The sequence below is a fragment of the Sorex fumeus genome, unplaced genomic scaffold (assembly GCF_029834395.1).
Source record: "Sorex fumeus unplaced genomic scaffold, SorFum_2.1 ptg000093l, whole genome shotgun sequence".
NCBI classification, from domain to species: domain Eukaryota; kingdom Metazoa; phylum Chordata; class Mammalia; order Eulipotyphla; family Soricidae; genus Sorex; species Sorex fumeus.
In genome coordinates, this window is record NW_026606150.1 from 1,076,184 (window position 1) to 1,145,715 (window position 69,532).

General features: G+C 56.8%; 2 protein-coding genes and 1 pseudogene across 3 annotated transcripts; all 3 read right to left on the minus strand.

The window, feature by feature from the left end:
* Positions 1-475: 475 nt before the first annotated feature.
* RAB3IL1 (RAB3A interacting protein like 1) lies at positions 476-13,500 on the minus strand. 2 transcript variants are annotated; one of them, XM_056131788.1, is made up of 11 exons: positions 13,348-13,500; positions 7,097-7,319; positions 6,489-6,584; positions 6,325-6,402; positions 5,835-6,059; positions 5,339-5,470; positions 4,080-4,208; positions 3,879-3,991; positions 2,977-3,076; positions 2,373-2,439; positions 481-1,458 (listed from the first exon to the last, which is right to left on the minus strand). In XM_056131788.1, exons 1-11 carry the CDS (start codon positions 13,356-13,358, stop codon positions 1,376-1,378), a joined length of 1,257 nt encoding a protein of 418 aa, XP_055987763.1. In that variant the 5' UTR covers positions 13,359-13,500; the 3' UTR covers positions 481-1,375. The 2 variants fall into 2 exon arrangements, with proteins under 2 accessions (XP_055987764.1, XP_055987763.1); XM_056131789.1 differs by lacking the exon at positions 5,339-5,470 and having other exon boundaries at positions 476-1,458.
* Positions 13,501-54,088: 40,588 nt separating this feature from the next.
* Positions 54,089-54,189, minus strand: LOC130040065 (uncharacterized; annotated as a pseudogene).
* Positions 54,190-58,815: 4,626 nt separating this feature from the next.
* FTH1 (ferritin heavy chain 1) lies at positions 58,816-61,199 on the minus strand. The gene is made up of 4 exons (XM_056131799.1): positions 60,975-61,199; positions 59,565-59,711; positions 59,240-59,365; positions 58,816-59,139 (listed from the first exon to the last, which is right to left on the minus strand). The coding sequence occupies exons 1-4, from the start codon at positions 61,086-61,088 to the stop codon at positions 58,975-58,977; spliced, it is 552 nt and encodes a 183-aa protein (XP_055987774.1). The 5' UTR covers positions 61,089-61,199; the 3' UTR covers positions 58,816-58,974.
* Positions 61,200-69,532: the final 8,333 nt, after the last annotated feature.

Here is a 69,532-nt window from a genome sequence, read left to right on the forward strand (position 1 = left end):
TTACCACCATCTTCCACCTGTGATTACTTGCTTAGAGCCTGTTCAAGGCCCCCGAAGTCCCTACCTGTTACTGGCAGACATCACCAATCTCTGCTGGCAGACATCACCAATCAATCGTGCCATTGCCCAGGCCAGGGCAAGCAGCTTCCTGGCTCTGGACTCAGGCTTCCTCTAGCCCCAGGCAGGTCCAGCCTCAGCCCTCCCTCCCCGGTTCAGGACACAGGAAGCCGGGCTCATTCCCCCTCACCACCACCACACACACCCTCCCACACCCCCAAAACCCCACACAGCACCCGGCAGGGCTCTGGACCTACTTCCCGCAACAATCCCTTCAGGATTGGGGTTAATCCCAAGCACGAGGGCAGGCAGGGAAAGGATTTGGTTTCATTCCTTCAGATGCCCAAGCCTTGGCCCGGGCCCCAGGACACAGGAGTGAAGGCGCGTGGCCGCCCAGCCTCTGCCCACAAAGCCTTCCTTTATTAAATAGAGATCGAGTTACATTCCATTCAGAAGAGGAAGTGGGACACGGTGAGGGCTGGGCCGGGTCGGACCTGGGTCCAGGTCCTGAGGGGACCGTGGAGAGTGAGGGGTGAGGAGGGGCCCACTCCTGCCCTCCCGGTCCCCCCCCCCCCACACACACACACTTGGATCCAACACGCAGGGGTTGGCCGGCCTCCGCCCCTGCCCTCTGAATGGTCACCCATGCAAGTGGGCGTCCTGGCCCTATCTGTGCTTCGCTTCTCCTTGGAGGAAAAGTGCCCAGAGCCTTCCAGAGGAGTTGCCCAAGGGCCTCTGGGTTCTGGCAGGGAGCTGGAGGAGGAGGAGGAGGAGGAGGAGGAGGAGGAGGAGAAAAAAGAGGAGGAGCCACCTCAGGATAACTCCTGAATAGGCACAGGTTGGCTGGACCGGGCGGCCCTGCCCATTGGAGGAGCTCCTGGGACTGCCCAGTGGGGAGATCCCTGGGAACAGGGTGAGGGAAGGTCACAAGGGGGTGCTGGTCATCCAGGGAATTGAGGTGGGGGATCCTCTATGACCCCTGATGAGGGCAGGGAGCGGCTCCAGTCCAGTGAGGGGTGCTGGTTGAAGTGGGGGCATGGGGGGTTGGGGTCCCCTCCTAAAACACTGAGCTCTTTGGTCTGGGGAAAGTGTCCTGGTGGCCGTCGTACCACTGCGTCAGAGACGGGCCACAGCTGCCATCGCTGTGCGTGGTGCCCTGGGCTGGGGTGGGCCGGGGTTGGCCATGATCTGGCTGTCGGTTCGTGTCTTCTGCTGCCGGCTCAGGGCTGGTTCCAGAGTCCCCCACCTTGGGTCTGTGCCTCCGTCCTGGGCAGATGTTGGCTCCAGCTCAGAGCGCCCTGCGGGGCCGGGGCCAGGCCTAGGCCTCCTGGGGGAAATAGCCCAGCTTGGCCAGCGCCATCTCCTTCCGCAGCCGCGTGACCTCCCAGAACATCAGCTCCGCTAACAGAGACACAAAAGAGGGGGACAGTGGGTGACCACTCCCGCTTGCCCCCAGTGGCAGGCCACAGCCCAAAGGCGCTCCGGGGGGATGAGGTCGGAGCCCCCACACCTCCCAGCGCTGCTGCTCTGTCTCTGTGACAGTTCCCCTGGGGCCTCCCTGAACTCATGAACCATCAGCCTCGAGACCAGGGAGGAGGGGGCGCTGGGGGCCCGAGACAGACCCTCCCCAGGGATGGCAGGGGTGCCTGTGCTCAGGGGACCAGGAGGCAGCCACAGGGGGCGGGGCGTGCAGGGCCACAGGGAACACCCGGCCAGCCGCCAGGCCTGCGGCAGGGAGCTGGTCCCAGGCCCTGTGGGCTGGGAGAGGCTTCTGGGAAGGAGAAAGTAAGCACAGGCCAGGCCAGGGAGGCCTCGGGCTGGTTTTTCCTGGAGAGGCGGGGCAGAGTGGCTTCTCAGTACAACTCCCATCCGAGAGCAGGAGCCCTCGGCCGGCCTGCCGCTGGACAGCCGGCAACGCAGCCGGGGTGGAGGCCCGCCTGGGCAGAGGGCCCAGGCTGGGATGGGGGCAGGGGAGGGTCCTGGGGGGGACCGCGGGGCGCCGGGAAACCCCGCCTCCTGCCAGCCAGCCTTGGCCCCGCCCCCGCTGTCCCAGGTCCCTAAGCCCCGCCCCCGCCCGCCTGTTCACGTCTCGGCCCCGCCCCTGCGCATCCGCCCCGCCCCTATCTCAGCTCCACCCCCGGCTGGCCCCCTTCTAACCCCGCCCCTGTTGGCTCGCTACGGCCCTCGGCCCCGCCCCTCACGGCCTGGCCCGCCTCTGGCCCCGCCCCCACCAGTCTGGCCCGCCTCTAACCACGCCCCTCCCGTAGCTCCGCCCCCTCCGCGCGCCTCGCCTTGGGCCACCAGGGGGCGCTCACCGTCCTGCCGCACCAGGCCTTGCTGGATGTAACGGATGTAGGTGAAGAAGTTGCACACGGCGGTGATCTGTGGACGAAAACCAGGCGCGGAAACGCTGTGATCCGCCAGCCCTTTCTCTGGTGGTCCCCCCACCCCGACTCAGGGCACAGTGGCGAGTCCACCATCCATCCCGTTAGCTCCACATTAGGCGCACGAGCGCAACAGGGCGGGCTCGACTGGCATCTGGCGGCCAAGTACAGTGCCAGCAGGGCGCCAGGCCTGTGTTCCTGCTCCGAGGACAGGACCCCCCCCCCCCCCCCGAGGGCGGCGGAGGGCACCCAAGGGGGCCGCCCACCCTAGGGACCTGCGGGCTCTCAGCCAGTCGGGCTCTGCCAGGCAAGGCAGGCGGATGCCAGCAGCCCACGGGGCAGTGCTGACGGTCCCCCGGACAGAGCCCACTAGGGGTCCTTGTCTCCCAGCAGCCCGGTCACACCTTCTCTGCTCCCCGTCCCCACCCTGGCCGGGTCTAGGGGCTTCCCAGTATAAGTTGAGTGTCCATTTCGCAGGGGGGCGGAGAGGTACTGCCCTGGGCCGGTGCAGCTGTCCCTGACCGCGGGCACTCACCCGGGCCCGCGAGGATGGCGAGATGTAGTAGTGGCTCTCAGAGTCACCCAGCCTGATGCGGTGGCGGCAGGCACGGGCTAGCCCGCTCAGGGCACAGGTGCTGTGGGAAGAGGAGGGGGTCACTGGCACCACTGGGGTCCCCCAGCCAGCTCAAGAGCGTCCAGGGGGCACATCGAGGGGACCGGCGTTCCCCACCCCCGAAAGTCTCCGCACAGTGCTCTGAGTGGACCTTCAACCCAAACTGGGCCATGGGGCAGGAAGCTGGGTCACCTGCTGGCCATTCCCGCTCTCGTGGGGCCTCGACGCAGTCTCCCCCTTTCCCACTGGGCAGCTGTCTGTCTCCCCTCTATCTGGTCACAAGGCCCCTGCAGGCCCCTCAGCTGCTCCTGACCTTCCTAGCTGGCCCTTCCCTCCCCCAGTGACAGGCAGTGACCCCTCCACGCCCCCTACCTCTCCTCCTCCTCCCGATGACCCCACCCCTTCAGGCTTTGACCTGGCTCTCCAGGAAGGAGGAGACCAAAGGGTCCCCTCTTTGTGTGACTGCTGGAGCTGGCCTTGTGGGGCCATGCCCAGGGCTCAGGGGGGCCAAGTCCTCGGCTCTGGCTCCCCGCGTCACCTGCTGGTAGGGTCCCCAACACGCCTCATTCTTTAATACCTGCTGCCTTCTGCCCCAGGCCGGCATAATGCTCTGTGGCAGTGCTCCGTGGCCAGCAGGACCTCAGTTCCGATGGTCCTGTCCCGGGGGCCAGATCCGGGCAGCCAGGAGCGAGTGTACCCTACTGTCTGGCAACCCCCCGGAGCCTGCTGTGGGGGACGAGGGGTGCCTCAAGCCCCCGACCCCGCACTCCTCTTGGCGACACAGTCCCTGCCTGCGTCCTGAACCCCGGGGGTGCTTGGCGTACTTGGTGCTGCCTCGCTCCACGGCGGCCACCTTCACCGTGGGCAGTGCCTGCGGGCCCACGGGCTCGATGGTCAGCGTGTTGTCCTCCACAGCGGCCCGCACCAGCGCTGAGAGCTGCAGCACATGGGGGCAGGGTGAGGGGACCGCACGGGGGGTGGGTGGGGAGGCCGGCACCCCTGCCCACTGCCCACCCTCCCCTCACCTCCTGCATGGTGAAGTCCAGGCAGGGGCCCACGTCCTCCCGGTACACCCTGTCCAGGAAGGGGGACGTCCTGTCCAGGGTGGGCGTCTCCCTCCAGGCCTGGAACTCAGCAAACAGGGTGGTGTCCACCTGTGAGCAGGGAACAGAGGGTTCAGGTGTAGACTGGGCACTGAGAGGCCACGTGGAGCCACGGCAGGGGACCCCAGACACTCTCATCCGCACTGTACTCAGTATTCACACCTGGGTCTGAGGCCTAGTCCTGGGGACCCTTACTCCCAGTGACCCTGAGGGTACCACCGGGTCACGCGGGTTCCACGGGCCCATGCAGGCCCTGGGTACGACAGGCACTTGTGTGTACCCAAGCAGGGACATGGAGATCACAGGTGCATGCAGGTACCTGGACAGCAGAGAGCGCCCCAGGTAGATGCTTAAGATGTAGATGCCCGAGTGGGGACTCAGGCGATGAAGAGCCGTGGGCGACATACGGGCCAGAAATACAGCGACTCTGGCACACACAGGGGCAAGTACACAAGCACGTTGGGGCCACAACAGATGCACACTGGCATGTTAGTATACATGGATACCCCTGATCAGCACGGCACCCCCAGAGATCGTGGATAGACACAGGAAACCCAGGCACAGAGGTGTCCCGAGACCAAGCAACCCAGAGCACACAGGAAGTGTGGGTGCAAGCGGGGACCCCAGAGACACAGCACACACGGGACAGGGAGGGATACATAGAACCATGCACACGGAGGGATACACTTGCCCAGGAACACACAGCACACACAGGACAGACACAGAGGGACACACGGGTCCATGTACAGAGATGGACACACGGGCCCACGGACACAGGGACACACAGGTCCAGGCACACGGAGGGACATGAGTCCATGCACGTGGAAGGACACACTGGCACATGCACAGAGACGGACACACGGGCCCACGGACACAGGGACACACGGGTCCAGGCACACGGAGGGAAGTGAGTCCATGCATGTGGAAGGACACATGGGCACATGCACACGAGAGGGGCACACGGGGTCAAAGCACACGGAGAGACACACAGGCACATGCACAAAGCAGGCACGTGTACACAGAGGGACACACGGGCCAAGGCACATGGAAGGGACGCACGGGCCCATGCACAGAGACAGACACACGGGCCCACGGACACGGAGGGACACACGGGCACAGGCACACGGAGGGACAGTGTCGCATGCCAAGAGATCCCGGTGCTGGGCCTGCAGAACCATTACCTGCCGGGAAAAGGAGAGAGAGGCAGCAGGCGGCTCCCCGGGCGGGCGCTGCCAGGCCGGCTCGTAGGTGAGGAGCACTGCCCTGCTGGGGAGCACACAGAGCAGCAGGGAGAGGAGCGGGGGCAGCCCAGACTGGGCAGGGGGGACGGCGGGCAGACAGACAGGTGCAGAGACAGACGGGGACCGAGATGTTAGTATCCGCTGGGGGCTCGGCGCTCAGGGGCCGCGAGGGGCTGGCCGGCGCCTCCTCCTGAGTTCAGAGACGCGGTAAGGCTGGAGCCGGCCAGAGACCCCAGGATGCTGGGGGCGTGAGGGGTGCAGCCAGCCCTGAAGCTGGGCTCATCTGGACCCACAGAGTACCCCGCGGCCCCTCAAGGGCGGGGAGGCGGAAGCGCCGCCAGGGGGCGCCCGGGAGCAGCCCGGCTTCTCCCGGCTCCTGCGTTTCGGCCCGCGCCCACCCTGCACCCTGCCCGCGCGGCTCTGCGCCGCCCCTCACCTCTCTGCCCTCCTTGTCGGCGGCGGCCGCGACGGGGAGGCCGTGTCCCACGGCAGGGCACGACCCGGTGGGGCAGAGCGCGCTCTTATGACGGGAGTGGCCCTTGCGGGGCCCGGCCTTGGTGGGGCTCAGCAGCTGGGGGTGCAGCTCGCGGTTGGGGGAGGCCGGCGTGGACGTGATGACCAGGGTCTTCAGGGCCGTCACCTCCGCCTGCAGCATGTCGATCTGGCCACGGCCAGGGGCGCCTGTCAGCCCCCGCCCCGGCCGGGACCCAGGGCACGGGTCGGGAAACTGAGGCACCGCACGGCGTCCCGCCTGTCCGGAGCCCGACGTGTTTGGGTCCGGGAGGCGGCCGGACCCCCAGGGCCGGCGATCACCCCGGAAGCCCTGCAGGGGGCTGGGCGCCCCCGCCGCCCCCTGGGACGGTGCAACTGACGGGAGGGGGGCTTGGTAGGGGGGAGGCGCCCTGGGGGTCTTCGGGGGACCCCACCTTGCCCCGCGCCTCCTTCAGCTGCTTCTCCGACGCAGCTTGCTTCACGTTGGCCTCGCGGACCATCTTGTGGGCCTCCTGCGGAGAGGGGTGCGGGCGTGAGTGGGCGCCCCGGGGCCCCGCGCCCCACCCCCGACCCGCCGCGCGCGCACGCACGCACGCACCTCGAACAGGCTGGCAGTGAGCTCCTCCAGCTCGCGCTCCAGCTGCTCTCGCACCCGGGACAGCCGCTCGCACTCCGCGTCCTTCAGCTTCAGCTCCTGCGGGGCAGCCGGCTCAGCCCCCCCGGCCCGGGGCCAGACCCCGGGGCGCCCCCGCACCCCGCAGCGGCCCCACCCCAAGACCCCGCGGCCCCCCGCAGCCCGCAGTGCCCCAACAGCCCGCAGCGGCCCCACCCCAAGACCCCGCGCCCCCCGCAACTCCCAGCGGCCCCCCAGCACCTCCACAGCGCCCTCCAGCACCCCGCAGCTCCCCCACCCCAAGACCCTGCGCCCGGCTCCCCCGCACTCCCCAGAGGCCCCCAGCACTCTGCGCCTCCCCCAGTGGGTCTCGCAGCGCCCCCCAGAACCCCCAGCACCCCTAGAGCAGCCCCAGCACCCCACAGCTCCCTCCAGCACCCCCTCAAGGCCCCCAGTGTCCCCCACATTCTCCAAAGCACCCCAAGCCCTCCAGCACCCCGCAGGGCTCCCCAGCCTCCCTCAGCACCCTGCAGCGGCTCCCAGCACCCCTCCCCCGCAGCGCACCCCACCCCCGCACTGCGCCCTCTGCGCACCTTCTGCGCTCGGTGCAGCTCCTCCTTCAGGAACTCAGAGCCCTTCTCGCGGATCTCCATGGAAGAGCTGCGCAGGCGGGACACGTCCAGCGGGGCACCGGCCTGGCCATCCTCCCCCGGGGCCTCTTCCCGGCCTCCTGGGGACGCCCCGAGGCCCGGGCAGACGCCCCCGCTCTTCCAGGCCGCAGGGACGCCCCGCTGGCCCGCCTCCGACGGCGGCTGGCTGTGGGGCAAAGGGCAGACTCAGCGTGGGTCCCCAGACGCCCCAGGGACTCAGTCTACCCATCTGTGAGCAAAGGTCACCAGAAAAGGGGCGAGGACCGGGGCTTCCACGGGGCAAGGGCAGAATCTGGGGTCCTTGTTCATTGATGCCTGGGTCGCTCAGGGCTAAAACTGTGCTCAGGGCTGGAGAGATAGCACAGCGTGTAGGGCGTTTGCCTTGCACGCGGCCGACCTGGGTTCGATTCCCAGCATCCCATTTGGTCCCCTGAGCACCGCCAGGAGTAACTCCTGAGTGCAGAGCCAGGAGTAACCCCTGTGTATCACCTGGTGTGACCCAAAAAGAAAAAAAAAAATATATATATATATATATATAAAATAAATAAAACTCTGCTCAGCGGTCAGTGGACACGGCACACAGAAGACAGCACACAGTGGACATTCAACACACAGTGGACATAGCACATAGTGGACATGGCACACAGTGGACATACAGCACAAAGTGGACACAGAAAACAGTGGACAAGGCATACAGTGGACACACAGCACACAATGGATACCCGGCACACAGTGGATACCTGGCACACAGTGGACACTTGGCACACAACAGACACAGTGGAAACGGCATACTGGAACACTCCACACAAAGTGAGGACAACATGGAGTAGACACACCACACAGTGGATACTCAACACACAGCGGTCACTCAGACACACAGCATAGAGAGTGGACACGGTATGCAGTGAACCCTCAGCACGCAGAGGATACTCAGCGTCCAGCAGACAAGGTCCAGAGCAGACACAGGGCGCACAGCGGACACCTGGCACACAGCGGGCATGAGCGGGTGCTAGCCTATGCTGTGGTTACTGCAGATTCCACCCCGCCCGGGGCTGCCCAGAGCGGAGGGACCCATTTCCTGCAGCCCAGCTTGTGCGGGGACAGTCCCCAACTCTCCCACCGACCTTCCTGGGGCTGAGTGTCCCTTCTCGGCTCAGGCTCCGCCCCTCGCGGTGGAGATGGAGCCCCTGGAGGAAGGGGTGGGACGCACCAGCCTTGACCCCTCCGCTCCGCCCCTGGCCACCCCCCCTCTTGGCGGCCAGGCAGGGGGCGGGCTTGGCGCTCCGGTTTGTGCCGAGGCAGCATCTTCGGACTCGGACTCGCTCACTCAGCAGAGCGGCCGCCTGAGACAGCAACTTCTGCAGCGGAGGCCTGCTGAGGGGGGCTGGGGACGCTGAGAGCGGGAGGGGGGGTTCTGCAGGGGCGCCTGCATGGCCATGGGCCGGGTGACAGCTGGTCTTGGGGCAGGCCCAAAGCTCCCCAGAGACTGGGGGTGCAAGTGTGCAGTGGACACAGCACACAGTGGACATTCAGCACACAGCGGACACAGCACACAGTGGACATTCAGCACACAGTGAATATGGCAGATAGTGGACAGCACACAGTGAACACAAAATAGTGGACATGGCACACAGTGGACATACAGCACAAAGTGGACACAGAAAACAGTGCAATTCATCTGCGTGTGTGTGTGTGTGTGTGTGTGTGTGTGTGCACGTGTGTATGCCTGCAGGGTTACAGGGGTACAAGGGTGTCTGCATGTATGTGTGTATGCAAGCAAGCTGTGTGCCTGTATCCATGCCGGGGTCCTGTCTCAGGGCTAAGCTGTAGGGCCCCAGGGGTTGGGGAGACCCCTTGGGCTGTCCCAGGGAGATGGACCCCACCCCCAGGAACCACTTCCCAGGAGGCGTGGGTCCATGCCAGGCTCAGCCCTGGGTCCGCTGTGCCCTGGGGGCTGACCCCAAGTCTGGCTGCCTGCAGGGCTGGGGTGGAGTGGAGGAGTCTAAGGGCCCCCCTTGCAGCCCCCCACCCCTGTACACATCCAAGCATTCACCTGCACCCCTACCCAGTGCCCTGGGAGGGGACAGCAGACTGGGGTGGGGTGTGGCCACCTCAGCAGAATGAGCACAGGGCAGGCTGGGGTCTCAGAGGCCCCCCCACCTCACCCCAGCCCCACCAGCCTCTCCCACTGCAGACTTGGCCCCCCAGAGGTGGGCAGCCTCTGGGGAGAGACTCCTACTGCCCCTACCCCAGCCGGCCCCCCACCATTTCCACAATGGTGAACCCTCAGCCAGGAGGGGACGTAACAGTGAGATCATGTGTCCCCCTCCACCCCCAGTCAAAGACAGTCTCATCAGACCCGCCCCGCCTCCCCCCTCCAGGTGCCGCAGACAGTGAGGTACGGTCAGCAGAGGCTGTGCACACAGGAGCACCCCACGAGCAGACCCTCCCTCACACTCCCACCCAGCAGGGATCCCTGGGGGTCCCTGCTTCTCCACATCCTGCAGCCTCCCAGGCCTGGGGGTGAGAACTCAGTGTAGGGGTGCAGGGCGAGCAAACTCCTCCCCTTTGGGGCTGCCCCTGTGAAACAGTGCCCAGGAGGCTCTGCAGGGGTCTGTCTGTTCGGGGGCCAGGATGGAGGAGCAGGAGTGGAGGTCGGTAAGTGAAGCGGGTGGCCGGATGATCTGGGGTGGCTTCTCAGGAAGGGCCACTTCCCCAGGAAACACTGAGTGGGGACCGCGGGAGCCCCCTACCTGGCCTACCCAGGAGGGTCGCGCCTCGGGCATCTGGCATCAGAGGGGTAGGCAGGCCCCCAGGGCCCTGCATGCACCCAGTGGGGTCCTGCCTTTCTCAGCCCTCCTGCAAACCCGTTCCCTCCTGCTCCCCCATTAGAGACGCTGGTGCTCGGGGCGGCCACGGCTCACCCAGCAAGAGGGCAGCAGTGGGGGGCAGCTGAGGCCACAGGGAAGGTTGGGCCCGCTCACCCCAGTCGGGGCCCAGCGAGCCCATGGCGAGAGGGGGTCCCGGGGACTAGCCTCTAGTGGGGGCTCCAGAGAAGCCAAATCCAGCCTTGAACTCTGCTTGAACCCTGCCCGCACACGATCCCTAGCACCCTGAGTCCCCCATGTGCCGACCTCATGGTAGCTCGGCCAGCCCTAGTGACAAGGGATGGTGACCGCCACCCAGGCAAGGACACGACAGGCTGGGGACAGAGCCCCAATTCAGGCATGTCCCGAGACCTGTCCCCCGTTGTCAGCCCTGGAGGCAGAAAGGAGGTGAAGAAACGCTCCAAGGCAGCAGAGCCTGGGGCTGGGCGATGGCCAGTCCAGGAGGGGCTGATCCAACTCCATCAGGGCATCCCATATAGTTCCCGAGCACTGCCAGGGGTGATCCCTGAGCACAGCCAGCTGTGGCCCCAAATTAAACAAAAAGCGAATTTGGAGGATTTTTCTTGGGGTGGGAGGGGGGAGTTGCACCCCCAGCTGTGAAGCAGCCACACCAGCGCTGGGTCGGGAGGGGAGACGCAGGCTTACAAAGGGTCGTCGTTGGGAAGGGGGGAGCACTCGGGGAAGGTGGGAGCACTGGAGACTGGGTGGGGGTGGGGGCAGGGAGGAAAGGGCCACGATGAGCTCATGTCACTAAAAACCCGGGGGAAAGGTGAATCCAGGCAAGGGGTCACCCAGGGGAGGAAGGGGTGAGGAAGGGGTGGTGGTGGCCAAGGGGGCACGCCAGGCCCGAGGGAGTGGCCACAGTCTCAGACTGGGCAGGGGGTGGGGGCAGCAGTCGTGAAATCCAGGAGGCAGCAAGCAGGGAAGGTCCCAGAGCACAGGACAGTCTTGCACTCCGGTGCCCAACGACCCACCACGGCCCCCACCACTCTTGAGGTTCACCACGGCTCCGCCCCATCGCCTGGCCCGGCCCACAATTCATTAAGGCTCCGCCCCCACCCCCAGCTGCTGGCCATGGCTCCACCCCCAGCGGCTCACCAGGGCTCTGCCCCTTTCCCCCAGATCTCCAGCATCCCATCCCTTGATCATCCCTTCTGCAGGCCTGTTGGGAGCAGATCCTGGGGGGCAGTCAGAACAGTCTTAGGCCGGGTAGGGCAATGAATGAAGGCCTGAGCCTCGAACACGTGGGAGAAATTCAAGGGCAGCAGGAGAGACAAGTCATCTCCAAGTACAGCAGGGTGGGAGGGCTTCTAGGAGGTGGTGACAGTGACTCAGGCTTCATCCCTTCCCAGCAACTACTTACTGGACCCTGTAACTTTACTGTTCTTGTTGTTATTATTATTATTTTGCTTTTTGGGTCACACCTGGCGATGCACAGGAGTTACTCCTGGCTCATGCACTCAGGAATTACCCCGGCAGTGCCCGGGGGACCATATGGGATGCTGGGAATCGAACCTGGGTCAGCCGCTTGCAAGGCAAACGCCCTACCCACTGCGCTATCACTCCAGCCCCAGTTCTTGCTATTATTGTATTATTTCTCAGTGCCAGGGATCAAGCCCAGGGCTCACTCATCGCAGGGCAAATATTCTCCCCCCCCCCCAGTGACATCCCCAGTCCCACCTGACCTTGACCCTGAGCAGATTCCCCACACCCAGTGCGTTGCGTACATGACACTCACTCGGCCCACAGTCCCTGCGACTCGGGGCACAGACTCCTGCCGAGAAACTGCTGCCGTCTCCTGCAGCACCCCGGATCCAGATATTTATGGGGGGTCCACCACCAGGCACGGGGGAGCCCTGAGCCACCCTCGGTCCCAGGGGCCTGGCACCGCCTTGGCCACACAAGTACCCACAATGCCATCCTCACCCCATCAACTCGGGGCAGGCTGGAGGCTGGAAGGGGGAGAGGGGGGGGCCGCCCTGTTTTAGGGGAGCTGCCTGTGTCCCACGTGTTCGCTTGAGGAGTCCCTGTGCAAGAGACGGACTTGCTCAGGCGGCATCCAAGCCGGGGAGAGGCATGCAGGAGTCCCAGCTTCGATGCCTGTTACCCCAGGGTCGCCGAGCACTGTTCCAGGAGTCACCCCTGAGCACCATCCGGTGTGGTCAAAACAAACGCAAAGGCTGTGTTCAGGGGAAGCCCGACAGCCTCTCTCTCGCTATATGGGCCTCCCCTCCCCCTCACGCTTTCCACCAGCCCCGAGGACAAACTTACTGTGTGCTGGCCCAGACCCTAGGGAACCCATGCAGACATGCACGCCGAGGACCGTGCACAGCCCACTCCTACGGGCTCCCTGGCAGCCCACCGCATCTCGGAGGGGCTGAGATTGGGCAGCGGGCCGGCTGGACTCCCTGTGCAGGACTCTGGGCTCTGTCCTTGAAGGGAGCATCCTTTGCGCTGGGGATCCCGGCCCAGGGTCCTGCCTCCGCCACCCACCTTCCTCTGCCTGGGTCACTCCCCTCCCACAAGAGGTGACTCAGGGGCTGTGACCCGCTCACGCCCCCAAGCCTAAGGGGCACGGGCTTCCACCAGACCAGGCGGACTTTCCCTGCAGGGCAGACAGCCAGCGGCTGCAAAGAGGACAACTCCTTCTCCTCCTCCTCCTCCCCCTCCTCCACACCCCCTCCCGAGGCCCTTCCCTCCGCACCCGGAGCCGGAGAGACAATCCTATGACTCCCCGCTCGACCCCCACCGCCCGCTCCCCACTCTCAGACTTTGCTCGCGACATCCCAGCCTGCCAGGGACCCCCCCCCCCCCATCGGGCCTGATTTACAGAGCTGCACCCCCGCCCCTCCAGGAGTTGACCTTCCCAGACCCCCGGAGGAAATGTTTGTCCGGTTCCCCTCCCGTCCATCCAGGCCAAGAAGAGGGAACCCCCCGAGTGCCCCCTCCACGCCCCTCCCCAGCCTCCTGGAGCCACCGGCCCGACTCGGGGCTGAAGGCAAGTCCCAGCCCCACATCTGCGCAACTTGCAGAGCCGGGGGGCTCCGTTTCCCGGCGCATCCCGCAGCCCCGCGGGGGGCGGGGGCACCGCTCCAGGACTTGCTCGGGCCGGCGCTCCTGCACCCCCATCCATCCTTCGTGCGTGCGCTCGGCGCGGCGTGGGGGCCCTGTGCCGCGCACCCCCTTTCCGCGTCCGCCGCGAGCTGGACTGAGCTAGGCTGGGGGCGCGGGGTACCTCCCGGTGGTCGGCTGCAGGCCCGCCGGGGACCCCCACCCCCACGCGCGCGCGCGCGCGCCCCGACCTACCCGTTCCACATCGCGCCGCCGCCTCCCTGGGCCGCGCCGTGTCCCCGCGCGCGCGCCGCCCCGCCGCGGGTCAGCCGTGCCCGGCGGCCAGGGCGCCCGAGCGGCCCCCAGCCCGGCCCCGTCCGGCCCTCGGCGGGTCACGTGGCCGAGGGGGGGGCCCAGGACACGTGCCCGGCCCCGCCCTCGGGCGCCGCGGGGTGCGCGCGCTCGCGACCCGCCACCCGCCCCGGGACGGTGCGGCCACCCGCGTCGGGGCGGGGCCCAGGCGGGCATCCCGGGCCTCCGGCAGACCCCGCGGCTCGCGGGCTTCCCCGAGCCCCCTCCTCCCTCCCTCACCCGGTGCCCCGATTTCACTTCTTCCCGGCTGTCTTCTGTCCCCCTCCTCCCCCAGCAATCCTGCCCGCGGGAAGGGGACAGGACACCCCCCCCAGCACCTCCGACACCCCCTTTACTTGCGTCTCCTCCCCCACCCTGGAGTGTCCCCTTCCGCCTTGCCCAACAGCTAGTCCCAGGGACAGTGCTCCCTTCCCTGGCCTCTTGCAGAAGCTTCCTGAATCCTGAGCCAGGCTCTCCCTGTCATTCTGCTTTTGGTCACCTCTCCCGAGGCCTGGGGGTGGGGGCTAGCGGAACCCACAGCCCTCCTCCTCCAGTCTCCCGGTGGATGTGGGGACCCTGGGCTAAAGTTTGTCAGGTCTTCATTTGGAAAGACAAGATTTCATTCATTAATTCAGTCACTCATTCCTTCATCCACTCAAGCACCCTCTGAGCACAAGACACAGAGCCTGCCAAGGAAAAAAGGGGGACTGGAGCGATAGTACAACGGGTAGGGCATTTAAATGCCTTGCTGACCCGGGTTCGATTCCCAGCATCCCATATGGTCCCCCCAGCACCGCCAGGAGTAACCCCTATGCATCACCCGGTGTGCCCCAAAAAAGCAAAACAAAAACAAAAAACACAAAGAGAGAAAAAAGAAAAAAGGTCCTATCCTCCTGATCCAGTAGGGAGATGGGGTCCAGACACTCTTACTTCCAGGGCTGTGTTGCCACCTTTGAAAGGTGCTAGGGGAACCTGAGGGGATAACACCCATGCCACAGGGCTGCCAGATGAGTGGAGGACAGATTGCATTTTATGACTTGCTCACTCCCTTGTACGGTGAACAGCCTGCGCAACCTTCCCTGACACCCTTTCTGCCTTTCCAAAATCACATCGTTTTCCACCCCCTTCACTCTGCCGGGCCACTTTTATTTCCACAAAGGTGGCGCCCTAGAGGCAGGGACCTGCCGGGTCTGACTGAAGACAGATATCATGTTTGTTGACTTGAGTCTTGCACCAAACAAGTCTTGAGCAATTGCTGTTTTCTTGGCCCTTGCCCACTAGGGGACGGGGAGCCCATGACGGGGCCCCAGTCCTCCAAGTCCTGACAGGCCCGGCCAGCAGATAAGACCTGGCCTGGCCTGGCAACCCAGTCTGGAGGGAGATAAGGGGTGGCGTGGGGGGGGGGGGGGGTCAGACTGGGCCTCCAGCCGAGAGACAGAGAGACACACACAGAGAGAGACACTGAGAGACTCAGTTCTCAGGCCCAGGGAACTGAGAGGGCTATTGAGTGAAGTCCCGGAGAAGCGTGGGGTGTCCACTCTGAAGCACACAGTCCACTCACCCATCACCCAAATGTCGACCTCACAGGTCCTGGCAGCCCAATGGCTCTGAGTGTGGACGGATCCTGCCGAGATCACACAGCCAGGAGTCAGGGGGTTCGCCCAGCCCAGAAACCCAAGGGCTCATGGAAGCCCAAGAGATGTCTGCAGTAAGCAGCGGGCAGGAGGAATCCAGGGAAACTTGTGCCCCCAAGGCTGGCCTGGAGGCAGGGGGAGCGGCCGGCGCCCGGCCTGGGTGCAGCTCTGACCTTGGCTTTCTCTGTGTGACCCAGGACGAGTGTCTCACCCTCTCTGGGCCTCAGCCACTCAGTCCGCACAACCAGCACGCCTCGGCCCGTCCCCTTCCACCCCTGCTCACCTGTCTGCGCCCCAGGGAGTGTCCCCCACGGTGCCCTCCGGGACAGGGTCCAGTCCTGCAGGGGCATAGCGGACGATCCCAGAGCTCAGGGCCAGGAACACGGGGCACGTCCCCCGGGCAGGGCACTGGGGCTGCCCCTCGGGGGTGTCCATGCTCTGGGGCGCTGGGCGGGCAGCGGAGGCCTGGCGTCTGGGCGCCTCCCGCTGCCCTTTGCTATCTTAGAGGAGCAGCGAGGAGGGGCCGCGGGGCCTCGCCCACTGCTCCTGTCTCCTCCTGACCCGTAATTATTAACTGTGCTCGGGGCCCTTCTGCCCAGCTCTGCTCTGCTCGGCCCCAGGGAGACGCCGGTGGGAACCTGGGACTTGACTCTGCACCCATATGTCCATCTGTTCCTCCCCCTCCCACCCCCCAGCCCAAGGCCTCAGCTAGTCCCGGGGCAAGTCCAGCTCTAGGCCAGAGCAATAGAACAGCGGGGAGGGCGTTGGCTTTGCACGGGGCCGACCTGGGTTCAATCCCTGGCATCCCACAGGGTCCCCCAAGCATCACAGGAGTAATTCCTGAGTGCAGAGACAGGAGTCACCCCCGAGCACCTCTGGGTGTGGCCCCAAACTAACAACAACAACCAAAATGAGTCTGAGGGCTGAAAGAAGTTATGGAAAGGGGCTGGAGCGATAGCACAGCGGGTGGGGTGTTTGCCTTGCAAGCAGCCGACCCAGGTTCGATTCCCAGCATCCCATACGGTCCCCCGAGCACCGCCAAGGGTGACTCCTGAGCGCAGAGCCAGGAGGAACCTGACCTTTCTTGTTTGGGTCTCTATCTGTGTATCAGTAACATTCCCATTTAAAAATGTGTGTACATGATTGGATGCACGCACTATTGTTGTGAACCACCGGTACATTGCACAAAAGTTTGAAAAATTGTAAGGTAAAACTGTAAAACAAAAGTGTGCTGTTAAACTTTGCTGCAACTTAAGTGGAATCTTTAGTTTATAAAAGGTTCTCTCTATTTTCTGTGGCAAAGACTTTGACACTTGAAAAATAGAAGCAATATTTGATTTATTTTTATAATTAGGATATTATTTTAAATAAATGATTGTCTAATAGTAAAAAAAAAAAAAAAAACAACCGAGCACCGCCAGGGGTAATTCCTGACTGCAGAGCCAGGAGGAACCCCTATGCATTGCCCGGTGTGACCAAAGAGGCAAAAAATAAAATAAATTAAAAAATTAAAAAGCCTAACAGTTCTCTCAGGCTCATACCACCTCCTCCGGGAAGCCTTCCCTGTGTTGCTTTCTTCCTTTGCAGGCAGCAGCAGGCAGGGGCTCACGGATGCGGGGCCCACCCACCTCTATGTCCTATCAAACGCCGCACGGGCACCCCATGAGTGGTCCCGCGGGCAGAGCTCAGCTCCTCGCCTGGCTCAGGGTCACCGTTGGCATCAGTCCGACCCGGGGGAGGGGGTCGCATCCCCTCCCCAGTCCCACGGGCCCTCACCTCACCCTCTGTCACTCTCTAACTGAGCTGCCTTGACCAAGTGTCCCCCCCCCCCCCCGCCTCCTTCCTTTCTCCGGGACTCAGTTGCCACATCTATGAAATAGGAACATCATCCCCAGCCACGGTGGGTATGTGAGGGAAGAAGGTTCTGGAAGGGTCGGCCCAGTGGTGTCCGGAATGAGCTTGCAAGGTCCTTCCTCTTCCTGTCAGCCCCTGAGCCCCCCTGCAACCTGGGGGGTAGGGGGGCTGAGCGTCACACCGTCCCCACCCGAGACAGCCCTGACCCCCGTCATTCCCCGGCTGGGCCACTCGGCCTAATGCGAACCAGATGCGCAGTGCTCCCTTCCCGGCACCTCGGCCTTTCCTGGCGCTCCCCACCCCTTCCTGTTTTGCTCTCTGACTTCCACCCCCAGCTCCCGCCCGGGTGCCCCCCCCTTCCCCTTCAAGGCAACCCGGGAGGGGGGCACGGGAAACAGTGAATGGAAAACAGGAAGTGTAGAAAGGGGGGGTCCTTCCGATCCCCTCGAGGGGGCCAGAGGGGAAGGGGCTCAGGCTGGACCCGGCTGGGGGACGGTCAGTCCCGGGCAGGCGGGCAGGCGGCAGGGAGGAAACTCAGCTCTGAAGAGTGTCTGAAAAAATGTGTGACTGACCATGATACCCAAAGGGAGGGGGGGGGAAGGGAGAGAGGAGAGAGACAGAGAGAGAGACAGGGAGAGGAGAGAGACAGAGAGACAGGGAGAGAAGAGAGACAGAGGAGAGAGACAGGGAGAGGAGAGAGACAGAGGAGAGAGACAGGGAGAGGAGAGAGACAGAGGAGAGAGACAGGGAGAGGAGAGAGACAGGGAGAGGAGAGAGACAGGGAGAGGAGAGAGACAGAGGAGAGAGACAGGGAGAGGAGAGAGACAGGGAGAGGAGAGAGACAGAGGAGAGAGACAGGGAGAGGAGAGAGACAGGGAGAGGAGAGAGACAGAGGAGAGAGACAGGGAGAGGAGAGAGACAGGGAGAGGAGAGAGACAGAGGAGAGAGACAGGGAGAGGAGAGAGACAGGGAGAGGAGAGAGACAGAGAGAGAGAGAGAGAGACAGAGGAGAGAGACAGGGAGAGGAGAGAAAGGAGAGAGGAGACAGAGAGACAGGAGAGAGACGGAGGAGAGAGACAGGGAGAGGAGAGAGACAGAGAGACAGGGAGAGGAGAGAGACAGAGAGACAGGGAGAGGAGAGAGACAGAGAGACAGGGAGAGGAGAGAGACAGAGAGACAGGGAGAGGAGAGAGAGAGAGAGACAGGGAGAGGAGAGAGAGAGAGAGAGACAGAGAGAGAGACAGGGAGAGGAGAGAGACAGGGAGAGGAGAGACAGGAGAGAGACAGAGAGAGAGACAGGGAGAGGAGAGAGACAGGGAGAGGAGAGAGACAGGGAGAGGAGAGAGAGGAGAGAGACAGGGAGAGGAGAGACAGAGGGGACAGAGACAAAGAGGGGAGAGAGACAGAGGAGAGAGACAGGAAAAGAGAGGAGACAGAGAGGAGAGAGACAGATACGGAGAGAGACAGAGACAGAGGAGAGAGACGGGGGAGGGGGGCGTGGGGGGGAGAGGAAGTGAGAGAAGAAAAGAGCCTGCAGTGGAAGGTGGGGGAACTGGGGGCTTCGGTGGTGGGAAGCGCACCCGGGGAGGGAGGGCCGGGTGTTGAGCACTGTATGACTGAAACCCAATCCTGTGCAACTTTGTAATTGTGCATGGCACAGTGATTTCAACATTTAAACAAAAACAACAGACCTCTTTGCACGCAAAAACAAAACACAAACTTGCCCCTTTCTAGACATTTGGCCCAGCAGAGACGGGAGGGAGGGGAGGCGGAGAGCTTGGGCCTGGCCGTGACTCTAGCCAGGAAGACCAGCAGCCACCAGGAGGGAAACCGAGGCCCGGAGGCGAGTCCAGGCTGAGAGTCGCGGTCCCTACCCCGACCCGCTGGCTTTCCCGGCTCAGGCCCTGCCCTCCCCCACCCCCACCGTGCCGGCCCCTCCCCCGCCAGGGCTGGTCGAGGGAGGGACAACGGCCTGCCCCCACCCCCTTCCTTGCAAGCAGCATCCCGGGGACTCCAGAGCTCTGGCCCCTGGCTGCCCCTCCGGGCCAGCTGCGCGCACTGTTTGCACAACTGGATGGAATGTTTTGCAGGACCGGCTCCCCTGGCCGCTGGGCTGGGATATCAGGAGGGAGAAAAGGACGCGGCCCCAGGGCCTAGCCAGGAGCCCAGGGTTCAGCCCCCACCCCCACCCCCTGCCCTTCAGACCAAGGGTGTCCCCCAGCAGACAGGACAGGGGGGAGACCGTGGAATGGGGTCGGCGATTTGGTGGGGCCCCAGGGCAAGGCTGGGCCGGGGGTGGGGTCGCCCTGCCCCGTAGCGTTTTGGAAACGGGAATCCAGGAATCCCCGACACCGCACCCATTTTATAGACAGAGGAAGCAAGGCTGCTGGGTCAGAACTCAGGGCCGGAGCCGAAGCCTGATCTCTCTCCTCACTGTCCAGGCCATGGCCACCCTCACCCTACGCCCCAGAGGCAGATGCCTAGCCCCTGAAATACTGTCCTTCCGGCTCTGTCCCAAACCACTGGTCAGCTCCTGGCTGGAGCAGAGCCCCGGGCTTGGGGGAGGAGAGACGGTTGCTGGAGAGGAGAGAGGAGCCAGGAGCAGAGCGGGGGTGTTTGTGCGACATCTCTCACACGGGGCCAGGATACACGCACACACATGCATGCACATCCAAGAAAGCATATGCACACACATGCACACACATGAATATACATGCACACACATGCATATCCACACACATGCACACACATGCATGCAACATGAACATACATGCACACACATGAATACTCATGCACACATATGAATATATATGCACACACATGCACATCCACACATGCACACACATGCACGCAACATGAACATGCATGCACACACATGAATACTCATGCACACACATGCACATCCATGAATACACACGCACACACGTGCTCATTCATACACACATGCACACCTGTACACACATGCACATCCATGCACACATACACACACATGCATGAATGCACATGCACACCCATGCACAGACATGCACATTCCTGAATACACATGCACACCCATGCACATCCAAGAATACATACACATGCACATTCATGAATACGCATGCACACCCATGCACACCCACACACATGCACATATAGCTACTTGGGCTACACAGCGCCCCCAATTCATGTTGAAGCCGTAAACACGCGTTAGCCCCAACCCGTGGAGGATGGTGTGAGCTTCAGTCAATTCCCCATCGCTGGAGTGTCGCCTTTTCTACCTCTGGCTTTTTCAACCAAGGGTCGTGTACAGCCTACAGCCTCTGCCAGAATTGCATCACTGCACGTGAGGGTGGGGACTTCACAAATTATCTCACAAAACGCCCAGAGGGATAGTACGGGGCATAGGGCATTTGTCTTGCACGCAGTTTACCCAGGTTTGATCCTCAGCATCCCAGATAGTCCCCCGAGCCCGGCAGGAGTCATTCCTGAGAGCAGAGCCAGCGGCTTACCCTGAGCATCGCTGGGTGTGACCCCCAAACAAGCAAAAACCTTGCAGCAGGGGCCAGACATAACACAGCAAGTAGGGCACACACTCTGGCTTTCCACGTGGCCCCCAGGTTCAATCCCCCGCACCCCATCTGGTCCTCTGAACCCGGTCAGGGAGTGATCCCTGAGCACAGAGCCAAGAGTGAGCCCTGAGCATCCCCGGGTGTGGCCCCCGAACCCAGGCAAAACAAAAATCTTGCAGTGGTGACGACAGACTCCTGAATTCACCCACCGGAAATGAGCCGCGTCCTGCAGCTGAGAGATTTCGGCAGCGCCGGCCCAGGAGCGGGCGGGGGTCGCTGCTTGTAGACACCCACTCTGGGTTGGAGCCCACGGGGAGACTGGAAGCGGGGCGGGTGGTGGCGTGGGAGACCCAGGGCGCCCCCTGGAGGCGGAGCCTGGCCGGCGGCTCCGCCCCACCCCGCAGTAGAGGTCAGGCACCTGCTGGAACGCGCCCTGGGGCAGGCAGGTCGGACTAGGGCATCCCGGCCACGGCCACGGCCACGGCCCCCGACGCCTGGGTGGAGGCTCTCTGGGGAGGAGAGGGAGTGCGGGCGTGTCCTGGCTTTCCACGCCAGGCTCCTTCCTTCCTCCCAATCACCCCCCCCCCCAACTTTTTCCATTCCCAGCTCCAAGATGAGGAGGAGGAGGAGGGAGATTTGCAAAGGTTCAGAATTTGGCAGTGGGACCCGGGAAGAAACTAGGATTCCTAATCGCGTGTCACCCCAAAGGTTCTCGCCCTTCCTGCCGGTTTGCCCTGGTGAGAGGAAAGGGAAAGCTATTGTTTTTCTTTTCCTTTTTCTTTTCTTTTTTTTTTTTTGTGTGTGGGGGGGGAGGTCACACCCAGTGATGCTCAGGGTTTACTCCTGCCTCTACTCTCAGGAATTACTCCAGAGGGTGCTCAAGGGACCCTATGGGATGCCAAGGATCGAACCTGGGTTGGCCGGATTTGCATGAGTTTGCTGGATAAACACCCTCCCTGTCCTGTCGCTCTGATCCCCCATTTTTTTTCTCCTCTCTATTGTCTCAGAGGGGTTTTTGCTTATTTAGAGAGAGAGAGAGAGAGAGAGAGAGAGAGAGAGGTGGGGCGTTCTAGGCAGAGGGTTCTCAAGGACACATCTGGAGGGAGACTGGGCAGGGCATACCAGAGAGAAAACTCTTTTCCTTGGACGGAAATGCAGGCGAAGGGTGGGGAGGAGGGGGGTGGTCAGCAGAGACAAGGCCAAGGTGGGGGTGGGGGGACGGGGGGGGGATGTTTGGCTCAGTAGCAAACGTGAGGCTGTTCAACCCCCAATGCCACCTACATGGGCCTGCATTGCGCCACTGTGTGTGATCCTTGGGACAAAGACAGGTGTAGGCTGTGACTGGGCACAGAGATACAGCAAAGACGGTAAGGGGGGGGGCGACTGTGTGTGACAGCCAATGATATGCAAGAAGTAAGGTATGGGGAGCACTGCTGGGAGCACTCCAGGAAGAATGTGCTCAAGGGGGCCAGAGAGATATCACATTGGGTAGGGCACTTCCCTTGCATGTGGCCAATCCAGGTTTGATCTCCAGTATTCCATCTGTTCCTCCCAAGTACCTCCCGGAGTGATCCCTGAGCACAGAGCCAGGAGTAACCCCTGAGCATCACCAGGTGTGTGTCCCCACAAAAAACAAAAGACAAAAACCAAAAAACGGGCTGGAGCAATAGCACAGCCGGTAGGTCGTTTGCCTTGCACGCAGCCGACCCAGGTTCGATTCCCAGCATCCCATATGGTCCCCCGAGCACCGCCAGGAGTGATTCCTGAGTGCATGAGCCAGGAGTAACCCCTGTGCATCGCTGGGTGTAACCCCAAAAGCAGAAAAAAAAAAAAACCTAAAAAACAAAAAAAAACATGGACCACAACAATCGAAAGTGTGCGACACCCCCCCCCCCATCGCCCCCCCCACACACACACACAGCTGAGTGTGAGACCTGTTTGCCAGGTCAGCACAAGGAAGGGAAGGGAAGGACGAGGCCAGCCTGGCGGGCTCAGGTTGGATCACCACAAGGCATGGAGGCAAAGTGAAAAGGTTGGACTCCATCCTAAAGCTCCAAGGAGTTGGCTGATCTTTTTACAGAACAGCGACATCATCAGAACCAGCTCCCCCCCCCCCCCCCCACACACACACACACACACACGCACAGGAAGCAGAAGTGAAAACCGAGCAAAGATCCGGAAAGCCAAGGGGCCTAAACTTAGCCGTCTTTGCAGAGACCTCCAAAGAGCACAAATCAATAGATCGGTTTGCATTCAAATGTGCAGTTCTCACAGCCTGTCTCTCTACCCCACATCATCACAATGGAAACGCAGATACCCCAAGGGGAAACAGTCTGAGCTTAAGGAAAAGTGTTCGGTGCCCTTACTATATAAAGAATTCCCCAAACAGCCCCAGGGAGCTCAAGTCATTCATTCAGCAAATGCTTATTTGCTTACCCGTGAACGTGCTAATGAGAAGGAGTGACTCAAAGCTTCTGTCTGTAATAATAGTTTCGGGGCGAATATCGAATCGAATGACAGCCCAGAGACGGCAGAAGGGGGATGTCTATTGAGAACCCCCTCACCAAGATGTGGGGCCTGGGAACTGTTCCCAAGGAACATTTTGGGAGTTTTGGAGGGGGAGGCTATGGGCAAAGATGAATTTGGCAAGGGTGTGAGGTCAGATGAAGGGGCCTCCGGTAGAAGGAAGACCTTCAAACTCTATACCTAAGGGGCGGGGTGAGGGTTCAGGGGTATGAGGGTTCAGGGGCACGTGCCTTCATGATCGGTCCCCGATGCTGCATGGCCCTGGAACCTGACCCCATGTGACCCTCGCGGTCCCCAGCAGTGCTGGACTGGTCGAGTAATGGCCTGATTGGCTGCATATTGCCAGAAGTGGTTCCCAGATTCTCAGAACACTGCTTGGGAGGCCCCCAAAATAAAAAATTAAAACCTCCGAAGGAAAGAGATATCTTTGGGGCTGGAGAGATAGCAGAGCGGGTAGGGCATTTGCCTTGCACACGGCCGACCCAGGTTCGATTCCCAGCATCCCATATGGTCCCCTGAGCACCGTCAGGAGTAACTCTTGAGTGCAGAGCCAGGAGTAACCCCTGTGCATTGCCGGGTGTGACCCAAAAAGCAAAAAAAGAAAGAAAGAAAGAAAGAAAGAAAGAAAGAAAGAAAGAAAGAAAAAAAGAAAGAAAGAAAGGGATATCTTTGAAGAGTCAACATAGAAGTATGATGTGATCATATATATATATATATTTTTTTTTTTTTTTGTTAGGGGATGTTGGGCCACAGTTGGTGGTGCTCAGGGGTTTCTCCTGGCTCTGCACTCAGGAATTACTCCTGGCAGTGCTCAGAGGACCATATGGGATGCTGGGGATCAAATTCAGGTTGGCCACATGCAAGGCAAATGCCCTACCCGCTTGTACTATAGTTCCGACCCTGATCAGATTTTCATAGTTTTGGCTTCACTCAGTGGTGCTCAAGGCTTACTCTTGGCTCTGTGCTCAGGGATCACTCCTGGTGGGGTCTGGGGCACCCTATGAGGTGCTGGAGAACGAACTTAGGGTGGTGTGTGCCAGATGAGCACCTTACCCTCTATGCATCTCTCTGGCCCAGGGTGGCGAGATTGACATCTCAGAAAGACGGTTTCCCTGGATGTGTGTGGCATGAAATAGAGACTGTGACTAGGAGTGTGGCCAGCATGGGGTGGTCGGGCACTTTTCCTGTGGCCCAGAGAACATTCAGGAAAGAGAAGCCACGATTTTTTTTTTTTTGCTTTTTTTTGGGGGGGGGTCACACCCGGCGATGCTCAGGGGTTACTCCTAGCTCTGCACTCAGGAATGACTCCTGGTGGTGCCCGGGGGACCATATGGGATGCTGGGAATTGAACCTGGGTTGGCCGTGTGCAAGGCAAACGCCCTACCCGCTGTGCTATCACTCCAGCCCTGAAGTCACGATTCTTTACGGACCTGTTACCTACCAAGATCTCTGCAAACTGCTTTCTGGGCTGAAGAGATAGCACAGAGGTTAAGGTATTTGCCTCACCGGTGGCTGACCCAGGTTCGAATCCCCGGCACCTCTTGTGAGCCCTGAGCTCCTGGCCAGGAAGGAACCCCTCCTGATCACGGTCAGCACGGGGAGGCCTTAAAAGGGACCAATGTCAAACCTGCTTCCTAACCCACAAAGGAGCGTGCGAGTGATACTGAGCTGCCCCAGAGCAAGGGAAGGCCGGTGTCTGAGCCTGGCCCTCCAAAGGAGCTCTGGAATGTTCCGTGTGGTGGCAATGCTGACTGTTGGTGAGGAGAGATGTGAATCCCCTTTGGAGGAAAGAGTTCAAGTTCAGGTATTTCATCTTTCAGATTCTCATCCATACCAGACAATGAGAGGTCATGTCAGAATTTATATTTGGGGGGGGATTTTTTGTTTATGGGGGGGTCACCCCTCTGTGGTGCCCAGGGCTGACTCCTACCTCTTAGCTCTAGGATCACGCCATCATTCCTGGTGGTGCTGAGTTGGCACCTTTCAAGTCTCCCTCTCCAAAGGGAAAAAAGACCCAACCAGGAACCAGCAAAGGCACCAAAGGGAGAGGGAAAATGTAAAAACATTAAAGGAGAATATAGAGAATGTAAAGTAAAACGACCAAGACCCAGAGACTATAAGACCCAGCTCCCGGAAGAGAACAATACAGTCTCCTGCTCCGTGCCTGGCTATCCTCACTGTGGCCCCTTGGAGGAGGGCGGGTTGAGTTTCCCTCCCCACCCCGAGCAGAGCCCCGGCAGCTGAAGACCTCCGGTTCCAGCCACAGCCAGGCTTAAGACCACCACTTAAGACACGTTCGGACGAGCCTCACTCATGAAGGAACTGGCAGAGGAACCCAGGTGTGCGGGACCGGGGCATAGATCTCCAAGCCTGCTCGGATTGGGACTGGGCCTCCTCCACCCAGATCCCCCATCTTCCAGTATGTAGGCATTATACCCACCAACTTCCCCCGGAGCTGTGTAATCCCATCATCGGCCAAGACCCAGAGACTATAGAACCCAGCGCCCAGCATTCGCGGCCGTGTGACATCTTATTATCTAGTTCTTACTCTGGAGAACCTGGTAGGCTACCAAAAGTGTCCTGCCCACACGGCAGAGTCTGGCAAACTGCCCGTGGTGTATTCAATATGCCAAAAACCAGTAACAATGATGGGTCTCATTCTCCTGACCCTGAAAGAGCCTCGAATGTGGCACTTTCTAAAATCTCAGGGCTAGACGAAGGAGACGTTACTGGTGCCTGCTCGAGGAAATCAATGAACAGCAGGATGACAGTGATACAGTGACAGTGGAGACATACATGGCGTATATAATTCAAGATTAGAAAACAAGGATGGAGGGGTTGGAGAGATAGCACTGTGGGGAGGGTGTTTGCCTTGCACATGGCTGACACGGGTTTGATCCCCGGCATTCCATATGGTCCCCCAAGCGCTATCAGGAGTAATTCCTGAGTGCAGAACCAGGAGTAACCCCTGAGCACCTCTAGGTGTAGCCTTCGCCAAGAAAGAGAGGGAGAGGGAGAGGGAGAGAGAGGGAGAGAGAGAGAGAGAGAGAGAGAGAGGGAGAGAGAGGGAGGGAGGGAGGAGGAAGGGATGGGACGGAGGGATGGAAGGACAGAGGCAGGCAGGCACACAAACCCAAGGGCCAGGAGCCTGGAATTTGGGGAAGGGACACTTCAGGGAACTGGGGAGTCAGAGCCTGCAGGCGGACAGTACTGCCCAGAGAGAGGCTGGAGAGATGCTATGCGGAAGGCTTTTTGTCCCCCACGACACTCTGACACCACCCGAACCCATGAACTCTCTGTTGTGATGGACGCCAAGACTCACAAGGGGCAGGGAGACAGGGCAGGGGGGACAGCGCTGGCCCTGCAGGTGGCCGACCCCATTTGGTCTCTGGCATCGTGTCTGGTTCCCTGAGTACCACCAAGATTGACCCTTAAGCACAGAGGCAGGAGTGAGCCCTGAGCACTGCTGGGTGTGGCCCCAAACTCCCTCCCCTACGTCCCCCCAGAGAAAGACAGGAGATACAGGAAAACCAGGATTCCCGCCCTGGTGGGATGGGAAAGATCATTCCGAGGACAAGGGGGGAAGTGCCCAGGGCTGTGATAGCTGCGGGAGAGAGGGCAGGGGTGAAGGCCAGTCTGGAGCCCAGGCTCAGAGGCACCGGCCGGGCCATGGGCATATCTTAACTTGTTTTAATTGTTTTGCTTGGGGGCCACACTCAGTGGTGCTCAGGGCTTACCTCTGGCTCAGAACTCAGGAATAGCCCTCCTGGCAGGCTTGGAGGACCCTACGGGATGCCGGGGATTGAACCCAGGTTGGACGCATGTCAGGCAAGCGCCCTCCCCACTATGCCCTCTAGCTCATCCCGAGAACATGCGCGAGGTCTCCCAGGAGATAGAAAAGGGGAAGGGGAAAGACAGGGATGTGTCAGGGGAAGAAGTGAGGCAGATCTGCTCTTCCCCGCTGCCAGGGCTGAGAACAGTCCAGGGTTAACATGGGTGGCGGGGTGGAGGTACTTGTTGTGGGTGGGGGGTGCTTGTTCAGGATCAGGGAAGGAGGGAAGAGAAGGCAAGAGAGAAGCATGGGAATGTTAGCTGAGCAGCTGCAGCCTTTTTGGTTTTGTTTTTGGGTCTCACCCGGCGAGGCACAGAACTTACTCCTGGCTCTGCACTCAGGAATCACTCCTTGCGGTGCTCGGAGGACCCTATGGGATGCCGAGGATCGAACCTGGGCCAGCTGCATGCAAGGCAAGAGCCTTACCCTCCTGCCCGGCCACTGCTGCCTTGTTGGTCTTCAGGGAGAGAAAGGGTCCACTCAGGACAGTGTGGGAACAGTTGGTACCTCATACAGCACAGATGTCACAGTCACGGTCCTCCCGTTATTCATCGATTTGCTCGAGCGGGCCCAGTAGCGTCTCCATCGTGAGACTTGTTGTTACTGTGTTTGGCATATTGAATACGTCATGGGTAACTTGCCAGGCTTTGCCGAGTGGGCGAGATACCCTTGGTAGCTTGCCAGGCTCTCTGAGAGGGGCAGAGGAATCAAACCCGGCTTGGCCGGCCTGGCTGCGCGCAAGGCAAATGCCTTACCGCTGTGCTATTGCTTCATAAAGAATTTATTCTGGGGGCTGGAGCAATAGCACAGCGGGTAGGGCGTTTGCCTTGCATGCAGCCAACCCGGATGCGATTCCCAGCATCCCATATGGTCCCCTGAGCACCGCCAGGGGTGATTCCTGAGCACAGAGCCAGGAGTAACCCCTGTGCATTGCCGGGTGTGACCCAAAAACGCAAAAAAAAAAAAAATTTATTCTGGGGGTTCACCAGGGAAACACAGGAAGCTTCTGCTGTTCTTGCCACATTTTTTTTTAACTTTTTGGGTCACACCCAGCGATGCTCAGGGGTTACTTCTGGCTCTGCACTCAGGAATTACTCTGGGCAGTGCTTGGGGGACCATATGGGATGCTGGGGATTGAACTCGGGTAGGCCGCGTGCAAGGTAAAATGCCTTAACGGCTGTACTATCGCTTCGGTTCCCTTGCCCCTTGCCATGAATTTACTGCCAGAACGAAGTGTCATGAAACTCCCCACCCCCCACCCCTCAATAACCGTAGGCTGGCAAATTGAGAGAAAAGGGCGAGACATATAGTCCTGGGATCATTGCAAACTCGAGCAAGTTTACCAGTGCTGGACACCCAATTCGAATGTGGTGGGGCAGCAAAAGGGTCTCGGGACGTGAGGGACCCCCCCCCACGCCCAGGATGCCTGGAGGGCCATTGTGAGTGGCACCTCCACTCACAGCTCCTGCCTGAACTAACAAGGGTCGAGGAGTATGGTGGGATCACGGGCACTGTCCCAATCACAAGCGGCACCCTGGACCTGGTCCCAGCCTGGCGGCCCCGAGTGCGGCTCCTGATGCTGGTGATGTCGGGCCAGGGGAGTCATTGGATTCCTGAGCATCCATGCTTGTGCACACGCTTGAGACTCCCGCTGTCCCTGCTGATGCATGGGCTCTTCTTCCGGGGCCAGAGATGGCCAGAAGAGATGCGCAGCCAGCTCCCACTATAAGAAAACGGACTACACACCGTCAACGAAGGGCCTCTCTGGCTCCTGATCAAGCCGTTTAATGGCCATGATCCCAGAGACTCAGAAACAAATCACAGAACCCAGCAGCTATTGGCAGTAATGTGTCCAGTCCCTGCAGTAGGTTACTGGCGCCGGGCCACCCCAGGGTGAATAGGTTTTGTGCCTTGGCCTGTTCCCCCTGGCGGCCAACGGGCCGCCATCCTCCAGAGGCCACTGGACAGTCAGGTTTGGGCCCACAGTGATGAGACACGCAGGGCCTCATGGGATGGGGGTGGAGCCGGCCCTTTCCTCCCCATCCCGAGATCCGAGTTGTCGCCCATGAAGGGTCTCTTTGGCTCCTGATCAAGCTGCTTAACGGCCATGATCCCAGAGACTCAGAAACAAATCTTGAAACCCAGCGGCTTTTGGCAGAAATGGATCGGACCCCACAGTAGTTACTGTCACCGGGCCACCCCAGGTGGGAAAGGGTGCTGTCCCTCCACCTGCTCCCCCTTGGTGGCCTGGTGGCCACCATCCGCCAGAGGCCATTGGACAGTCAGGTTTGGGCCCACAGTGATGAGACATGCGGGGCTTCAAGGGATGGGGGTAGAGCTGGCCCTTTCCTCCCCATCCCAAGGAGACCCGAGTCACCACCCATGAACGGCCTTTCTGGCTCCTGATCAAGCTGTTCAATGGACATGATCCAAGAGACTCAGGAACAAATCTCGGAACCCAGCAGGTTTTGGCAGAAATCCCTCCAGATTTAATTGTTAGAATTTTGGAATTTCAAAATCGTGCAGCCAGTACCGCAGCCACACGACATCATATTCATATGTTAATTCATAACCAGCAATAGAAAACAAATTGTCTACTGTTGCCTTTTCAGCAGAAGTGAGTGTTGGGGTAAATCCCAAATAACAATGGTGGCCCTGGTGTCAAAATATTGAATGTGATCAAAGTAGAGAGAGAGTAATGTGGAAATCATCTGCCCTACAGGTAGGGGGAGGGTGTGGGATAGGGGTATACTGGTTTTTTTTAGGGGGGTGGAGAATGGGTACTGATGAAGGTACGGGTGTTTCATTGTATAGCCGGGACTTAAACCCAAAAGCTTTGTAACTGCTCTCACGGTGATTCAAGAAATAAAATTATAAAAAATGAAAAAAAAAAAAAGTAAGGTGGAGTTCACGCCCAATTCAATCAGCTAATCAGTGGCTGAATAAATAGCTGTACTCCTACATTAAAAAAGAAAAAAAGAAAAGAAAAGAAAAGAAAACGGACTACAGGGGCCGGAGCCATAGCACAACGCGCAGGGTGTTTGCCTTTTACACAGCCAACTGGGTTTGATCTCCGGCATCCCACATGGTCCCTCAAGCACCACCAGGAGTAATTCCTGAGTTCAGAGCCAGGAATAACCCTGAGCACCCATGGGTGTGACCCCAAAAACAAATAAATAAAATTTTGCTTGCCCACCCAAAAAAAAGGTATCAAATCCCATGAGGTCAACTACGTGGCAAAGCTATAATTAACAGTACAGTCACCTAGATCAGTGAAATAGGAACAAAAAGTACAGAAATAAACCCATACATATCTTAAAAAAAAAGGAAACTGATTACAACCTGACACTCTAGGGGACAGAGCGATAGTACAGTGGGTAGGGTGCTTGCCTTGCACATGGCTGACCTGGGTTCAATTTCCAGCATCCCATATGGTTTCCCTGAGGCACTGATGGGAGTAATTTCTGAGCACAGAGCCAGGAGGAAGCCCTGAGCACTGCCGGGTGTGATCCCCAAACTCAAAAATCGGACCCTCTAGCCTTGATAACAGATCTCAGTGGTGACAGGAGGCCAGAGCCAAGGGTGTGGCTTGGTTCGAGGAACAGAAAGTCAGGGCTGGAGCCATAGCATAGCGGGTAGAAGCTCGCCTTGCACCTGTCTTGCCCTAGGTTCAATCCCCAGCACCCCAGAGTGTCTTTTGAACACTGCCAGGAGTGATCCTGAGCATCACTGAGTGTGCCCCCCCCCCAAAAAAAAAAATCAAACCAAACCAAACAAGGTCAGAAAAGTCCTTCTGTAAAGACAGCACTGTCCTCACCCAGCGCTGCCGGAAGTGTGACCACAGCTCATTGCCCTCAGCCCAACTGCCAGCCCTCAGGAGTACTGCTTCCCAGGTGGTTCACAAGGCTTGGGCACCGTCCCTGGGGCCTTCAGTGACTTGGGTGTTCTCCAGCCCAGCACACAGCCACCTCTGCTCCATCCCTGAGGGTGAGTCTGTTGAAATGCAGCTTCACTGGAGCGATAATACAGCGAGGAGGCGAGGAGGCGTTTGCCTTGCACGCAGCTGACTCAGGTTCAATTCCTGGCATCCCATATGGTCCCTCAAGCACTGCCAGAAGTAATATCTGAGTGCAGAGCCAGGAGTGACCCCTGAGCACTGCCGGGTTTTACCCAAAAAGCCTATCTATCTATCTATCTATCTATCTATCAATCTATCTGGCCGGAGCAATAGGACAGCAGGTAGAGTATTTGCCTTGAACATGGCTGACCCAGGTTTGACCCCTGCCATCCCACATGGTACCCTGAGCACCACCAGGGGTAATTTCTGAGTGGCACTATGACCCAAAAAGCAAAAAAAAAAAAAAAAAAAAAAAAAAGCTAAAATGAAATGTAGTATATGGGCCCCAGTGTCCAGCAGGTGGCCCCCAGACCAGTGAGATAGTACAGCAGGTAGGATGCTGGCCTTGCATGCAGCTGACCCGGGTTTGATCCCTGGCACACCATATGGTCCCCTGAGGCCATCAGGAGTGATCCCTGAGTTCAGAGACAGGAGTAAGCTCTGAGCACTGCCTGGTGTGGCCCAAGGCCAAAACCAAAAGCAAACAAACAAAAGAGTGATTCATTAAAAAAAAAAAAAAATCAGGGGCTGGAGAGATGGTACAAGGCTAAGGCCTCGCAAGTGGTTGAGCCCAGGGCCCAGTGGTCTCCTACACCACCACCAGGAGTGACCCCAAGCACCTCCAGGTGTGACCCAAACTCCCACCTCCAAAACATTTTCAGGAGGAAGTGGTAAAAGACACGAGTGTGCATTTCGCTGTGGAGCCAAGAAGAGTTTGCAAAGAGAGTTCAGCCAAACCACAGTTCTGATCAGAGCAAGTCAAAGAAAACCGCAATCAGACACTATCTTCTGCACACCAGGACGAAAAAAATGAAGACATTTGATAATCGCAAGAGATGTCAGAGCGTGGGCCAACAGGAGCCGTGGGACGTTTGTTCAGAGGGTAAACTGGTCCAGCCACATTGGTACAAGGTTTGGCATTACCTTAGGGAATTGGACATTTATATACACAAAGACCAGGCATCTCCATTTCCAGGGAAACAAGTACTTTTTTTTTTTTTTTTTGCTTTTTTGGTTTTTTGGATCACACCCAGTGATGCTCAGGGACTATTCCTGGCTCTGCACTCAAGGGTTACTTCTGGCAATGCATGGGGGACCATATGGGATGCTGGGACTGAACCTGGGTCAGCCACGTACAAGGCAAACGCCCTCCCCACTGTACTATCACTTTGGCCCTGGAAACAAGCACATTTGCTGCAGAAAACAAGACAAGTTCCTTCCTAAGTGCTGGAGAGACAGTCCAGGGGGGATGTACAGGCCTTGCATGTGACCATCCCCAGTTCCATGGTTCTTTGATTCCCTAGCACAGAGTTGAGGGTCTGGTTGTGATGCCAGGAAGCTTTGCTTGTTTGTTGGAGGGGGGTCACATCTGGTGGTGTTCAGGGGTTACTCTGGGCTCCGCACTCAGCAATCACTCCTGGAGACTGATGCTATCCATTGGTACTAGCTAGCCCCAATTGGAACTTTTTCATGAGTGATTCTCAAAATTCATCTTCCCTGTTTGGTTTTGGGGAACCATATGGGACACTGGGAATCGAACCTGTATTGGCTATGTGCAAGCAGAGCTCCTACCCATGATGCTCTGGCTCCGGCCCAGATCTTAGCTTCTTTCGCAATCAAAACCGACTTCCAGTGTGTCCAGAGTCCTCACGAGCTGGTTCCTTTGGTTCTCTCTGCCTTTTTCTGCTCCCATGTCACTACACTAAGTGAGACTGGGTGAGCATTCGGTTTAGAAATTGCCTCAGGGGGCTGGAGAGATAGCACAGCGGGTAGGGCGTTTGCCTTGCACGAGGCCGATTCAGGTTCAGTTCCCAGCATCCCATAGGGTCCCCTGAGCATCGCCAGGAGTAGCTCCTGAGTGCAGAGCCAGGAGTAACCCCTGTGCATCACCGGGTATGACCCAAAAAGCAAAAAAAAAAAAAAAAAGAAATTGCCTCAGAAGGGACCAGAACGATAATACAGCGGGTAGGGCGTTTGCCTTCATGTGGCTAACCCGGGTTCAATCCCTGGCATCCCATATGGTCCCCCAAGCATTACCACCAGGAGTAATTCCTGAGTGCAACACCAGGAGTTAAGTCCTGAGCATCACTGGGTGTGACCCAAAAAGGAAAAAAAAAATTGCCCCAGTGAAATCAAAGTTAGAAATTGCCTCAAGAAAACCATACACCTTGGGGCTGGAGCAATAGCACAGCGGGTAGGGTTTTTGCCTTGCACGCAGCCGACCTCGGTTCGATTCCTAGCATCCCATATGGTCCCCTGAGCACCTCCAAGAGTAATTCCTGAGTGTATGAACCAGGTGTAACTCCTGTGCATCACTGGGTGTGACCCAAAAAGAAAAAAAAAAGAAAAAAAAACATACACCTTCTGCTTTCCCACATGGTCAGGCGTTTTCTGCTATTGCACTAAATTAGAAACATCTTCCCAGCCACACCCAGAGATGCTCAGGGCTTACTTGTGGCTCTGCACTCAGGAATCACATTTGGCAGTGCTGGGGGTACCCTACGGGATGCCAGGGATTGAACCTAGGCCTGCCGCATGCAAGGCAAACACATTGACTGTTGTACTATCGTTCCGGCCCCAATTGGAACTTTTACATGTGTTATTCTCAAAATTCATCTTCCTTTTTGTTTTTTCTTTGGCCACATCCGGCGGTGCTGGGGGCTGTTTTTTCCTGGCCCCATACTCAGGAGTGTCCCCTGGTGGTGCTCTGGAAATTGAAGCAGTGATGGGAATTGAACTTGCATGGGCCACATTGGAAATTTATTTATTTTTTGCTTTTCGCAGCTGCCCCGGCAGCCTCAATTCTCAAAATTCTGAGGAGATCGGGCGTGTTTAGGGTGGTATGGCCATAAATGCTCAAAATTCTGACAGCTTTTAGCTACTGTCGACTTCCAAAGCATCACCCCAATTTGAGGTGCTCATTGAAGCAGCACCTCATTCTCAGCTCGGAGAGACGAGCTCTTGTAATTAAAAAAATTTTTAAAAATTATGTTTTTTTGCTTTTTGCATCACACCCAGCGATGCAGAGGGGTTACTCCTGGCTCTGCGCTTAGGAATTACTCCTGGTGGTGCTCGGGGGAACGATATGGGATGCCGGGGATCGAACTCAGGTCGGCCGTGTGCAAGGCAAATGCCCTACCCGCTGTGCTATTGCTCTGGCCCCCCTTCTTTTTTTAAACCAAGGGAACTCTTTACAGACTAGGTCCAATTCCCAGGGGTCCGACCGGCCAGGGGTCTCTATCAGGAATTACATTAAATGTAAGTGCATATTCTCTAAATACAGAGATCAGAGATGAGTCTTTGAGCTTTCTTTTTTTTTTTTTTTGTCACACCCGGCGATGCTCAGGAGTTACTCCTGGCTCTGCACTCAGGAATTACTCTTGGCAGTGCTCAGGGGGCCTTATGGGATGCCGGGGTTTGAACTAGGGTCAGCCGCGTGCAAGGCAAATGCTCTACCCGCTGTACTATTGCTCCAAACCCCAGTGATGAATCTTTTAAAATACACCTGAGGGCCTGAGCTGTGGTTCCAAGTGAAGCTCTTGCTAGGATGAGATCCAGGTCCAGTCCCTGGTACTGAAAACATACACATAGATGCACACAGACCTGCATATACATACATTCATACGTATGTGTACATATACACACGCACACATTCACACACATCCACATATTCACACAGAGATACATTCACAAACATCCACACATTGACACTCACACAAACACACGGACACACATTCACACATGGGGGGCAGTACAAAGGGCAGGGGTGTGTGCTTTTTTTTTTTTTGCTTTTTGGGTCACAACTGGCGATGCACAGGGGTTACTCCTGGCTCTGCACTCAGGAGTCACTCCTGGCGGTGCTCAGGGGACCATATGGGATGCTGGGAATCGAACCCGGGTAAGCCACGTGCAAGACAAGCACCTTCCTGCTGAACTATCGCTGTGGCTCTCAAAGTTTTATTATTTTCATGTTTTATTTGATCATTCTATTTTTTTTCCTTTTTGGGTCACACCCGGCGATGCACAGGGGTTACTCCTGGCTCTGCGCTCAGGAGTTACTCCTGGCAGTGCTCAGGGGACCATATGGGATGCTGGGAATCGAACCTGGGTTGGCCGCATGCAAGGCAAACACCCTACCTGCTGTGCTATCTCTCCAGCCCCCAATTTTTTTTTTAAAAGTAGGAAACACTGTAGGTTTGGACCCAAGATATAGTACAGCAAGTGAGGTACTTGCCTTGAGGGTGCTTGCCTTGATCCTGATTGGGTCCTTGACATCACATGCCAGGAGGAATCCCTGAGCACAGAGCCAGGAGTAAGACCTGAGCACTGTTGGGTGTGGCTCCAAACTCCCCTCCCCCACAAAAGACATACATGATCAAATTATGCATTGTCTGAGGTTTAGGTTGAAAAGGAAAGGGTGGGAAGGACATTTCATGCCAATAAGAAAAAAAAGACAAGTGACTTATTTATACAAAGGCATAAACTTTGAAGGCAAAGATTGTCGTAAGACAAAGAAAGGCACATTGAGAAAGCTTTCAAACTGTCAGGAAGATAGAATCATTATAAACATATATGCACCTTGCAACAAAGCTCCGAAAGGATTGGTTGGTTGTTTTTTTGGGGGGGTTTGTATTTTTCCTTTTGTTTGGGGTCATAGCCGACAGTGCCCAGGACTTACTCCAGGACACTCAGGAGTCACTCTAGGTGAGGCTCCATCCCTGTGCTATCTCTCCTGCCTCAACCTCTAAATATTTGAAGCAAAAAGCGATGGAATGAAGATTTATCTTCGACAGGAATAGAAGCTTCAACACTCCCCTTTCAACCATGAGCAGAACCACGGCACAAAAGGTGGCAAGGAGCTAGACGATGTGAAACACACCAAAACCCAGCTAGACAAAAAGGCTCAGTAGCTGTCAAACACACAAATCCCCGAAACAGAAATGTAAGAAGTAGCGGTACGCCCCTCCCCCATCCCCTCCTCCCAACCCCCGGCTCGCGCGCCCCCTGGTGGCGATGCTTGTACACGCACGTACAGGTGCGCTACTGGATCCTGCCCCAAGCCTGGCCGGAGTGCTCCCTCAACACCGCGGCCGAGGTGCTCGCTCCCTCCTGGCCACAGTGCTCACCGGGCTCACCGGGAGCAGAGCCCCGAGGACCGTATTTGAGGATCAAACTCACGCCTGCAGAAAAACATTCTCCGCACACGTTTGGAAAAAGAAACGTGTCATCTCTGACCCACAACCCCCCACACATTTGTTTTGTTGTTTTTGTTGCTAGGGTCAGACCTGGTGGTGTTCAGGGCTTACTCCTGAATCTGTGCTCAGGGATAACCCTTGGAAATGCTTCAGAACCAAACCAGGCATCAAACCGGGTCAGAGGTGTGCAAGGCTTCGCGGCTGTACTACCATCTCGGGTCCAAGTTTTTCTTTTTCTTTCTTTTTTTTTGCTTTTTGGGTCACACCTGGCAATGCACAGAGGTTACTCCTGGCTCATAAAAAAAAAAATAAAGGCCCTCCCGTTGGTCATCGATTTGCTCGAGCGGGCCCAGTAACGTTGGAGACTTTGTTGTTACTGTGTTTGGCATATTGAATACGTCACGGGGAGCTTGCCAGGCTGTGCGGGCGAGATACTCTCGGTAGCTTGCCGGGCTCTCCGAGAGGGGCGGAGAAATCGAACTCGGGTCGGCCATGTTGGCTGCGTGCAAGGCAAACGCCCTACCGCTGTGCTATCGCTCCAGCTCCTGGCTCATGCATTCAGGAATTACCCCTGGCGGTGCTCTTTCACTCAAATGAGAGAAAGAATCCGGAGTTCTGACCTCTGTCGACGGTCAAGAATCAGAGACGCGTCTTGTTTGCCAAAGCGTCGAAAATCAGATGGGCTGGACACAGTAATGAGATTTGGAGATGACCACTGGGCTAGAGCCATTACCTACTGGATTCCACGGGACGTCAAAAGACTGCGTGGCCACCCACCTACCAGATGGTCAGACTTCTTGATCAAGACCCTGAAAAATCGGTTTGAGGCTCTTTGTGTTCCTAGAACGAACAGACGCCACTGGGCTACACTAGCACACGACAGGGACGAATGGAGACGTTACTGGCGCCTGCTCGAGCAAATCGATGATTAACGGGAAGTCAAGTGATCAAGTGGTACTCGGGGGACCATATGGGATGCTGGGAATCAAACCCGGGTCAGCTGCATGCAAGACAAAAACTCCCTACCTGCTGTGCTATTGCTCCAGCCCACGGGTCCAAGTTTTTCCCCCGTGGGATTTTTCTTTCCTTGGATGGGGGAGAATGTGGGCACAGCTGGCTTTGCTCAGGGCTTGTCCCTGAATCTCTGCTCAGGAGCTAATTTCTGGCAGTCCTGGGGGACCGACCATATGCAGCTTAGGGGATTGAATCTAGTTTGACCGACTGCCTTAACCCCTGTACTACCTCTCTGGTTCCAAACAACACATTTTTTTCTTTCCCCATTTAAAAAAAAAAATCTGTTTGTTTCATGGGCCACGGGCGATGCTTTCTCAGGCCCCTACTTTTTCCGTTAATAAGCTCAAATAAAATGCCTTGCTCTGTGTCTGGAAGCAGGGTTTAGTTTAGACACGAGTGACTCAGGATCTTAACCCCGCACTCGCCTCCCTCCATCCACTTCCTGCCTTAACTGTTCCCGGAATGAATAACCTGTCTGTGGAGAGCAAGGCGTGTCCAGCCCCACAGCTAGCCCAGCCCGAAGAATCTCACTGCAGGGCTGGAGGAACAAGTTCAAGCAAGCAGCGGAAGGAAATAAAGATCCAAGTAAAATACACGTTAGAAAAACAACAAGGAGAGGGGCCGGAGAGGGGAGGGCATTTGCCTGTACTCAACCGACCCATGTTTGATCCCGGCATCGCATATGGTCCCACAAGCACCTCCAGGAGTGAGTCCGGAGTGCAGAGCCAGGAGTAAGCCCTGAGCATCACTGGGTGTGACCTAAGCCCCCTTCAGGAAAGAAGAAAGGATGGAAGGAAAGAAGGAAGGAAAGAAGGAAGTTAGCTAGCCAATAGGGAGAATGAATGAAAATGAAAGTTACTTTTCTAAAAAAGTCAACAAGTTATGAATCTCTAGTTAGACTCACCAAAAACAAAACAAAACAAAACAAGACTCAAATGACTAAATTCAGGAATGAAAGGACAGTCCTAACTATAGACCTGACAATATTAATGGACTATGGAAAAATACTTTCAACGTTTATCAACACAGTCAATGTGTCAGATGAAAAAAATATTTAGAAAGACATGAGCTATGAGAACTGACTCAAGAAAAAAGAAAGGCCAGAGGCTGGAGCGATAGCACAGAGCAGAGGGCGTTTGCCTTGCACGCGGCTGACCCAGGTTCGATTCCCAGCATCCCATATGGTCCCCTGAGCACCGCCAGGAGTAATTCCTGAGTGCAGAGCCAAGAGTAACCCCTGTGAATTGCCAGGTGTGATCCAAAAATCAAAACACACACAAAAAAAGTATACAAGCTAAAGTTAAATACAGCAGATACTGTGAATGCATCAACTATGTTAAAAAATCTAAAACCATTGCAACCTACTTATGATCCCATATAATATATTGACTATAGAAGCACTGTAGCACTGTCCTCCCGTTGTTCATTGATTTGCTTGAGCAGGCACCAGTAACGTCTCCATCGTGAGACTTGTTGTTACTGTGTTTGGCATATTGAATACATCATAGGGAGCTTGCCAGGCTTTGCCGTGCGGGCGAGATACTCTCAGTAGCTTGCAAAGAAAACCAAACAAACAAAAAAATGGAATTATCATCCGATCCAACAACTCTGCTTCTGGGTATTCAGACAACAAAAGCACTAGGGAAAAAGAATACGGAGTGTGACATGAGCCCTGCCATGACACCTGAGCACAGAGCTGGGAGTGGCCTCTGAGCACTGCCGCAGGAGTCACACCTGGAGTGGCCTCTGAGCACTGTAGGGTTGGCCCCCAAACCCCACAAAACAAAACAAAAACAAAAACAAACAACCCTCTCCCACCCAAACCGCACAAGAACCAACCAACCAAACAAACAAAAGCCCCAGGAGTTTGAAATGCCATGTGTTCGCTGCAGCCTGGGTCCCAATAGTGATGACAAGCACCCACTTTCTGGCCTCTAGAGACGAGGGAGGAGGCACGTGTGGACAGACATTCCCAGTGAAATATTATTCAGTCATGAATATGAATTCTTGCCTATTGGACAACACAGATGGACCTTTAAGTTATTATGATAAGTGAAGTAAGTCAGAGGAAGACAAATATTGTTTTATCCTGACATGTGGAATCTATGAAAAACATAAAAACCAACAAAGATCATAGAGTGGTCTCGGGATGTATAGGGACTGGATTAGAAAAATAGATAAAGGGCCAGAGCTATAATACAGTGGGGAGGCCGTTTGCTTCCCACACAGCCAACCCGGGTTCGATTCCCAGCATCCCATATGGTCCCCCCAGCACCGCCAGGAGTAATTCCTGTGTGCGGAGCCAGGAGCGACCCTTGTGCAACCCTTTGAATGTGATGCAAAGAGCAAACAAAGAAAAAAAAAAAGAAAAATACAAAAGAAGGTCAAAAGGTATAAGCTTCCATTTTGTTTTGTCTTGTGGACCGCACTCAGCAGTGCTCAGGGCTTACTCCTGGCTCTGTGCTCAGGGATTACTCCTGGTGGGACTTGGGGGGACCCTGTGGGGTTCTGGGAATCAAACCCGGTCAGCCACTTGCAAGGCAAGCACCCTACCTGCTGTGCTATTGCTCTAGCCCCCCAATTTTCATTTATAGAAAAATTCAGACCTAGGAATGTAATATAAAGTATAATTGACTACAGCTAACAATTATATATTTAAAAGTTGATAAATAGCCTCTGGAAAGAAAGATGGCGGCCGCACGGGAGCCTTGTGGACAGCAGGTTTGAGCCGGGGGTGGGGGGCGGCAGGGGCCTCATGGGAAGGGGGGCGTTGTGGGCCATCCTTCACGCCCGACTGAGGTCACCAGCTGCCCCCCATGAGCAGCTCTCCGGCACGGCCATGACTCCAGGGCACAGAAACCAATCTCTTAACTATCTAACTTTTAATAGAAATTCTTCCAGAGTTAATAAGTAAAACAGCAGAAATCCAAAACCGCGCGGCCACTATTGCGGCCGCACGACATCATTTTATTCTTAAACCAAGCTGTAGAAAGCAAATCATTTCACAATGCTGTTTCAACATATCTGATTGGGGGGGGGTCATAAACTCTAAACAATAATTGTGCATCTTCTATCGAAACAATGTATCTAGTCAAAGTAGATAGAGTATTAACTAGAACTCATCTGCCTCACAGGAATTGGGAGGGGTGGGAGGTGGGGTTCTATTGGGGTTCACGGTTAAAAATAAGCATTGGTAAAGGGAAATGTGTTTGATACTTACATGACTGAGACCTAAACCCGAAAGCTCTGTAACTTTTCCCACAGTGATTCAATAAAGAAATAAATTATAAAAAAAAATAAAATAAAAGTTGATAAATAGAAATTCCCATGCCATAAAAAAATCTATGTATGATGGGGCTGGAGCGATAGCACAGCGGGTAGGGCGTTTGCCTTGCACGCAGCCAACATGGCCGACACAGGTTCGATTCCCAGCATCCCATATGGTCCCCCGAGCACCGCCAGGAGTGATTCCTGAGTGCAGAGCCAGGAGTAACCCCTGCGCATCGCCGGGTGTGACCCAAAAAGAAAAAAAAATCTATGTATGATGATGAATGTTAACTAAAGTAATTTTGGCAATCATTTTGAAATCTACAAATATTTAATTATATGCCGTGCTCTTGAAACCAATATGTTACATGTACATTTTGCCTCACGCTTTATGTAAACATTTTACAAATAAGAAACAAAATTTTATTTTATCTTTTTATAGTGATATATATATATATATTTTTAATTTTTATTAGTGAAACACCATGAGGTACAGGTACAGTTGTAGACTTACAAATTTTTGTGCGTGGGTTTCAATTATACAATGATCAAGTACCCATCCCTCCACCAGTGCCCATTTTCCACCACCACGGGTCCCAGTATCCCTCCCCCCCATCCCTGCCCTCCCTCCCCCCCCCCCCCCGCCCTCTGTGGCAGGGCGTTCCCTTTTGTTCTCTCTCTCCTTTTGGGTGCTGTGGTTTGCAAAAGAGGCATTGAGTGGCAATCATGTTCGGTCTATAGTGTACTTTCCCATGCTTCTCCCATCCTGGGAGGATCCTCCCAACAAACACCCTTTATTTGGTGCTCCCTTCTCTATCTGAGCTGCCTTTTTCCCTAGCATGTGCGGCTGACCTCCAAGCCATGGAGTAAACAGAAACAAAATTTTAAATCCACAGAGAAATGATAACAGACAATAAGTGAATTCAGCAAAGTGTCTGGCTCACGTCCACGTACAAGCATCAGCTATATTTCTACACACTAGCTGTGGATGAGGAAATAAAATGAAGAAAATAATCACCTACCAAAAAGAATAAACTAGGGGAAAAAAAACAAAGGGAGTACAAATTCATATGTTGAAGACATTGCTAAAAAAATTAAAGACCTCAGGGCTGGAGAGATAGCACAGTGGGTAGGGCATTTGCCTTGCATGCGGCCGACCCGGGTTCGATTCCCAGCATCCCATATGGTCCCCTGAGCACCGCCAGGAGTAAACTCCTGAATGCAGAGCCAGGAGTAATCCCTGTGCATCGCCAAGTGTGACCCAAAAAGAAAAAAAAAATTAAAGACCTCAATAAATGTATTTGTTTTTGTTTGTTTCTGGACCACACTCAGGGCTTACCCCTGGCTCTGCTTTTGGGGATCACTCCTGGCGGTGCTCTGGGGACCATGTGGGATGCTGGGGATCAAAGCTGGGTTGGCTGTGTGTAAGGCAGACGCCCTACCCGCTGTACTAGGGCTCCAGCATCCCACGTGCATGAATCGGGAAGGACTTAACATTGGAAAGAACAACTCTGGAGCAATAGCATAGCCGGTCGGGCATTTGCCTTGTACTGTCCGAACTGGGTTTGACCCAGGTTCGATTCCCAGTAACCCATATGGTCTCCCTGAGCATCGCCAGGAGGAATCCCTGAGCATCGCCGGGTGTGACCCAAAAGGAAAAAAAAAAAAAAGAACCAAAACAAAAAACATTGGAAAGAGAACAGAGCGTTCCTCAGACTCGACGCCTTCTCTACGGAAAGCCACGTGTCCCTCTGCAGGAACAGACTAAACTCCCCAGGCAACTGTAAGGGACCACAATAACATCCGAGAGGCGGGTCAAAGTCGGAGAATTCAGGCGTCTCAATTTCAAAGGTGTATAGAGCTACTCTACTTGGCCCGGTGAGGCCCTGGCCCATTGATGGACACAGGGGGACAGAATCAAGTTGTGCGTCAAGAAACGCCCCACCCCGTCACTACATCAGTGCGAGCGATAGACGAATAATCCCTTCCAGACGTGTTCAGTTTGAGTTTTTTACAACATGTCGATTTCACCCCAGTATTTAAAATCAAAGAAAGACGGCAAGAAAGACATCAAAGGAACATGCTCGGGTGATTTAAATAAAAAAAAAAAAAAACTGGGGCTGGAGTAATAGCACAGCAGGTAGGACATTTGTCTTGCGCCCGGCCAACTCGGGTTCGATTCCCAGCATCCCATATGGTCCCCCAAGCACTGCCAGGAGTGATTCCTGAGTGCAGAGCCAGGAGTAACCCCTGTGCATCGCCGGGTGTGACCCAAAAAAGTGAAAAAAGAAAAATCTGCCTCATCTGCTGACAATACCCCTGCGGGACGATGATTTCATGGCATGTGTAACATCTGAGGCAAGCGTCTCAGACCGGGGGTCCTGGGAGTGGGTTCAAACCCACATCCCAGGGGAGAGGGTCTGGGCTGGGGGGCCCCGAGATGCTGCATTTCTTGTGCCTGCCGCCACAGCCCCGGAGTCCCCACTCTGCGAGTCTGCGTCACTAAGAAGCTTCCACAGGCAGGTGAAAGTAGGGGTGAGGGTCCCCAGGGACATGCAGCTGCTCTGCTGGGAGCGGTCGGGGGGCTGGGATGGAGGGTGGCAGCGCCAGCCCAGGGCCAACTGTCCCGGGACCCCCGACATCCTAGGATGTGTAAGATTGGCAGATGCCAGCAGCTACTCCAGGAAAGGGCAGTGGCCCAGCCCTGCTGGGGCCACCAAGGCAGCTTCATCAAATTTCACTCCTCCTGGACCAGCCTAAAGTGACCCTCAGCGGCCTCCCCTCCATTCCCCACCCAGCACCCCTTCCCACTCCACTGCCAGCTTCACTTCCTCTCCCCTCCCTGCTCTCCTCTCTTCTCCCCTCCCTACCCCTTCCCTGCCCTCCTCTCCCCTCCCCTCCTCTGCCCTCCCTACCCTTCCCCTCCTCTGCCCTTCCTACTCCTCCCCAGCCCTTCCTACCCCTCCCCTGCCCTCTTCTCTCCTCCCTTCCTCTCCCTACCTCTCCCCTGCCTTCTTCTCCTTTCCCCTCCTTTGCCCTCCCTACCCCTCCCCTGACCCCCTCTTTCCTTCTCTGCCCTCCCCTCCCCTGCCCTCCTCTCTCTTCCCCTCATCTGCCCTCCCAACCCCTCCCCTGCCCTCCTCTCCCTTCCCCTCCTTTGCCCTCCCTCCCCCTCCCCTGCCCTCCTCTCCTCCCCTCACCTGCCCTCCCTACCCCTCCCTTGCCTTCCTCTCCCTTCCCCTCCTTTGCCCTCCCTACCCCCTACCCCTCCCTTGCCCTCCTCTCATCTGCCCTCCCTACCCCTCCCCTGCCCTCCTCTCCCTTCCCCTCCTTTGCCCTCCCTCTCCCTCCCCTGCCCTCCTCTCCTCCCCTCACCTGCCCTCCCTACCTCTCCCTTCCCCTCCTTTGCCCTCCCTACCCCCTACCCCTCCCCTGCCCTCCTCTCCCTTCCCCTCCTTTGCCCTCCCTCCCCCTCCCCTGCCCTCCTCTCCTCCCCTCCCCTGCCCTCCTCTCCCTTCCCCTCCTTTGCCCTCCCTACCCCTCCCCTGCCCTCCTCTCTCTTCCCCTCCCTACCCCTCCCCTGCCCTCTTCTCTTCTCCCTTCCTCCCCTCCCCTGCTCTCCTCTCCCCTCCCCTCCTCTGCTCTCCCTTCTTCAACCCTTTTTCTTCTCCCCTCCACTCACCTCCCTGCCCTCCCCTCCCTTCCCCTGTCCTCCCCCCCCACCCCACCAGCTCTGTCCCAATGTGTGGGTGGCTCCCATGGACAAGCCTGGGGCAGACGACCTGGTTCTCCCGCCAGCCGCCACTACAGCAATCCCCTCCCGCGGTCAGGTGGTCTTGCTCTGGCATCTCTGCAGTCAGCGACAGGGCCCAGAGGACATCAGCCCACCCTGAACTGCTCCAGGGCCACTTGGCTTGTGCAGGGCCTTGGCTGGGGAAGCTGCTTCCTTCACTCCAGCAAAGCCTGACAGGAGTCCACACAGACAGGAGGTGTGGACCCCACCCCCCCTCCGCCCCGGGAGGGGTCTCGTCTCTACTAAGGCACCTAGGGACACCTGGTCCCTGCTGAATGCTCAAGATGTGGTGGCGGGGCTGGAGCAATAGCACAGCGGGTAGGGCGTTTTGCCTTGCACGCAGCCAACCTGGGTTCGATTCCCAGCATCCCATATGGTCCCCTGAGCACCGCCAGGGGTCATTCCTGAGTGCAGAGCCAGGAGTAACCCCTGTGCATCGCCGGGTGTGACCCAAAAAGAAAAAAAAAAGATGTGGGGGCAACCATTTTTTCTCCTTTTTCTTTCTCTTCCACAAAGTCCCCTGTCCCCACCCCCCAGTGGCCCTTCAGCACTAGGGCTGACCGTGGAAGCTTCTGGAACACTGACAGACCACGGCGACTCTGCCATATGCAGGGGTCCTCCCAACCCACGAGGCTCCAGCTCCATCACGCCTGCTGATGGGAGCCCAGACACATGTCTCGCTCTGTGCCTCTGTCTGCCACAGGGTGAGACCAGAACGTCCCCACCGTCCCGGCCCCTAATCCCCCAGGGATTGTGGGACAGCGCCAGGCCCGCTCACCCCCAGTGGTCAAGAGCAACCTGACCTGCAATGATTCCGCCTCCTCACCCCATCCCGTCCACGAGCCCCCGCGTCTGCGCTGGCCGGGTGGGGAGGGGGCGCCCTGCCATCCCAGCTCACCTGGCCGGCCTCCGAGGGGCAGCATCCATGGGGACAGGGTGGCTCTGAGACCCCAGCCTTCCCGGCTTGCGCCTGCAGCTGGGCCAGCTCCAGCCTGTTCCTTACTATTCCGTTGTCATTGGCTGGAGTGACCCGGGGAAGCTGGACCCGACGTGTTCCAGCCTCCTCCTGCCGTTCCTGCTTCCTGGGCGCGTCTGTCTGTGGGAGCCAGAGCTTGGCTGTCGGGGGCTCCGATGCTCAGATTGGTGAGGAGGATCCGGGGGAGCGGCTGTCTCTGTTGCTCCCGAGCCTAAGGCGGCAGAACCCCCGACCCCCGACCACTAAGCTCTCTTCTTCGTCTCCTCCTTGGTTTCTGCCCTGTTCGTTCTGTGACTGGCCCCAGGAGATGGGTGTGGGCTGGCCGGCGCCCTAGGCTCCTGGAGGCAGCATCCAGGCCCGGCCGGGCCACCTCCGGGCCCCCCCTGCCCACTGCCCCCAGCCACGCTGGGGCGCCCTCCTTCCTGCTGGGCCGGAGGCAGGCCCTCTGTGACCTGCTGTCACCATGGGGACTCCGGGGGGGTGAGGCGGGAGCATTCCGCCCTGGAATGCCAGAGTGCTCCGTTGGTCCTGGCCTGGCTCAGCAACATCCGCTTTGCACCCCTCCCAGCAGGTAAGACCCCCAGGTAAAGCCTCCAGATCCCACTCCCCCAGCAGGTAAGACCCCAGGTAAGGCCTTCAGACCCCACTTCCCAGGAGGTAAGACTACAGGTTAAAGCCTCCCGGACCCCGCCCCCCGACAGGTAAGACCCCAAGTAAGGCTCCCCAGACCCCACCCCCCAACAGGTAAGACCCCAGGTAAGGCCCAGGTAAGGCCCTCGAACCCTGCCGTCAGCAGATAAGACCCCAGGTAAGCCCACCAGCTCCCCAGCAGGTAAGACCCCCAGTAAGGCCCCAGGACCTAGCCCCCACAGCAGGTAAGACCAACTCCCCTGGAAAGGTAACAGTGGAAATGGGAAGGGTACGGGGCTCAAAATCAGAAGGCCCAGCGCCAACCCACTTCTTGGCAGAGGATCATACGTCACCAAGCTGTACCCCCAGAGTGCCTCTTCCTGTGACTCTTCCTGTCCTGACACGTGACATCAGCTCAGACGAACTCCTGCTTATGCTCCGACACCCGGCTCTGGAGCTCCCTCAATCAGCACTGCCCTCACCCCAGCCTGGGCGGGCGAGACAGGGGGTCTTGCTGTTCTGTGTTAAGAGTTCCTGACGTTTTCCCTCCGGGGTTTCATCTGGCTTCTGGTTCTCAGAGGCAGGAACCGGACTAGCCTGGGTTCGGGTGCTTGGAGATGGTTTGCTGAGTGACTATTTTTGTGGAATGGCAAGTGGAAGAGGTTGGCTCCGAGTGGGCTGCTGTCCCGGGTCCTTCTTCCCAGCTGGCTCGAACTTCATCCCCGTGGCATCCTGTCAGGCAGGACCAGGAACGGGAGTGGGAGCTGGTGGCCTGTGGCTGGGAGGGAGGGGGGGCGTGTCTGTCTGAGGCTCAGGATGGAACCAGCTGCAGTTTTCCCCTGGGGTGTCTCTGGGACCCCTCCTGGTAGGGAAGGGTGAAGAGGGGAGGAAACTCAGCGAGTCCTGCTGGGACTTTGGGGTGACACCAAGGCACCAACGTTTGCAGGGAAAGGGAAGGGAGGGCTGCAGGGCCTCTGCTGCTCCCTCCTGGGGGTCGCGGACAAGGAAGGAGAGGAAGAAGCATCCCGTCCATGCCAACTACCCAGGCCCACCGGCCTCTCATCAGAACCAGCTGAGCAAGGGCGCCCTCTAGTGTCCGCCAAGCGGCCAGGCTGGAACCTGACCCCAGTCGGGCGTTTGCTTCATTTTCCTTCAATACCGAGGTTCCCCACAGTGCAGACACCAGCTTGACCCTTAATATTTAAAAAAAAAACACGCTTATTAATGGGCTGGAGCGATAGCACAGCGGTAGGGAGTTCGCCTTACAAGCGGCCAACATGGCCAACCCGAGTTCGATTCCTCCACCCCTCTCGGAGAGCCCGGCAAGCTACCGAGAGTATTCGATATGCCAAACACAGTAACAACAAAGTCTCCAATGGAGACGTTACTGGGCCTGCTCGAGCAAATCGACGATCAACTGGGAGGGCCTTTACCTTTACCTTTACCTAATGATCTGGTAAATAACTTGAGTATTCAAGCTGAGTAAATAACTTGAAGGCTCTTGAGTATTATACCGTTGGAGGTGGAGATGGGATAGTAAGTTACAGATAGTATCTGTACAGATACTAAGTTACAGTCTCCTGCCATCCCCAGAGGGCAGGAGACCGGCTGGGCGGCTCAACAGTTCCCAAACTTACTTGCTGCCCCTCCCCCCCCCCCCCTTTTAAAAGAGGAGTCACACCTGGTGATGCTCAGGGGTTACTCCTGGTTCTGCACTCAGGAATCACTCCTGGGGGGCTCAGGGAACCACATGGAATGCCAGGGATTGAACCCTGGAGGGTTGTGCAAAGCAAACACCCTCCCTGTTATACCATCACTTCAGTCCTGATATGGTTCCCTTTTAAGGTCATAAAAAGTACCCATAGGAACATAAAGTAACAAAAGAGGAGACTGACACCTAAGAGTGGCCCAGATTAGTACCAGGAGATTAGCTCCATGGCTTGGAGGTCAGCCACACACACTAGGGGAGAAGGGAGCTCAGATAGAGAAGGGAGCACCAAATAAAGGGTGTTGGGAGGATCCTCCCAGGATGGGAGATGCATGCTGAAAGTAGACTATAGACCAAACATGATTGCCACTCAATGCCTCTTTTGCAAACCACAGCACCCAAAAGGAGAGAGAGAACAAAAGGGAATGCCCTACCACAGAGGCAGGGTGGGAATGGGGGGATGGGGGGTGGGAGAAATACTGGGACCCGTAAAGTAAGTAAAGGCCCTCGCGTTGATCATCGATTTGCTCGAGCGGGCCCAGTAACGTCTATGGAGACTTTGTTGTTACTGTGTCTGGCATATCGAATACTCTCGGTAGCTTGCCGGGCTCTCCAAGAGGGGCGGAGGAATCGAACTCGGGTCGGCCATGTTGGCTGCGTGCAAGGCAGACGCCCTACCCGCTGTGCTATCGTTCCAGCCCGTGGTGGTGGAAAATGGGCACTGGTGGAGGGATGGGTATTTGATCATTGTATAACTGAAATCCAAGCACAAAAATTTGTAAGTCTACAACTGTCCCTCATGGTGTTTCACTAATAAAAATTAAAAAATAAATAAAAATTGAGGCTATTTTATACAAAAAAAGATGTACCCATAAAAAGTACTGAGCATTTCCCTGGAAGTCTACCACAATGTGCCTACTATTTGCACCCCAGATTACTATTGTTCCCACATGCAGTGCCCCAGTGCAGGAGACGTTGGCCCTTATGGGGAGAGGGGTGCAGGGGTTCCCCAGGAAAAGTTCACGGGCTGGCACTGGCTTCTGGCTGACTGGAATGTTTCCATCCATCTGAGTCTCCCTGCTTCAGAGGTCCGAACTACTGCCCCATTTTCCAGGTGAGGAGACTGAGGCACAAAGGAACCTATCCCTTTCCCTGTACCCGATGTCTCCCACAGCACCTGTGACAGGGAGGCGGAAATACTCCCTGACCTCAGGAAGACACATAATTGCAAGAGCTGTCGTTTGCTCTGATGTGAACAGAGGCCAAGGCCTTTGTGAAACCACACTTAAGAATCATCCTGGTGGGCTGGAGCGATAGCACAGTGAGTAGGGCATTTGCCTTGCACGTGGCCGACCCGGGTTTGATTCCTAGCATCCCATATGGTCCCCTGAGCACCAGGAGTAATTCCTGAGTGCAGAGCCAGGAGTAATACCTGTGCATCGCCCGGTGTGACCCAACAATAAACAAAAAAAAAAAGTAAAAAAAAAAAAAAAACCATCTCCACACTGTTAACACTTAAGAGGGAGCACTTACCCCGTTAACTCCACAAGGTTCATTAGAAATTCAGTTAACAGGTGGGGGAGAGGGAGCTTGCCTTGCAGGAGGCTGACACAGGTTCCATTTCCCGCATCCTAGATGGTCCCCCAAGTACCGCTAGTGCAGAGTGCAGAGCCTGGAGTAACCCCTGAGCAGTACCTGTTGTGGCCCCAAAACCAACATAACAAAAACAGAAATGCAGTTAACAGGTGGGAGAGAGTACAGCTACCAGGATGATTGTCTCGTCCCACCAACCGAGCACCAAATGTGGTCCACCCAGCACACCACCAGGAGTGTTCTCGGAGCACAGAGCCAGGAGTCGGTCCTGAACACGGTTGGGTTTAGCCCAAAGCTACTCCCCATCCCGCTTCCAGCGCCCTAGGAAAAGGAAAAGAAAAATGCAGTTGCCCCTCAAAATACAAAGAAAAAAGAAATGCAGTTATGCCCTGGGAATGCCCAGACAGAGCCTGAGAAAACCCTCTCGGCAGACAAGGGCCACTTCAACGGACTTCAGTGCCAGCGAGCATGACCCTTCCAGTCCCGAAGAACCCGCGGGCCCTGGGGATCGGGTGACACGCTCCCATTTCACCCTGCAGCTCGCCCCAGGACTTCTGAGTCATCCCTTCCAGGCTCCGCCCCCACGCCGCAGCCCCGCCCCTCGCTGTGGTTCCTCTCGCCCAGGCTCCGCCCCCACGCCTCCACGCGCCCCAGGACTGCTGAGTCATTCCTCCCAGACTCCGCCTCCCCACGTCTCAGCGCACCCCAGGACTGCTGAGTCATCCCTACCAAGTCCTGCCCCTTTCTCCGCCCCCGCGCTGCGGCCCCGCCCCTAGCCATGAGTCATCCCTTCCAGGCTCCGCCCCCAAGTCGAAGCCCCGCCCCACACCCAGGCCCAGCCAATCACAGTCCGAATGAGCTATGATATCACCAGAAGCCAATCAAAGCTGCTTACCGCCGCAGAGCCGAAATTCTGTCCCAGTCCCTGCGGGAACTATAGCATCCGGGTTAGTTCAGACAGGGTCACTGAGGTCTATCGTGGAGCAGAGACTCATCCCGGGACACAAGTGCAGAGGTAGGGCTAGAAGCCAGGCCTTGTGACAGGGCTCAGAAATCTGCTGGGGCCAGAGCGATCGTACAGCGGGAAAGGCAATTTCCGTGTTTTGCTCCCTGGCACCCCAGACGGCACCTGGGGGCCAGCAAGGAGAGATCCCTGAGCACAGAGCCAGGAGTTAGCCCTGAACACCGCCGGATGTGGTCTTCCCCCAAATAATCTACTGTGCACAGTATTGCCAAAAAGGGCGGGAAGGCCAGGACCCCCTTATCTGGATGGCTTCCATCACTGGGAAGGAGCCCAGGTTCCCAGCTTTTTTGCTACAAGACTCTTCCTGCAAGACCCCATGATTCAGAATCCCCAGACATCAGGGCCCAGAGAAAGTGTGCGTGTGTGTGTGTGTGTGTGTGTGTGTGTGTGTGTGTGTGTGTGTGTGTGTAGTGGGAGGATATGGTGGGGTTGCCCCAAATTGCAGCCTTGGTCTTAGGCCCAAACTCACCCCAGCCATTGAAGGAGTCGGAGGGGCCCAGGCCAGGCTGCTCAGGAGACGGAGTCCTTGGCCTCGGGATCAAGTGTTCACTGAGTATATGCTGGGCAGTTGGGCCCAGGACCCCAAGAGTAGACCCAGTCTCAGTGGCCAGTCTTTTTGTAGGACCCCATCTGTGAGTAGGGGTGGCCACACTGGGTGTGGCCCCTGCTTACCAGTGTGTGTGTGGGGGGGGCGGGAGTCGGTGGGCACCTGCATGTCTGTGAAAAGGCCTTGAAGGTGAGAGTTCGAAGGGTGCCCCGGGCAGAGACAGACACAGGCTGCCCGGCTGCTTGGGAGCAAGGGATGGGCGGGCACAGTGCTGAGGGTCAGACCCAGCGCCTCACGCGTGCAGAGACACATCCCAGCCCCGACAGTGCTGCTTTTTCTGTGTGTGTACTTTGTGTTTTGGTTTTTGGCCGCACCTGGCAGTGCTCAGGGCTTACTCCTGGCTCTGTGCTCAGGGATCACTCATGGTGAGCTCAGGGGACCGTCTGGGGTGCAGGGATAGAATCCGGGTTGGCCACATGCAAGGCAAGCTACCCTACACTCTGTACTATTGCTTCAACCAACCAGGGCTTCCCCTTCCTCTTCCTTTCCCCCTTCCTCTTCCTCTTCCTCTTCCTCTTCCTCTTCCTCTTTCCCTTCTCCTTCTTTCTTTTGATTTTTGTGTCACACCCAGCAGTGCTCAGGGTTGACTCCTGGCTCTGCATGCAGTAATTACCCCTGGTGGGCTCGAGGTTCTGTGTATGGGATGCCGGGGATTGAACCCAGGTAGACCGGGTGCAATGCGAGTGCCCTCCCTGCTGTATCAGTCCCAGCCAGTGCTTCTTGAGTGCTTCCTATGACAATCTAAAGGTATTGCAAAGCTGCCTCCGTTCTCAGGAAGGGAACCAGCAGCAAGCCACAGCTGTCCTGTGAGATTCCACGTCGAGGGTAACATGCTCAGTGTGTAGACAAATCCAGTAGGGGAGGGTACAGAGCGTGCTGGCAGCCAGTCAAGGGACGTGCTTTCTTGAATGTGGGAAATACCTACACAGATAGTTGAGTGTAGAGTTATGTCTCCCGGGCATGAGGGTCTGCAGGTACAAAGGCCCTGTGGCAACCTTTGCTCAGGGCCATCGGGTCATCTCTGTCACTGAGCTCTGTTCTGGATTCTGAGGACTGGGCAGTGCCTATGACTAACTGGACTCTTTCTGTGTTCTTGTTGCCAGGTGGTTGATAGAGGAAGCTCAAGGCTCTCGACCTTGTGCAGAGGCCGCAGATCTATACGTTCCCAACAATCCAGGTGACTGGTAGCCTCTGAGCCCACTTCCCAGACCACCCACTTCCCCCCGATCCTCACTGGCAGTCACAGATTGAGGGGCCTGAGCGACCACCTCATTGCCATCCCAAGGAGCAGATAGGACAGCTGAGGTTCCCACTTTGCTCAATAACCAAACTTTAAAACATGCCTGTCGGGGCTGGAGCAATAGCACAGTAGGTAGGGTGTTTGCCTTGCACATGGCCAACCCGGGTTCGATTCCCAGCATCCCATATGGTCCCCTGAGCACCGCCAGGGGTAATTCCTGAGTGCAGAGCCAGGAGTAACCCCTGTGCATCGCCAGGTGTAACCCAAAAAGCCAAACAAACAAACAAAAACCTCAAACAAAACAAACAAAAAACATGCCTGTCAACTGGAGAGATAGTCCAGTGTGCAGGGCACTTGCCTGACCTGGGTTCCATTCCCAGCACGCCATATGATCCTCCAAGCTCTGCCAGGAATGATCATTCCTGAGCACAGATCCAGGAATAAGCTCTGAACACTGTCAGGTGTGACTCTCGCCCAAATTACAAGGAAAAATTTGACGCATTATTCTGAATTACTGTCTGAAAGAGTGTACATTTTTTTTCGGGGGGGGGGAAATAATGATAAAATAAGTAAATAAAATGCGCCTGTCAAGGTGGCAGGCTGGGGGGTTGGGAGGGAACTTGGGGACACAGTGGAGGGAAGTTTTCACTGATGGCGGAATTGGTGCTATTACAGGATATGTCTAAAACTCAGCTATCGGGGCTGGAGAGATAGCACAGCGGGTAGGGTGTTTGCCTTGCATGCGGCCCGACCCGGGTTCGACTCCCAGCATCCCATATGATCCCCTGAGCACCGCCAGGAGTTAACTCCTGAGTGCAGAGCCAGGAGTAACCCCTGTGCATCGCCAGGTGTGACCAAAAAAAAAAAAAAAACAACAAAAAACAAAACAAAAAAAACTCAGTTATCAATAAGTGTGTGAATCACAGTTCTTTAATAAAATTAAAATTTTTTAATTATTTTATGGGGCAAGAACAATAGGACAGCAGGTAAGGCTCTTGCGTTGCATGACATGAACCCAGATCCAGTCCCTGGCTTCCCATAATGTGTGTGTGTGTGTGTGTATGTGTGTCTGTGTGTGTGTGTGTGTGTCCCTGCCCCTGAGCCCACCAAGGAGTGATCCCTGAACGCAGAACCAGGAGGAAGCCCTGAGAACTTCTGGGTGTGCCACAGAAGTTGGTGTGCCCCAAACAAAACAAAATAAAAATCCCAGGGCCAGGAGAGAAGGCCCGTTGCATGCTGGTCAACCTGGGTTCCAACTCTGGCATTCCCCATGGTGCCGGGAGCACCGCCAGGAGTAATTCCTGAGTGCTGAGCTAGGAGTCACCCTTTAGTATTGTAGGTATGACCCCAAAATAGAAACAAAACATCTTGAGTATCTAAAGGCATGAAAGCACATGCAAATGAGTGTTTGATCATGCGGCACTCCAGGGAAGTAGCAGCGGGTGACTCAGTTGAGTGACACCCTTGGGGACAGCTCCGGGTAGTTAGGAAGGAGGGTCAGAGGGGTTCTGGCTGGGCTTGGAGGTGGGGACTGTGTGGGGGTGCCTGGACTCCTTGAGCACTGGTTCGAGGGTGAGCTGAGAGGGTCCCCGAGAATTTCCAAGGCCTTGCCTGTCCCCAACAGTGGTGGGGTGGCCTGCTAGCCCATTTGGAGGGATGATGACAATGCTGTACGGTGACAGGAGCCTGCAAGCCGGGGTTGGGGAGGGAGACTTCCCAAGACAGCACCAGGGAGGGGGGTCCCACAGAACTGGGGGAGACATCACAGCAAATTGCTTCCCTCATACTAGCCGATTATTTGCTCCTAGAATTGTCCCCAACCATTGAGGCTCTATATTATTTTGATTTTTTAAAATTTAAAAATTTTTAAATTTTATTTTTGGTAGTTTTTTTAAAAAAATTTTTATTAGTGAAACACCATGAGGTACAGTTGTAGCCTTACAAATTTTTGTGCTTGGGTTTCAGTTATACAATGATCCAGTACCCATCCCTCCACCAGTGCCCATTCTCCATCATTTTACATTTTTTTAAAAAAATTTTTGTTAGTGAAACACCATGAGGTACAGTTGTAGATTTACAAAAAAAAAAAAAATATGGAATGCTTCACGAATTTGCGTGTCATTCTTGAGCAGGGGCCATGCTAATCTTCTCTATATCGTTCCAATTTTAGTGGAACACTCTTATTATTTTTATTCCTCCCCCACTTTATTTAAACACTGTGGTATACAAAGTTATTCATGATGATCTGTCACAGGCCTTCAGTATTCCAACCCCAATCCCATCACCCCCATCATCGTCACTCCACCACTGTCTTCATTTTCCCAACCCACCCTCAAGCCTGTCCCCATAGCAGGCCTGCGATAATTTATTCTAAATTGCTTGTGACCATTACATGGTTAATGGATTGATCGATAAATAATTTCCGTAGAAAAAAATTTTTTGGGGGGGATCACACCCGGCAATGCACAGGGATTACTCCTGGCTCTGCACTCAGGAGTCACTCCTGGCAGTGCTCAGGGGACCATATGGGATGCTGGGAATCGAACCCGGGTCGGCCGCGTGCAAGGCAAATGCCCTACCCGCTGTGCTATCTCTCCAGCCCCTGTAAAAAACATTTGTGAAAATTGTTTTTTATCTCCCACGGGGATAAGAAATCCTTGTCTGAAGGGTTTACCAAGCTGTTGTAGCCAGGTAAGCATCTGTGTTCTGTCCCTCATTCTGTCCCTCGTCGCTTCTGTACCTTTGTCAAAGAATGAAGTAGTTTCTGGAAGTGGCCGGGGTTCCAAGCTAGCAGGCACCAGCCAGGTGGGTCCAGTCCCCACCCCCTCATCCCTCACCTTGGATCCTGTTTGAAGACCCCGAAGCTTGAAGGCTAAGCACCCCTTTGCCTCATCCCGATTTCCAGAGTGGGGCAGAGGGATTTGGACTTATGAGCACTTAGTGATGGGGGATGCAGTGGGCATCCCGATCCTTTTATTCTGCTGAGCCAGACACTCAGATGGGGACTGGGTGTGAGGAGTTCCCTCCCATGGGGCAGGCTGAAGATTATCTCAGATACTTCTGTTGTGTTGTTGTGTGGTTTTAGAGTTACACCCAACAGTGCTCAGGGGTGACTCTAGCCTCTGCACTCAGGAATCGCTCCTGGCAACATGCAGGGAACCATATGGGACGCCAAGGATCGAACCCATGTTGGTTTTGCTTGCAAGGCAAGCGCCCTACCCGCTATGTACATATCTCTCCGGCCCTTCGTGACTTAATTCTGTCTCTGTGCTCAGGGATCATTCTGGGGGGCTCGGGGAACCCTATGGGTTGCCAGGGATCAAACCCAGGATGGCAGTGTACCAGGCGAGCATGCTACCTGCTGTGCTATCGCTCAGTTCCTGCTGATACCGTCCAAGAAGTCTTCGTGCAACGGAGGGAAGGCCCCAGCATGCACAGTGTGAGCTATCCTCTACTCTGCATCCTGACTTGATTCTCATCTCTTCTGGGCTCGGCAGCTGGACCCTGTCCAGCCACGGAGCAGTCTCAGACCGGACTGTTTCCCGGATGAGAGTGTGCAGAGAACGTGGAGAGGTTGAGCATCAGGTTCCGTCCCGTCAGGGTTTGCTTCCATAAAACTGAGCGCTGTTTCTCTTCTCAAGAATGAAATATTCGGGGCTGCAGGGATAGCACAACAGGGAGGGCGTTTGCCTTGCATGCGGCCGACCCGGGTTCGATTCCCAGCATCCCATATTCCCATATGGTCCCCTGAGCACCGCCAGGAGTAACCCCTGTGCATCGCCGGGTGTGACCCAAAAAGAAAAAAAAAAGTATGAAATATTCTAGGGATCAGAGAGCTACAACAGGGAAATCCAAGAACCACATATGGACCACCACTGCCCCCCAAGCACCGCCAGGGGTCACTCCTGAGCACAGAGCCAGGAATAGCCCCAGAGCAGAGCCAGGTATGGCCCCAAAGTCATCCTGCCACATTAACAAGAAATCAGTCTGCCAAGCTGAAATTAGAATTAACTAGAGACTTGGAAAAACTCAAGGGTGGAATGGAGGCCTGTGTAGGTTGGAGAGGTTTCAGGAGGTGACCGTGGTGTTGCTGGGGGCCCTGCTGCTGCAGCTAAATATTCATCGGTGCAGGAGAATGTGGGCAAGAGATGGAGCCGAGAGACGGTAGAGTTGGAGGATGCTTGCCTTGCGTGCGCCCAATCACTGGCATCACATATGGTCCCCGGAGTCCTGCCAGGAGTGATTCCTGAGTGCAGAGGCAGGGTCTGTGTAGCAATAAGAGCGTTGCGGAAGGGGGAGGGAGGGAAGACAAGCGAGCATGAGTGCCTGCCTTTTAGTGCTTAGAGAGAGACAGGCAGACAGGCAGAACTTGCCTTTTAGTGAGAGAGCTCAGATTTGGAATCCGGCAACCCCTGGGTCTTGGTACAAAGTGCAGATTCACCTCTGCCGCCTGGGAGGTGATATCCATCTGGGTTTGACGCTGGGCTCTGAGCACGGGCAGATTCTGGACCTGGGCAAGGCTAGGCACTCGGTCGATGACTGGGCTTTCTCTTGTGGAGGAAAGGCCCCGGGCTTCCAGGAGTACTGACTTCTCTTTGGGTGCTGCTCCTCAGCTGGAACCAGAAATCCTGGGCTTGCCCAGAGAGTCACTGCTGGACCCCAGCTGACCATATGGAGCTGAGGTAGTCTGGTGTGTGTGTGTGTGTATGTGTGTGTGTGTGTGTGTTTTGGGTGGGGGTATTTAAGGGAAGGTGGGGTGATAAGGAGGACACCCTAAATGCCAGGCTAGGGAATTTGGATGTGAATGTGAACAAGAGGCATCCAGGCCCAGAGGGGTTCACTGGGAGGTACAAGATGGGTTGGATGGGGGGGGGGGTGGGGATGCGGAGTGATAGTACAGCAGGTAGGGTGTTCGCCTTGCATGCGGCCAACCCAGGTTCGGTCCCCAGCATCCCATAGTGTCCCCCAAGCACTGCCAGGAGTAACCCCTGAGTATCGCTGTGTGTGACCCAAAAAGCAAAAAAAAAAAAAAAAAAAAAAAAAGACTGGTTGGATGGGAGAAGGGGGAGTAGTAGGAGGAGGTAGAAGCGGTCTGCTCAGAGGGCTGGCGTGTGGACTTTGTGTGCATGAGAGCCTGTCAATGAACAGAACTGTCAATCACCGTGCCCAAAATTCAAAACATTTAAAATGAATGGAAGGTAAGCAGGGGCGCTGTGAGAAAGAGCGTTTGGCCTTGGTGTCTGTGTTCCACCTGCCCCTCCCGCCATGACTCAGAATTTCCCATTTGTGTTCTGTGTACATGGGACAGGATGCGTTTCAAATCCTGTCGGAGAGGGAGATTTGCACAGTGGCGTTATTCACAGCTTCGTCGGGCGGCGTGCCCGCGACCAGCAGCTCCCTGACCACAAAGTCCAAGCCCGAACGGCCCAAGAAAGAAGTCATTCTCCAGGACGCCTCCTCCGATGAGCTTTGGGGGTGACCAGGCTCTCGAGGCCCTGATAAGGTTGTGATCGCCAGGAGGACATACAGGGAGCAGTCCAGCACCTTCAGGCTGGGGGCAGCCTGGGGAAGTTCTGGGTCCTCGCTGAAGCACACAGGTACCCCCAAGAGGAAAATGGTTGCATTTGACCCAACTCTGAGTGGCCCTTATCATCCCAGAGGATAATCGTAAACATTAGTCCAGTCTGAAGAAAACAGGAAACAGACCTGCCCCTCCCCACTGCAGAATCCCTGCGCACCCTGGGTGGGCCTCACCAGTTTCCCTGGTTCCAGTCCATCACTCATGACTCCCCATGGCTTGGGGTACACATCTGCCCACCTCGGCGGAGGGTCTAGTCAAGTGCTGGGAATCTAAGGTCTTGACCCAAGGACTTCCCATCACCTGGGGGGCAATGCTCAAAGTGCCACCAGGCCAGGATTGGACGGTCCAGGGCATCACCAGCTCCAGCTCACTTTTGAGCAACGCTGGCAGGCACAAGACCATGGCAGAGAGGTTATACCAACTCAACTCCCAGCAGGTTTGAGCTGAGATGCTTGAAGGCCCTCCTCCAGACCCACCCTGCATTCCCGAGCCCCCTCTATCCTGGAAAGTGCTTCCGGGCTGGGGGACCCATAATGGGAATAAAAGTTACTGGCATACTGGGTTTTGTTTCTCCTGACAAATTGATAAATGTACCTCCAAATGGCTTTGGAGATCACCCAGTTCTGAACTTAGAGGTATCTTCATGCTTTCTTGGGGTCGGTTTCTACTCTGAAACTGGAAGAGGGTTCCCTTCCAGATTTTGGGGGGCACTCACCACCCCACCTCACCCAATCCCAGTGAGTGTGGGTAGGGGCAGGGGAATCCAACTTCCCCCTTCTAGTCTTGGTTCCCCTCTTGCAGTTCAAAATAAGAGCTTCCTGATGGTGTGTTTAAAGGGCTGTGGGCTGTCCTGTTTCTGCATAGAATTTATACCGAACAGAGTATGTTTTCTCAGGTGAGCACACATTGCTCTCCTGTTGAAGAGAGCCGATTCACTGGTGTGATCTGCCTGTATGTACCCAGAAAATACTGACCCACAGGTAGCCACCCAGCTGGTCCACACCAATTACCTTAAACAACTTCAGGATTACTCGAACCTTCAAATACATTCTGTACACACAACCTGCAACTGTTGTCACCAGAAATGGGTTTCCAACACCTAATTTGGAATCAGGAGCCCTTCGTCCTATTTTAATTCAAGAGATTGTGCTATTTCCATTTCCCAAAGCAAGATACTTAATATGATTCTATTTCTTCCTAAGTATGGCAGTGTAATGAATCCAAGACAACACATGGGTACCAAATTACTTTATTTGAAGGTCCGATACAAATCATAAGACTGAAATAGATGTTTTGGAACTTATAGAAAAGGTTAGGATAACCCCAACATGCATGTACTGCCCGGTGGCCCGGAGGTCACCTGCAGCTCGGGGAAGCCAGCTTAGTTAAGGCTTAACTCTCGTTGTCACTGTGACCCAGTGTGTGCTTGTCAAAGAGATACTCCGCCATGCCAGACTCAGGGGCCCCCATCTTGCGCAGGTTGGTCACGTGGTCACCCAGTTCTTTGATGGCCTTCACCTGCTCATCCAGGTAGTGAGTCTCCAGGAAGTCACACAGCTGCAGAACAGAACGGGAAGAGAGGACCAGCAGCTGATCCCGGTTCTGAGCTGATGGCCGCCCCTGCCCCGCCCGCCCTTGTCCCACCCCCGGGACTCACATGGGGGTCATTCTTGTCCGTGGCCAGTTTGTGCAGCTCCAGCAGTGACTGATTCACGCTCTTCTCCAAGTGCAACGCGCACTCCATCGCGTTCAGGCCGTTCTCCCAGTCATCGCGATCTGGTTTCTGATGAGATTGAGAGAGAGAGAAAGAGGCCTGTCAGATCAGCTTCCTTCTGCGAAACCGCAACAAATCAGCTCTGACGGAGGCAGAGGCAGTCAGTAACACACCCCTGCCCGGCTTTCCCAGCTGCCTTAGCAAGTGCGGGCTCAGCCCCTTCCTGCCGCCTCCTGGAGAGGCACGGTCAAGTCGTTCTGCTGGTTACCTTGATATCCTGAAGGAAAATCCGGCCGCCGCGCTGGTTCTGCAGCTTCATCAGCTTCTCCGCATGCTCTCTCTCCTCGTGAGATTGGTGCAGGAAGTATTTGGCGAAGTTCTTCAGAGCCACATCGTCGCGGTCAAAATAGTAAGACTGAAACGGGGAGCACGATACAGTAGACGAGGGGCTTCTTAGGAGGCAGGGACCCGCCGAGGAGTCCTTGGAATGCCCAGCAGCATCCCCCAGCAGATCCCTTTAGGGACTTCACGTTGTTTGATGACGGAAACCAAGAACAATTGTCTCCAAAGACCTTTTTCGGGCCCCACCCCGGGAGGGGGGTGGCGCTCGGCCGCCCCTGGCGCAGCGTGGACGCATGCACGCTCGCAGTCAGTGGTAGAAACACACAGTGGACAAGGCCGTTTGCAGACACGCCCGCGTCCAGGCCGTTCCCGGAAGAAAAGTGCCCGGGGAACGTGGTGAGCCTCCGGAGTGTTCCTCTTTGGGGGTCACCCTGAACTCTCCTCGGGGCATCTGCACCATCCCGGCGCGGGGAAGGAGCGTGCACCGCAGCCCCCCGAGTCGCAGAACCCCCATCGGGGGCTGCCGGGGGGGGGGGGGTGGAGGGGGAACAAAACAAAACCCTACCCCGCGAGCGCGCGTCCTGGGAAGGTCGGCGGCCTCGCAAGGACGCGGGAGATAAGGGGCGGCGCGCGGCGGCTGGGGCGCCCGGGCAGATAAGCAGCCCCGCGGCAGCCACCCGACACCGGCGTGCGTGCGTGCGTGCGTGCGCGCGCGCGCCAAGGGGAGCGGAGAGGGTCTCCGCCGTGCCGCGCCCCCCTCCCCCAAGCCAGGCCCCAAGCGGGGGGCGGGGGGTTCGGGGTCACCGGGCGCGTGCAAACTTAGTAATGAAAACAGGACCCTGCATCCCTCTCGCTGCTGCAGGTCTCCCCGGGGCCCTCCGGGTTCCGTGCACGACGGTGAGCTGGGGCGGGCAGCAGGGACCCGGGTTGGGGGCGGCGGGGGACGGCCTGGGGAGCAGCAGGGGAGCTGGGGCGGGCCCCAGGGGGGGCAGTAGGGGCCCCAGGAGGCAATAAGGAAGCTGGAGCGGTCCGGGGGGGGTGCACAGCAGGGTAGCTGGGGGCGGCCCCGGGGAGGGGCAGGCCTGAGGCACAGCAGGGGCCCCAGGGAGCAGCAGGGGCGCCGGGAGCTGCCCCGGGGAGGGGCAGGGGCGCTGAGAGTCGGCCCCGGGGGGCGGCAGGAGCTCCGGGAGACCGCCTGGGGTGCAACGGGAGCCCTGGGGTGCAGCGGGAGCCCCGGGGAGCAGCAAGGGCCCCGGGGAACGGCTGGGGCGCAGCAGGGGCGCCGGGGTGGGCCCAGCAGGGGCGCCCCCGGGGGACGGCGGGCCGCCGCGCTCACCATGGACAGGTAGACGTAGGAGGCGTAGAGCTCCAGGTTGATCTGGCGGTTGATGGCGGCCTCCGAGTCCTGGTGGTAGTTCTGGCGCACCTGCGAGGGGGACGCGGTGGTCATGGTGGCGGCTGAGATGGGACGAGGCGGCGGCGGTGGTGGTGTTGGTGGTGGTGCAGAACAGGCTGCGAGCGGCCGGTGGATGCAGCGGGGGGGGACGAGCGCCGGGTTCCGTCCAAGCACTGTTGAAGCAGGAAACCGCGGCGACTCTCCGCGAAGGCTGTGGCGCAGACGGCGGTTCTGCGGCCTTTTATAGCGGGAGCGGGCGTGGGGCCCCGCCCCGGCCCCGCACGCCACTTCTGGCCAATCGGGACGCCGGGACGCCGCGCCGCCCCGCCCCTTCCGGCGGGCCCGAGCAAGCGCGCGCGCGCGCGTGTGTGTGCGCGGCGGGCGGGGCGGGGCGAGGCGCTGGCGCGGGTGCGGTGGGGGCGGGGGAGGAGCTCGGAGGCGGGGGCGGGCGGCCTTGCGCTGCAGGCGCGCGTGGGGGCGCGTGGGGTGGGGGTCGGAGGGAAGGTCTGGGGAGGGGCGAGATTGCCCCCTCTTTTCGTCTGCAGAAGCCTGGGGTGGCCCCCCGACACCTAGCCCAGGCCCCCACCCAGCAGAGGGTCCGTGAAAAAAAAAAAAAAACAGCTCCCGGGAGCGGCGGTTTGCGCGCCCCGGGCGGGGTGCGGGGTGCAGGCTGCAGGCTGCGGGCGTGGGCCCCGCCCGGAGGTGGGGAGGCCCGGCGGCAGGGGCAGGGTGCGCGTTCCCCGGCCTCGCGTGGGACGGGCCGCGTGATGCAGTTGCTACAACAAAGGCCCGGCGGGCCCGCGTTTCCCTAGACACAGTCCGCGCGGGTCACCTGCCCCCCGCCACCCCTGAAATCCCCAGGTGGTTAGAAAGAAAAAAGAAGCACTTGGAGCTGGAGGCCCTGCCCAAAGGCCCTGTCCACGCACGCAGATGGAAGAAACTTCTAGAAGCTCGGGGAGGGAGGAGGAGGGCGGTGCATGGCAGCTCAACTTCCAGATTTGGAAAAGGAATTCTGCTGCGATATTGAAATGGGTTGCACATCGAATTAGGAGGACATGTTCTCTGGCTTTGGGGTCTTTGCTGTCAGTCCCAAAGAAACCAACCTTCAGCGGGGGAATCCGGTGGGGCTGCAGTAACAGTGAAGGGTGATGGGAGAAATCCGACAGATTACGGTACCTTCCCCAGCCTGGGGGAGGAAATCATGGAAGGCTCCGCTGAGAAGGGGGGTGCTTGAGCTCAGCTTGAAGAAGGAGGGAGCTCGGAAGGGAATTCATCCCAGCCAAAGAGAACAGCGGATGGGAAATGAGTCCAGGCGGTAGATGAGCCCAGACCTGGTCTGCTCCAGGTATTGACACAGTGTCTGGGTGGTTTGGAAAATGCTAAATGAGGAGGAGCAAGGTTTAGAGGGTTTATGTTCCACAAAGAGGAGCAAAATCTTAGCCTGGATGACCCCAGGCACTAGTTTTTTTTTTTAGAGGTCTTCCTTGGAAGAGCTGCTGGAGGATTTAACACAGTCGCCAAATGCAAAACTCTTCTATAAAACAGCAGTCCCCCCAGGATGAGAATATGACAAAAGAAAAAAAAAAGTAAAGGTTTTCATTTACATTGAGCACAGAAGCTTCGAGTACCTAGGAATAAAGTTCATTGCAAATGTATGAAAGGGTTCAGTGTTTACTGATGGTGAGAGAAGAATGTTTGATAAACAAAGAACAACGTGTTTCTAGATAACCAATCTCAATTTTGTAAACATATCCATGCCCCATCCTCTGCTCCCTCCCCCCTCCAAAAAAAATAATAAGGCAAGTCTATAAAATTGTTTTGGAGGAGTTTGACAAGAGATATTCATTTGGAAGAGTCAACGTGTGGCATTTGTAGAAACGATGTGTGAGCATACGTTTGCTCTCCTTGTTATCACCACAAAACACTGTGTTCTGGCAGGGGAGGGGCCGACTAGCCAAGGAAGCAGTGCTACCCGCTTACCTGTGGAACTTGGTACCTGCTGATGCTGCGGTTCAGATTAGAAGAAGGTGGAAACGATGAACAAACAGATGAGAAATGCTGACTCACCCTATGGGAGAGTAGTGGGAGAGAGAACTGGTGCTAGTCGGGACCACCTGGAAACCTGACTGTTACAGGCGAGTCCCAACTGCTGAGACGGGGGGACCCGGGGCTGACTGCCATGTGAACGTTCTCCGTGCAGAAAGACAAGTTCACTGCAGGCTGGAGATGGTGGCAGCTGCTTCATGCGACATCCATCAGGAGGGAGATGCTCTGAGCAAGCAGAGGGAGTCAGCACGTCCCAGGAGGGAGAGAGGGAAGCAGAGTGAGAGGTGGGACTGAACCAGGCCTAAGGGTGAGGGGAGGGGTTTGGGGGAGCCCCTGGGTGGCATGGGACTGAGAAGTGCTTCCCATCCGTTCCCCTTCCCAGCCAGTCCAGAGTTAGGCCCATTCTGAAGGGAGAACAGAGGAATTGGAGGCCCAGGGCAGGGCTGAGCTAGACCTCTGATGTTCTAGGAGAATTGGTTGAAGAAGGGCTGGAGAGATAGCACCATGGGTAGGGCGCTTGCCCTGCATGCGGCTGGACCTGGGTTCCATCTCCGACATCTCATACGCTTCCTTAAGCTCCAACCAGGAGTGATTCCTGAGCACAAGGCCAGGAATAAGCCCCAAGCACCACTGGGTGAGGCTCACGGTCACGGTCACGGTCCTCCCGTTGTTCATTGATTTGCTTGAAAAAATAGTAATAAGTAGAAGATTGTCTTTCAGAATTTTGGTGGGAGTCGGGTGGGTGTTCTGGGGTTCTCAAATGCCTTGAAAGGACAGTTGCTAGACCGGACTATTTAAAGTGAAAACTGTGGGGGCTGGAGCGATAGCACAGTGGGGAGGGTGTTTTCCTTGCCGACCTGGGTTCGATTCCCAGTATCCCATAGGGTCCCCCGAGCACCGCCAGGAGTAATTCCTGAGTGCATGAGGCAGGAGTAACCCCTGTGCATTGCCGGTGTGACCAAAAAGCAAAAAAAAAAAAAATAAAAAAGTGAAAACTGTGGAACAGGAGTTGCCTGAAAGTGAGGGCAACGGCAAGTGACAAGCTGAATTGCTATTTGTGAGAAGTGAAGGTCTCTAAGAATCCTAGGTGTTTTCCTCTGTGTAATTATATGTCTGGGCTGGAGCTATAGCACAGCGGGTAGGCGTTGCCTTGCAAGTGGCCAACATGGCCGACCGGAGTTCGATTCCTCCACCCCTCTCCGAGAGCCTGGCAAGCTACCAAAAGTATCTCACCCACACGGCAAAACCTGGCAAGCTCCTCGCGACATATTCGATATGCCAAACATGGTAACAATTATCACAATGGAGACGTTACTGGGCCCACTTGAGCAAATCGATGAACAATGGGAGGACAGTGACAATGGCAGTGAATTATATGTCTGTAAAACCCACCGCCTTGCCTAAGGCCCTCGGGATCGTCTCTCTGCTGCTGTTCGCGACAGACGCGGAGAGGGCGGACACCGTTTCTGCTGTCACCGTGGCTCCCAGTCTTTTGCCGGGTTCTCGTTCCCCGGTGCTCAGAATGTGTCGACTGAACAGATGGGCCATGCGTGTGGAGGATGCGTGCAAGGGAGGCGAGGTTTGGGGTGGCATCAGCCCTCGTTCTCAGGGAGAAAGAAGCCAGAACTGACTAGGTGGGGGGGAGCTGGGGGCGCAGAGTGCGTGCCAGCCTTCTGGCCTGGGTGGCTCTGCTTTGCACAGAGAATCAGGGGTGTGGGAGGAATTGCAGATTGGGGGCGAAGGGGCTAAGTGCCGCTGGCTTTTTTTTTTCTTCTTTCTTTTTGGATCACACCCAGCAAGGCACAGGGGTCACTCCTGGCTCTGCACTCAGGACTTACTCCTGGCGGTGCTCAGGGGACCATATGGGATGCTGGGAATCGAACCCGGGTCGTCTGTGTGCAAGGCAAACGCCCTACCCGCTGTGCTATCACTCCAGCCCCAGCACCGCTGGCTTTGACTGGAGTGTCAGCGCACCCAGGACCTCCGGGTGGACAGAATCAGCCCCAAATTTTTGGTAGACCCAAGTTTTTGTTGGGAGGAAAGTGGGTCTGTGGCAGGAAGGGGCTCTCAGCAGCAGCGTTGGCTCTGCCTTTGGGTGACACCTACCCCAGGGAACAGTGGAGGCGGGAGGGTTGGCTGGGGCAGATGTGAGGGGGAGACTGCTTGGGAAGGAAGAAATGGAATTCTTGCGTGTAAGTGTGTGTGGTGTGGTGGGTGGGTGGGTGAGAGTGGTGTGTGTGTGTGTGTGTGTGTGTGTGTGTGTGTGTAAGAAATGGGAATCTTGGGGGCTGGAGCGATAGCGCAACAGGTAGGGCGTTTGCCTTGCATGCGGCCGACCCGGGTTCGATCTCCAGCATCTCATGTGGTCCCCTGAGCATGGCCAGGAGTAATTCTTGAGTGCAGAGCCAGGAGTAACCCCTGAGCATCTTGCCGGGTGTGACCCAAAAAGAAAAAAAAAAAAACGGGAATCGTGCGTGCGTGTGTGTGTGTGTGTGTGTGTGTGTGTGTAAGAAATGGGAATCTTGTGCTAACACACACGTGTGTGTTTAAGGGAGTGTGTGTGTTTGTAAGGATATGTGCAAGTGTGTGTGCTTGTGTGGGCTTGCTCCCCACTTCCTGGGAACTCGAGGGCTTGTTTTGCTACACCGCAGGGCCTCTGGCTTCTCTCGAAGCCCGGCCTGGTCTTTGGACCTTTGTTGGTGGCCCGGCCTTCCTCCCTCCAGCCCTGGCGCCTCGTGACTGCAGGGGCGGGAGTCTGGCAGGGCTCCCGGCCGGGCCCGCCGCCTCCCAGGGTCAGGAGTGGCGGGAGGGGCCCCAGGCGGGGAAGAGCTGCTGCTGGGTGGTGGTAGTTTCTGGAAGATGCTGGATCAGCCCCAAAGCAGGAGGGGGCTGGGTGGGCCGGGCGGGAAAGACTGCTGCTCCACCATGACTCAGCACTCTGAGAGGGGTCTGCTTCCGGCTCTGAGCTCCAAAAGTGCTGTGTCATGGAGGGGAAGGGCTGGCTTTAGCGGGAGACACTGGGACTTCATTCAGTGGGGGTAGGCGGCTCCTTTTCCTAAGGTGGGGACTAGGAACCGGGTCTGGACTGACTGGCATTTCTCAACCTGGGCCACAAGGCCCCTCTCCAGACCCCCCAAGATATTTCAAGGGACCTGCAGGTGAAAACTGTGTAAATGGGGAGGCGGGGTGGGGGGTTGGGGACGGAGGGAGGGAAAAGCATGGCATGAGACCCGGGGCCAGCTAATAGGACACCATAGCACAATCAGTATCGATGGTGAATTGGCTGGGAAGAGGAGTCTGCTGGTAGGGGGTGTCGCTCTCCCCTTCCGCCCCCTTCCCCCCAATCCCCCCCCCCGCACCCCTTCTTCCTCAGTCTCTTAATATACTTCAGCAGATGACTTGATTTCCTCCTGGGGACTGTTACTGTGGTGTCACAATTAGAATTCCCCAGCTGGGAGAGTGTAGACACTCGGCCTTGGGGGGGGGGGGTGGCGGGGAGCTTGAGTTTGCAGACCACCATGTGTTACCGAGAGGTGAGGTCCCCAGGAGGCCCGGGGCTTGCAGGAACACGGGCTGGAGAATGTAGGGCAGAGCGTGATGTCAGGTTAACAAAGCAGAGCCCCAAATAGTTTGCGGGGAACTGTGAGGAGCAGGAAGCGCAAGAGACCGGCGGGGAGCAGAGATCCAGTCCCAGAGGGAAACAGGGTTGAGTGATATTTGACCTGGATAGCAGCTGTTTCCAGGGCCTGGAATCCCCCCTCCCTGGAAGTAGGAAAGTGAAGGGCGCAGGAAGTGACCGAGGCTCGTTCAGAAGTTGGGGTCAATGCCACAGACTCAGACACTTCTCAGATTTTTTTCCTGAAAACCAGGGAGGGCGGTGCAGGCAGAATTTGGGTCTCCCAGGCGCCTCTCTCCACAGGGAAGTGCCCAGGGCTGGAGGAAGGGAAAGGCTGAAAGGCTCCTTCTGGTTCTGTGGGAAATGCCGCAGGGGGAACCCCAGGGCCCTGCACCCCACCTCTGCAGAGACGCTTTCCCCACTAGGGCTCTGGCGTTGGGCTGTCTGCTGCCCTTTGGACTTTGAGCTCTTTTCCAAACTGTGTCCCCAGACCCTAGCACCTCTTCCGAGCCACCCTTCTTGCCTTCTGATTCAGGCGGTCTGCAGTTCCAGAACTTTCCTCTGGAATCCACGTGTCCTGTGGAATGCCGGATCTCTAGCCGAGAAGTGCAGGTGTCCAGAGGGCAGAGATCTAGGCTGGGCTGACCTCTGCCGGGTCCTTCCCAATGACCCCCCCTCCGGGTATCTATCCACTGACATTCATTCTAGACATTCATTCTAGAAGCGTTGAAAGTGGTCACCTGCTTGCTCTGAACTTTGATCCTTGGTGTTCAGTTACAGCATCTGGAGTCTGTTGTCTTTCCTCCAGCTACTCTTGTTACCCCCGTTCCCCCCCTCCCGACTTTGGGTGACCTTATCCCCACGATTCAGGTCCCCCCTGAATTGGTACCCACTCACACGGCATGTGTCGGCCAACCTGGGTTCGGCCCGGTCCACCCTGGTCGGATCAGGAGCTGGCTGGCTCATTGATGATGGCAGCTGGGGTGCATCAGCCGGCATCCTTGGGGGAAGTGGGGTGCACGGACCTTGGCAAGGGGTTGATGGGGGCTGTATGGTGAGGGCAAGCAGAGCCCCTGGTTGGCACTCACAGCCTCTTCTGCTGGGTCGGGGGGGAACGCCAGAGCTTTTGGTCACTTTGAGTCTGAGGTGGGCACCCAGACTCCCTTGGGGGCCCTGGGGATCTGGAAATCAAGCTTCAGAAGCTCTTTTTTTTTTTTTCTTTTTGGGTCACACCCGGCGATGCACAGGAGTTCCTCCTGGCTTTGCACTCGGGACTTACTCCTGGCGGTGAGAGACAGACACAGACAAAGAGAGATAGAGACAGAGAGAGACAGAGACAAGAGAGAGACAGAGAGACAAAGAGAGATAGAGACAGACAGCGAGATAGAGACAGAGAGACAGAGATGGAGAGAGAGGCGGGAGGTGGGGGCACTCTGGTCACGGGTACTGCCCCGAGAACTGGTACCCCTTTTCTCTTTCCCTGTGGCCTCTACAGGGGCTGGCAGAGGTCACCAGGGGTCAGGGAGGACCAGTGTGCTGTGGCAGGTGCTTCTCTCTCTACTAGAAAACAGCCCAGAGCTTCCTGGACAAAGAGCTAGAACATTCTCGGGGTCCTTGTCATTCCGTGGGACATGCCAGAGACTTGACATGGAGCGCGTGGCCGTTGCGTTGAGGTGTAGTGGCTCTGAGGAGGAGGTTGGGCGGGACCCCCCCAACACTCCCTTTTCCAGAAGGGAGGTTCGTTGGCTGCCTTGCCAGGCGTACCTATGGCCGGGACCCAGAGTCAGCTGTGGGTGCTTTCCTAGGTGCGGGGAGGCCCTGCTGTAACCGTGGCAATGAGGGACCCAGCCCAGCTTAACCTGTTGAACCAGAATTGCTGTGACCTTGGCTGAGGGGAGCCGGGGGTTTCCACGCTGCAGGGGCCAGTGGCTCTGGTAAGACTGTCTCACAGTTAGCGAACAGTCCTGTGGGCCTGAGTCCCCGGCCCCAGGACAGCGCCTCTCGTCCTTTGCCAGCTTCAGGCCACCCCCGCAGGCAGGTGACACTTTGCTGCAGACTCACACTTATTCCCACGGCCTGTGGAGCGGGTCTGGGGCCCGGGAGATTTACAGAATCCATACATTCGTTTCATCTTTGTTATTCATCATTGACTATCGATTTGCTCAAGCGGGCCCAGTAACGTCTCCATTGGAGACTTTGTTGTTACTGTGTCTGGCATATTGAATACATCACGGGTAGCTTGCCAGGCTCTGCCGTGCGGGTGAGATACTCTCGGTAGCTTTATGGGCTTTCTGAGAGGGGCGGAGGAATTGAACTCAGGTGGGCCATGTTGGCCGCTTGTAAGGCGAACGCCCTACCCGCTGTGCTATCGGCTGGACTGGAGCGATAGCACAACGGGCAGGGCGTCTGCCTTGTATGCAGCCAACATGGCCGACCCGAGTTCGATTCCTCCGCCCCTCTCGGAGAGCCAGGCAAGCTACCGAGAGTATTGGATATGCCAGACACAGTAACAACAAAGTCTCCAATGGAGACGTTACTGGGCCCGCTCGAGCAAATCGACGATCAACGGGAGGGCCTTTACTTACTTACTTACATTCGTTTCACGGGTGACCCGAGACCTTCCTTTGCTCCGGGAGATTTAGGGGGTTCTTTAGCTTGGTGGCCAGCCCCGGGGGTGCTGAGGGATGGGGGGAGAACCATGTCGATTCCGGGATAACCCCGCGCAGGGCAGCTGGGGGCAGGCCCGGCCCCGAGACCCAGGGGTCCTTCCAGCATAGACTGTGACCCTGGGTAAGAGTCACAGGCCCAGGGATCCAGGGGGACTCTCCAGGTTGGC

Coding starts and splice junctions, on each gene's coding strand:
- FTH1 (XM_056131799.1), bottom strand. CDS start 61,088: ATGACCACCGCGTCCCCCTCGCAGGTGCGCCAGAACTACCACCAGGAC. Junction 59,712..60,974: donor CCTACGTCTACCTGTCCATG/GTGAGCGCGGCG, acceptor TCCCCGTTTCAG/TCTTACTATTTTGACCGCGA. Junction 59,140..59,239: donor CGGACAAGAATGACCCCCAT/GTGAGTCCCGGG, acceptor TCTGTTCTGCAG/CTGTGTGACTTCCTGGAGAC.
- RAB3IL1 (XM_056131788.1), bottom strand. Junction 3,992..4,079: donor TGGACTTCACCATGCAGGAG/GTGAGGGGAGGG, acceptor CATGTGCTGCAG/CTCTCAGCGCTGGTGCGGGC. Junction 1,459..2,372: donor AGGCCTGGTGCGGCAGGACG/GTGAGCGCCCCC, acceptor TGTCTCTGTTAG/CGGAGCTGATGTTCTGGGAG.